The 68,303-nt window shown below is 42.6% G+C and overlaps 1 protein-coding gene and 5 long non-coding RNA genes across 9 annotated transcripts; 3 read left to right on the forward strand and 3 right to left on the reverse strand.

Annotated features, from left to right (window-relative positions):
* Positions 1 to 5,596: 5,596 nt before the first annotated feature.
* LOC146690051 (uncharacterized) lies at positions 5,597 to 9,266 on the reverse strand. 2 transcript variants are annotated; one of them, XR_014915608.1, is made up of 4 exons: positions 9,212 to 9,266; positions 9,026 to 9,104; positions 6,294 to 6,487; positions 5,597 to 6,185 (listed from the first exon to the last, which is right to left on the reverse strand). It is a non-coding gene; the product is annotated as an uncharacterized LOC146690051 (long non-coding RNA). The 2 variants fall into 2 exon arrangements; XR_014915607.1 differs by lacking the exons at positions 9,026 to 9,104; positions 9,212 to 9,266 and having other exon boundaries at positions 6,294 to 7,383.
* Positions 9,267 to 9,646: 380 nt separating this feature from the next.
* On the reverse strand, positions 9,647 to 11,150 carry LOC146690052 (uncharacterized). Of its 2 annotated transcripts, XR_014915661.1 has the most exons (4): positions 10,771 to 11,150; positions 10,585 to 10,674; positions 10,102 to 10,173; positions 9,647 to 9,993 (listed from the first exon to the last, which is right to left on the reverse strand). It is a non-coding gene; the product is annotated as an uncharacterized LOC146690052 (long non-coding RNA). The 2 variants fall into 2 exon arrangements; XR_014915660.1 differs by having other exon boundaries at positions 10,585 to 11,150.
* A 12,904-nt stretch (positions 11,151 to 24,054) lies between these two features.
* On the forward strand, positions 24,055 to 25,915 carry LOC146690053 (uncharacterized). Of its 2 annotated transcripts, none has more exons than XR_014915700.1 (3): positions 24,055 to 24,289; positions 24,675 to 25,156; positions 25,683 to 25,915. It is a non-coding gene; the product is annotated as an uncharacterized LOC146690053 (long non-coding RNA). The 2 variants fall into 2 exon arrangements; XR_014915701.1 differs by having other exon boundaries at positions 24,713 to 25,156.
* A 130-nt stretch (positions 25,916 to 26,045) lies between these two features.
* LOC146690054 (uncharacterized) lies at positions 26,046 to 28,208 on the reverse strand. The gene is made up of 2 exons (XR_014915702.1): positions 27,386 to 28,208; positions 26,046 to 26,589 (listed from the first exon to the last, which is right to left on the reverse strand). It is a non-coding gene; the product is annotated as an uncharacterized LOC146690054 (long non-coding RNA).
* A 17,255-nt stretch (positions 28,209 to 45,463) lies between these two features.
* LOC146690055 (uncharacterized) lies at positions 45,464 to 47,194 on the forward strand. Its single transcript, XR_014915820.1, has 3 exons — positions 45,464 to 45,638; positions 46,875 to 47,006; positions 47,091 to 47,194. It is a non-coding gene; the product is annotated as an uncharacterized LOC146690055 (long non-coding RNA).
* Positions 47,195 to 53,301: 6,107 nt separating this feature from the next.
* Positions 53,302 to 56,250, forward strand: LOC146690056 (uncharacterized). The gene is made up of 2 exons (XM_085434933.1): positions 53,302 to 54,120; positions 55,099 to 56,250. The coding sequence occupies exons 1-2, from the start codon at positions 53,302 to 53,304 to the stop codon at positions 55,324 to 55,326; spliced, it is 1,047 nt and encodes a 348-aa protein (XP_085291059.1). The 3' UTR covers positions 55,327 to 56,250.
* The last annotated feature ends 12,053 nt before the right edge of the window (positions 56,251 to 68,303 follow it).

The raw sequence follows: 68,303 nt of genomic DNA on the forward strand, positions 1-68,303 counted from the left end.
GGAATTCCGAACATTCCGGAACCTTGGTGCATTCCGGAACTCTGAACATTCCGGAACCTTGGTACATTCCGGAATTCCGAACATTCCGGAACCTTGGTGCATTCCGGAACTCTGAACATTCCGGAATTCCGAACATTCCGGAACCTTGGTGCATTCCGGAACTCTGAACATTCCGGAACCTTGGTGCATTCCGGAACTCTGAACATTCCGGAACTCTGAACATTCCGGAATTCCAAACATTCCGGAACATTGGTGCATTCCGGAACTCTGAACATTCCGGAACTCTGAACATTCCGGAACCTTTGTGCATTCCGGAACCTTGGTGCATTCCGGAACTCTGAACATTCCGGAACCTTGGTGCATTCCAGAACTCTGAACATTCCGGAACCTTGGTGCATTCCGGAACTCTGAACATTCCGGAATTCCGAACATTCCGGAACCTTGGTGCATTCCGGAACTCTGAACATTCCGGAACTCTGAACATTCCGGAATTCCGAACATTCCGGAACTCTGAACATTCCGGAACCTTTGTGCATTCCGGAACCTTGGTACATTCCGGAATTCCGAACATTCCGGAAACTTGGTACATTCCGGAATTCCGAACATTCCGGAACCTTGGTACATTCCGGAATTCCGAACATTCCGGAACCTTGGTACATTCCGGAATTCCGAACATTCCGGAATTCCGAACATTCCGGAACTCTGAACATTCCGGAATTCCGAACATTCCGGAACCTTGGTGCATTCCGGAACTCTGAACATTCCGGAACTCTGAACATTCCAGAATTCCGAACATTCCGGAACCTTGGTACATTCCGGAATTCCGAACATTCCGGAACCTTGGTGCATTCCGGAACTCTGAACATTCCGGAACTCTGAACATTCCAGAATTCCGAACATTCCGGAACCTTGGTACATTCCGGAATTCCGAACATTCCGGAACCTTGGTGCATTCGGGAACTCTGAACATTCCGGAATTCCGAACATTCCGGAACCTTTGTGCATTCCGGAATTCCGAACATTCCGGAACCTTGGTACATTCTGGAATTCCGAACATTCCGGAACCTTTGTGCATTCCGGAAATTTGGTGCATTCCGGAACTCTGAACATTCCGGAACTCTGAACATTCCGGAATTCCGAACATTCCGGAACCTTGGTGCATTCCGGAACTCTGAACATTCCGGAATTCCGAACATTCCGGAACCTTGGTGCATTCCGGAACTCTGAACATTCCGGAACCTTGGTGCATTCCGGAACTCTGAACATTCCGGAATTCCGAACATTCCGGAACCTTTGTGCATTCCGGAACTCTGAACATTCCGGAACTCTGAACATTCCGGAATTCCGAACATTCCGGAACCTTGGTGCATTCGGGAACTCTGAACATTCCGGAATTCCGAACATTCCGGAACCTTTGTGCATTCCGGAATTCCGAACATTCCGGAACCTTGGTACATTCTGGAATTCCGAACATTCCGGAACCTTTGTGCATTCCGGAACTTTGGTGCATTCCGGAACTCTGAACATTCCGGAATTCCGAACATTCCGGAATTCCGAACATTCCGGAACTCTGAACATTCCGGAACCTTTGTGCATTCCGGAACCTTGGTACATTCCGGAATTCCGAACATTCCGGAACCTTGGTACATTCCGGAATTCCGAACATTCCGGAAACTTGGTACATTCTGGAATTCCGAACATTCCGGAATTCCGAACATTCCGGAACCTTTGTGCATTCCGGAATTCCGAACATTCCGGAACCTTGGTACATTCCGGAATTCCGAACATTCCGGAACTCTGAACATTCCGGAATTCCGAACATTCCGGAACCTTGGTGCATTCCGGAACTCTGAACATTCCGGAATTCCGAACATTCCGGAACCTTGGTGCATTCCGGAACTCTGAACATTCCGGAACTCTGAACCTTCCGGAATTCCGAACATTCCGGAACCTTGGTGCATTCCGGAACTCTGAACATTCCGGAATTCCGAACATTCCGGAACGTTGGTGCATTCCGGAACTCTGAACATTCCGGAACTCTGAACATTCCGGAACCTTTGTGCATTCCGGAACCTTGGTGCATTCCGGAACTCTGAACATTCCGGAATTCCGAACATTCCGGAACCTTGGTGCATTCCGGAATTCCGGAACTCTGAACATTCCGGAACCTTGGTACATTCCGGAATTCCGAACATTCCGGAATTCCGAACATTCCGGAACCTTGGTGCATTCCGGAATTCCGAACATTCCGGAACCTTGGTGCATTCCGGAACTCTGAACATTCCGGAACCTTGGTGCATTCCGGAACTCTGAACATTCCGGAACTCTGAACATTCCGGAATTCCGAACATTCCAGAACCTTGGTGCATTCCGGAACTCTGAACATTCCGGAACTCTGAACATTCCGGAATTCCAAACATTCCGGAACCTTGATGCATTCCGGAACTCTGAACATTCCGGAATTCCGAACATTCCGGAACCTTGAACATTCCGGAACTCTGAACATTCCGGAATTCCGAACATTCCGGAACCTTGGTGCATTCCGGAATTCCGAACATTCCGGAACCTTGGTGCATTCCGGAACTCTGAACATTCCGGAACCTTGGTACATTCCGGAATTCCGAACATTCCGGAACCTTGGTGCATTCCGGAACTCTGAACATTCCGGAATTCCGAACATTCCGGAACCTTGGTGCATTCCGGAACTCTGAACATTCCGGAACTCTGAACATTCCAGAATTCCGGAATTCCGAACCTTGATGCATTCCGGAACTCTGAACATTCCGGAATTCCGAACATTCCGGAACCTTGAACATTCCGGAACTCTGAACATTCCGGAATTCCGAACATTCCGGAACCTTGGTGCATTCCGGAACTCTGAACATTCCGGAATTCCGAACATTCCGGAACCTTGGTGCATTCCGGAACTCTGAACATTCCGGAATTCCGAACATTCCGGAACCTTGGTGCATTCCGGAACTCTGAACATTCCGGAATTCCGAACATTCCGGAACCTTGGTGCATTCCGGAACTCTGAACATTCCGGAATTCCGAACATTCCGGAACCTTGGTGCATTCCGGAACTCTGAACATTCCGGAACTCTGAACATTCCGGAACTCTGAACATTCTGGAACCTTTGTGCATTCCGGAACTCTGAACATTCCGGAACCTTGGTGCATTCCGGAACTCTTAACATTCCGGAACCTTGGTGCATTCCGGAACTCTGAACATTCCGGAACTCTGAACATTCCGGAATTCCGAACATTCCGGAACTCTGAACATTCCGGAACTCTGAACATTCCGGAATTCCGAACATTCCGGAACCTTGGTGCATTCCGGAACTCTGAACATTCCGGAACTCTGAACATTCCGGAATTCCGAACATTCCGGAACCTTGGTGCATTCCGGAACTCTAAACATTCCGGAATTCCGAACATTCCGGAACCTTGGTGCATTCCGGAACTCTGAACATTCCAGAACTCTGAACATTCCGGAATTCCGAACATTCCGGAACCTTGGTGCATTCCGGAACTCTAAACATTCCGGAATTCCGAACATTCCGGAACCTTGGTGCATTCCGGAACTCTGAACATTCCGGAATTCCGAACATTCCCGAACCTTGGTGCATTCCGGAACTCTGAACATTCCGGAATTCCGAACATTCCGGAACCTTGGTGCATTCCGGAACTCTGAACATTCCGGAACCTTGGTACATTCCGGAATTCCGAACATTCCGGAACCTTGGTGCATTCCGGAACTCTGAACATTCCGGAATTCCGAACATTCCGGAACCTTGGTGCATTCTGGAACTCTGAACATTCCGGAACCTTGGTGCATTCCGGAACTCTGAACATTCCGGAACTCTGAACATTCCGGAATTCCGAACATTCCGGAACCTTGGTGCATTCCGGAACTCTGAACATTCCGGAACCTTGGTACATTCCGGAATTCCGAACATTCCGGAACCTTGGTGCATTCCGGAACTCTGAACATTCCGGAACTCTGAACATTCCGGAATTCCGAAAATTCCGGAACCTTGGTGCATTCCGGAACTCTGAACATTCCGGAATTCCGAACATTCCGGAACCTTGGTGCATTCCGGAACTCTGAACATTCCGGAACCTTGGTACATTCCGGAATTCCGAACATTCCGGAACCTTGGTGCATTCCGGAACTCTGAACATTCCGGAATTCCGAACATTCCGGAACCTTTGTGAATTCCGGAATTCCGAACATTCCGGAACCTTGGTACATTCCGGAATTCCGAACATTCCGGAACTCTGAACATTCCAGAACCTTGGTGCATTCCGGAACTCTGAACATTCTGGAACCTTGGTGCATTCCGGAACTCTGAACATTCTGGAACCTTTGTGCATTCCGGAACCTTGGTGCATTCCGGAACTCTGAACATTCCAGAACCTTGGTACATTCCGGAATTCCGAACATTCCCGAATCTTGGTGCATTCCAGAACTCTGAACATTCCGGAACTCTGAACATTCCGGAATTCCGAACATTCCGGAACCTTGGTGCATTCCGGAACCTTGGAACATTCCGGAATTCCGAACATTCCGGAATTCCGAACATTCCGGAACCTTGGTACATTCCGGAATTCCGAACATTCCGGATTTCCGAACATTCCGGAACCTTGGTGCATTCCGGAACTCTGAACATTCTGGAACCTTTGTGCATTCCGGAACCTTGGTGCATTCCGGAACTCTGAACATTCCGGAATTCCGAACATTCCGGAACTCTGAACATTCCGGAATTCCGAACAGCCAGGTTGGAATACACATGGTCTAAAGTCTTGTCTCCTCTGGTGTGGCAGGAGACATGTTGGTGGAATCTGGGGAGGACTGTCTTTAAGTTGGTGTGGTTGAAGTCGCCAGCAACAATAAAAGCAGCCTCGGGGTGTTTATTCTGGTGTTTGTTAATGGCTGCAGAAAGTTCTTTCATGGTGTTTGTTAATGGCTGCAGAAAGTTCTTTCATGGCCAACCTAGCATTAGCGTTGGGGGGGATATACACGGCAGTGAGTATGATAGAAGTGAGTTCTCTGGGGAGGTAATAAGGTCTGCATTTGACCATTAAAAACTCCGCATTAGGTGAGCAGTGACTCTCAGTAGTAGTGGAGTTCATGCACCAAGCATTGTTAATATAAATGCACAAACCTCCACCTCTGGTCTTGCCGGAGTCATCTGCTAGCCTGTCGGCTCGGTGTGTGTGGCGTCCTGCTAACTCGATAGCATTGTCCGGGCAGCTGTTGTTCAACCATGTTTCGGTGAAAAAACATGACATTTGAGTCCATAATCCGTCTGTTGTTAGTGATGGAGAGCCGTATCTCATCCATTTTGTTTGCCAGAGAACGGACATTGGCGAGGAAAATTCTGGGTAAAGGCAGCCGGTGTGGTGTTAGCTTTAGCTTAGCCCGTAGCCCTCCGCGCCTACCTCGCCTTTGTTTACGATCCCGGCGCCGTCTGCGTGCACTTCCGCCTGGCCAGGGAGAGTGGGCAGCCTCCGGTGTTCTGGAGATCTCTGGGATGAGTCGGAGATCGGCGATAAAACTGTTGGAGTTATGAGTCCATGGAGTTATGGACTATAATAGTCCAAAAGTCCAAATCTTTAATAGAAAAGACAGGCAGAACTCAAACAAACAATAATCCAAACGAGGAGCTTATATACACACTGGAAAGTAAATAATTATAAGTTATTAAATCAGACTAATTAAATACAGTAAAACTAATAAGGGAAGACGAACACACGGGAAATAAAAATGACAACAGTGTAAACATACCAAAACTCAAAATAAAACAGGAAAGCTACTACAAACCAAGTGTGACACAAATACATTCATATTGAAACATATGTGATAATTTTCTTTCTTTGTAGAATTTTTAAGATATGTGTTAGAACAGTCATTATCCTGTTTGGATTAGGAACCAATCATTTTTGCCAAATAGTTAACACAAACTTAGAACAACAATGAACAATTTTCAAGATTCTGATTTACAGAACAAACAAAAGTCACAAAAGGTTTCATTATTTAAGAGACAAGATCAAGTTTTTCACACAGGAATGAAATGACAGAATCCAGTGCAGCGGGGCCAAAGGTGTGTGTCAGCAAACTGAAGGTTGAGGAATCAGTCAGCTCATGTTTAAGGTTGTGTTGGATTTTGAGAAGAGTCTGTCTGTTATTAGAAAGTAAGATTAACAATGTTACACCAATAACCCAAATACGGGGAAATGACAAATAATACCAAAAAAGATACAACTTTCATATTGTTTTACTAACTTACTTTGTCATATCAGCACTTGAATGGTCGATGCCTTTACAGACCATGTCTGTTGTGACATCACAGGCCAATCTTCCGGCAAACCCGAGGGCTAGCTCCCCAGCCTCCTCTTCACTCAGAACACTAAACACTGTTACTTTAGTTTTGGCCTTCTTAGGCCTGTCAAGAATCATTGCGGGCAGTTTGGCTTTACGGACCTAAAAAAGAAAAAGTGCAAACACCAAAAGAGCAGAGAGAGACACACACACACGCACAAAGTTAAATGCTTTTGTTTACATGGTGTAATTGTGTATATGTTGCAGCAAATGCACAATTTCCAGCCACATTGTCACTTCATTGATACGAGTAACCCGGATTTATTTCAGGTGACATCAAAATCACGAAATGTATACCTACCCCAATCAAACCTCTGAAAACATGAACTGACATGTTCTCTGCGTTGATTCTGCGCTTGATCTCGTCTTCTGTTATTGTGTAGGTTTTCTTTTTTGAGCTTGGTACAGATAAGCGACCATGCACTCTGTAAACTGTACTAGTTCCTTCTGAATCAGTTTGGAATTCTGTATCTGCATCGATCCTGTCAACATCAGCAGCAGCAGCATTATCTGTACTCAGACTTGTGCCGTATACTTCTGCTTCTTTTTCTTTGTCTTCAGTCTGTGTACCTTCATCTCTTTCAGTCTGTGTACCTTCATCTCTGACTGTCAGTCTTCCTATCTCACTGTTACTTGTCGGTTTGCTGCAGATGTCCTCTCCCTTAGGAACTTTTCCTTTGTCATTCGCTGCCTGATGCTTTCCCTGATGACATTCTTCACTGGCTACTTCTATTGCTCCTCCTGTATAGCCACCTACTATGCTGCACAACTCCTTTCCCTCTGCTGTGCTGCACTGTGCTGTTACATAAAGAAGAATGATATAAACAGCACTATATCAATTTAATTGTGAAGAGAAATCCCCACAATACGACACAGTTATGTCTAAAATAGTTTTGTGTAAAAACTGGATCTTGAAACGTCCACTTTAATTACACAGTCCTGGTGTGCAAAGGCAAAATTACGAAAAAAAATTTCACTTTAAACATTTTTGGACATTGTTTAGTTACAGTTGTGGTCAAAAGTTTACATACACTTGTAAAGAATAGAATATAATGGCTCTACCGAGTGTCCCGTTATTTCTAAAACTCTGATTTTTCTCTGATAGAGTGATTGGAACAGATACTTCTTTGTCACAAAAAACATTCATGAAGTTTGGTTCTTTAATGACTTTATTATGGGTTAACATAAAAAAGTGATCACATTTGCTGGGTCAAAAATATACATACAGCAACATGAATTAGCAATTTTGGTGACTTAGAAAGTTGTCAGTGAACTGAGCTTCATAGCATGGCCTCTTCACTTCTTGCGAGTGATTATGAGTGACTACAGTTGGTGACTTCTCTTAGGCCAATTAAATAGGGCTCATTGGATACAAACGCCCACAAACGCTACAATGGAAAAGTCAAAGTAGCTCAGCATGGATCTGAAAAAGAGAATTTTTGACTTGAACAAGTCAGGAAAGTCACTTGGGGCCATTTCAAAGCAGCTGCATGTCCCAAGAGCAACAGTGCAAACAATCGTTTGTAAGTATAACGTGCATGGCACTGTTTCATCACTGCCAAGATCAGGAAGAAAACGCAAGCTGCTGCTGAGAGAAAATTGGTCAGGAGGGTGAAGAGTCAACCAAGAATCACCAAAAAGCAGATGTGCCAAGAATTAGAAGCTGCTGAAACACAGGTGTCATTGTCCACAGTCAAACGTGTTTTGCATCTCCATGGACTGAGAGGCTGCTGTGCAAGAAGGAAGCCCTTGCTCCAAAAGCGGCACCTTAAGGCTCAACTGAAGTTTGCTGCTGATCACATGGACAAAGATAAGACCTTCTGGAGGAAAGTTCTGTGGTCAGACAAAACAAAAATCGAGCTTTTTGGCCACAATGCCCAGCAATATGTTTGGAGGAGAAAAGGTGAGGCCTTCAACCCCAAGAACACCGTGCCTACAATCAAGCATGGTGGTGGGAGTATTATGCTGTGGGGCTGTTTTGCTGCCAATGGAACTGGTGATTTACAGAGAGTAAATGGGATAATGAAGAAGGAGGATTACCTTCACATTCTTCAACATAACCTAAAATCATCAGCACGAAGGTTGGGTCTTGGGCGCAGTTGGGTGTTCCAACAGGACAATGACCCCAAACACACATCAAAAGTGGTAAAGGAATGGCTAAATCAGGCTAGAATAAGGGTTTTAGAATGGCCTTCCCAAAGTCCTGACTTAAACCCCATTGAAAACATGTGGACAATGCTGAAGAAACAAGTCCATGTCAGAAAGCCATCAAATTTGACTGAACTGCACCAATTCTGTCAAGAGGAGTGGTCAAAGATTCAACCAGAAGCTTGTGGATGGCTACCAAAAGCGCCTAATTGAAGTGAAAATGGCTAAGGGACATGTAACCAAATATTAGCACTGCTGTATGTATATTTTTGACCCAGCAGATGTGATCACTTTTTTCTGTTAACCCATAATAAAGTCATTAAAGAACCAAACTTCATGAATGTTTTTTGTGACAAAGAAGTATCTGTTCCAATCACTCTATCAGAGAAAAATCAGAGTTTTAGAAATAACGGGACACTCGGTAGAGCCATTATATTCTATTCTTTACAAGTGTATGTAAACTTTTGACCACAACTGTATATTGTGACTTACTCTCACAGAAGATACAGATGCCACAAACAGACTTTGAACAACGCATGTGCTTGTATGCACCACATTTCTGGCACTACACCTGTGAATTAAAAAAAAAAGAAGAAGAAGAAATAAACAAACAAAAAACAAATGAACAAAGTCCATTATATAAACAATCTATATGGCTAAGGACATGTCATAGTGTACCCGGTCTTTGGCTGCAATCACACACCAGCACTGACTGCACTTCCTAGTTCGTTCTGCAAAATATAATTTGTTTAAGTACAAGTTACATTTTCCAATGTTAGAGAAAAAGAAGGCGGCTAATTTTATCTTTACCTATTGAGGAAAATAAGTAGTGGCAAAGTCGGGACCTGAGCTTTGTGATTTCAGTGTTGTACTCCTCCACTTGTGTTTTACCGTCAATGAGAGATTGGGGAAACTAATAATTGACGAAGAAGAAAAAAAAAAGAACAAAAAGAATTAGATTAACAAAGAAATGGGTTTTTTTTTACACCCCCCGAGAAAAAAAAAATAGAGCAACCAAAGCCAAAGCATTACTGCTGAAATGGTTCAATCTACAACAAAAATTGAGATTTTACCATCCTGCCTCTAAGGCTTTAAAAACTGAATAGACAAAAATGTAAACATTACTTATATAGGTTAAAGCTATAGTTTTCAGTACCATTATGACATGCACTCCACATGAGTTCCCATCCTGTTGATGTGGGTGGCTCACATGTGACAAAGTCCACTCTCCAGTGCAGCCTCTTGCTGAAGCAAATGAGCTGAGAGATCGCAGTTATTACAAATAAAAAGCATATAGAGAAATCAATAACCACGTTCGGTAATGATTTCAATTAAATTAAATATGTTATGTTAAATATGTTAATTAATTACCTCCAGTTTTTCAACACCGCACTTTTTCTGACCTCCGACTCGCCAAATGAATTCATATAGGCTATGGTCCTCTTGGGTATGTCACAAAACTGTTTTGTAAAAAGATGGATATGGTAGGCTTGGGCCGTGAGCTTTCCTAATGAGGGACACTGAAAAGTATCATGCACTAGAGAGAGTGCAAAATCTGTGCAACTTACAAACAAGGTCCAGTGGCTGCCGTTTTCCAGACAGGCTCCAATCAGTTTCTCATACATCTGAAAGATGTTTTTCTGGAAATAAAAATAATGTGACAAGTATGTTTTTCTGTCAAGAATGACACTGCAAAACTGCGAAAGCTTGTCAGGTGAGACTTGTAATTAATTCTGCAGATACACAAACATATAGAAAGTGTCATTTTTTGTTTACATTAATTAAGTTCTATAGTGTGTACGAAACAAATCAAGACCACAGACTCAACACGCACCACTCAATTTTTGGTTTTCTTTATCAGTTGGCCAAGACAGAAATGTTTTAATCTGTGTGCATTGCTTTTGAGCAAGTCTTTACACAGAAAAGGTTTCAGAAAGGTATTTTTCAGGTTCTTCTGACAAGGCTTCAATTTTGGAAAATGCTGTTTGTTTATAGTGGCAACTTATAAACCCTTTGTGATAAGAACATAGTTACCACAGTCCAAGTCATACCTTCAAAAAGTATGCACTTTGTGCTCTTGTGGACCCATCCAAAATTTTTCCAGTGATTTGGCTTGGTATTGGATAAATGTGAGGGAAATTCTATAAAAATAACATAAATACACTTATGTTTTCAAATACATTACAAAAAACGTAAACATGCTATGTCATTATGATCAAACAAGCTTTTCAACATACCTCACACTGCAAATAGATTAGGCCATCTATTACCTTATAAAACAAATAAATAAATACATATAAATAAAAACAGAACTAAGGAATACGATTCATTAAGTAAATTGTACAATAAAGTGTATTTAAAGCAGAATTTAACATTAGTTTTATGACAACATAAAAGGATTTTTATGTCAAGAGGTACCTCATCTGAAATGTTTGTCTGGTCAAACAGGGATTTCAAACTTGAAATACCAATAGAGTTTGGTCCAGCTACTCCCACAAGGTAATCTGTGAGAAAGCATATGCTGTAGTCAACAGATATCATTTTCTTTTTGCATGCTGCAACCATCATCCATTTCAGTCTTCTAGGAGCTTTGTCTGGTTGTAGTTCTTTTTTCTCCTCCTCTCCCCTCATCTATGAATTAAATTGTTTTCTGACCTTCCTTCCCAATGGGATGTTTAAGCAATATATGTATGGTCAGAAGGGGGTGAAATTTTCATTGCAGTTGTACGTGTAACATTGCATGTGATAATAAAAGGCTTGATTGGTTGATTATTCAACATGAGTTGACATTTACCTGACATTGTGAAGGAGTCACAGTTTCTGTAAGGGTGTAAGAACATAACATGTGGATTTGTTACACTTCTTTTTCACAAGTTAATAACAATCAATAATTTTCATTCCATTATTAACAAGCTATCACACGATGTCCCAGGGACAACATCTACACGATGTCCCTGGGACAACATCTACACGATGTCCCTGGGACAACATTTACACTTTGTCCCAGGGACAACATTTACGCGATGTCCCAGGGACAACATTTACGCGATGTCCCTGGACAAATTTGTAAATATCTGGATTACTGTTAATCTCCATAGAATCAAGAACTCATGTCAAGTTTCACAGCTATGGACCAGTTAATTATGTTTCCAGGTGATAGTTTGATTCATAGATTCAGCACACAACCATAAGTCTAGGCCTTTTAGTCCAGATTCTCTTCACTTATGTTTGTAAAATGATCAGGGAAGCTAGTGCAATTTTGCCTGACCCAACCCCCGGGCCACGAAACACCCAAAAAGTTGGGGAACGCTGGTCTAGAGAACACTGGTTAGCTAATGCTGTCGTCAAGTAGCCTATCGCTAGCAAACAAACAGCAAGCCAAGTGAGGAACATATGTATAATGCTTACCGTAACACTGGTTAGCTAATGCTGTCGTCAAGTAGTCTATCACTAGCAAACAAACAGCAAGCCAAGTGAGGAACATATGTATAATGCTTACCGTTTATTAAAGAAAAGTATTCTAAATTGACTTCAAATTCGGCGGACAGGCGAATTGACTTCAAATTCGGCGGACAGGCGGCGGTTTCTCGCTTCTTCACTTGTATTTCGAAATACTCGAAGGCGGGTATTTCGAAGTCGCAAAGGAATGACGTCACAAGAAGGTGATTGGTCACCTGCAATGTTGAAACTGGAACAACATTAATTATGATGATGTGGGAACAATGCTGACACGAGGATATCAGATCGTCCTTTTGACACAACACCAGCTAACTGACAAGACTTAGTTAAAAGCTAATATTATGGTTGAATATTATTGCACCTAACCTTGGGCTCCAGTATTCTGAAATCCCCACTTCCCCTCTGATAAACCACATGATTATGTAACAAATATGTCAGCTTAGAAGAAGAACAGAGGACAGTTTATTCAGGGTGTGACAGCACTTTACCACCTGTGGCCAACATATCATACAAATTTCTGGACTGGAGCACGTACATCCTTAAAAACTCCAGGACTTCATCACAGCCTCTCTCACATCTGCTTCACATGTGTAGTTTACAGGAAACTTAAATAACACTGGCTGAATATGTTTGTAGCAGGATAAAATTAGGGTCCCTTATATGAATGGGATTTAAACAGGGAGAAAGAAGAAAATGTTGGCATCAGTTCCAACATTTCACTTAATTGAGACTCACTTGTGTTTAACCTTGGAATATGTGAACAGATTACTTATTGAGTCCTTTCTCAGTCCATGGGTTGTAAAACCGCAACATCCTCCATCCGTAGTAAGAGAAAGCGTCTGTGGCAATAACCAAAATGTCTCCATACAGCCTTCGTGAATAAGAAAATGGGTGGCCAGGAATTTTTTTTTTAATTTTTAAATTGTATAGAGCTAAATATGAAACGTGTCTGTGAGTCCTTCAGTCCAAATACTCGAGGTCGAGAAGAATATACAGCAGCCGCTGATCCCTCAATGGCACCAGTAAGACGGCAGGACAGCAGGGCCTCTTCCTCAGCAGAAAAGTCTCCTCCACTGCTAGCAGGAGAATGACACATGAGTATTTTAAAGGTACTGCGTGTACAGATATCACCGTTGGCTCACACAAGCTTGCTCTGACACAGCTACAGACCTTGGCTGTGTCCCAATCCAGCGACCGCACGCTCCTGAGTACACATTTTGAGACCTATTACTTCACAGCGACACGACGGCTGTCCCAATCCGAAGTGTACTCCAAATGTGCCATCGATTTCCCCAAATTTGAAGTGTGGTCCGGTGTACACTTCATGGTCCCATATATCCCACAATTCATAGCGCGGTGGTGGGTGTGGATAATTTTCCCGAAAAATACGGCAGAGGGCAGAAGCGGAGCGGCCGAAGAGTAAACGTTCAAAAGTAAGTTTACTGTATATGATGTCACTTATTTATGTGCCAATGTTTAATAATGAAGAGCATTGAAACATTGCTGTTGGCCACATGTCGGCAAAGATATGTGACATTAGGGATGTTTGTACTAACTTGGTTTTAAAGCCTTTAAAATATACGCCGTTCAATAGTCGACCTTAATCTTACAGAGAATGTGATGATTTTGTGGATAATTAAAGTCAGTCATATATCCACAAACACAACAAGCTGAAAGTCAGTGATGCTGCTCGGTTTGCAGTCCTGAACATCACGGCACAAGCAGGATCCACTGCACTGTTAATGTTAGCTATGTTATATTGCTGCCTCGGTGGTGTCGAGCCAAACGGACTTTAACGTGTGTTTGAACGAGCTGACGGTTCACTCGTTAAGCTGAAAGAAAGATGCGTCAATCACAGGAGTCACACATGTGTCCACTGTACCATCTGGGAACTCTTCTTGTTTAGCACTCGTAATAACACAAACACTAAATCCTGCTTCTCTGGTGCTGTTGTGTAGCAGTGTGTACACCTGAGACTGTCACCTGTCTGTCTGTCCTGCACTCTCTCTCTGTTTCTTTCTCTCTGATTGTGGAATAAAAGTATGAACATGTGTTTATAAGTTACACTTTTGTTTGAATCCTGCAGCTTATCACACATTTGATTTCCATGTGTGACGACTGCAAGTGTCCAGAGTGAGGACAGACTGAGGGACCCACTGCTGCACATCATCTGTGAGGCTTTGCACCCCTGATGATCCACCAGGACAAACTCAGCAGTGTGTGAGGAAGAGGAGGAGGAAGAGCCAGCAGCAGCTGACAGATGGAGAGAACAGACAGACTGTTCCCTGTTTGTGAAGGACTGCTAGGAAAGTTTAACATAACTGTCTGTGCTGAATCAGTCTTATTAGGTAATGTTCAAATAATGTTATCATCCCAGTGTTTCCAGTGTGGGAGAAAGTACTCAGGGCCTTCAAGTTACACACTATGAAAGGCAGCAACAAGTTTAATGTTCAGAAACCTAAAGTATGTATCAGCAGCAGAATGGAGCTAAAAAAAAATGTTTGTTTCAGTTCTATGAAGCTTTGAGTATTTTGGATCAGTAGCACTGCTGTGTTTGTTGCATCATATTGCTGTGATTGTTTATATGCTTTATATATAGTTAGTTCAAATGCACAACATAAATGACAACTTACTGTTCACTGAACACACATCACTCACTGAGTTAGGTCCTTCTTGCACCTTTTTAAAAACACATCCCTTTAGCTTACATCTTGAAAGTAGTGCAAGCCATATGGGTTTATATTCCAAACAGTGACACACGAACTTGATCACCAAAGTCCGCTTAACATGGCTGCTAATTTTCAAGCTTACTAGCTTATTCACGATTAGCACATCATAACATAACCAAACGATAACATATATAAAGAAACAATATACGTATAAAACACCAATTCTTACCTAGCAGGAGAATAAATAATCAGTATTTTAAGGCTACTGCATGTACAGATGTCACTGCTGGCTCACATGAGCTACCTCTGAGAGTTTACTCCCCAGCTGACTGTCGCGAAAGAGTCGTAAATCACCGGCATTGTAAAACTTTAAATTATTCCAGGGCATGTTAAAAACAAAACACCAAACAGATGGACTGGATATTAAACGGTATCAAACGACTAAATGAACACAGGGTTACAATTACATTCTACCATCGTCACATCGAGAGTTTATTCATTAATCATCAGAGTTCAACAATGTGACATCCAGTTGAAAAGAGCTTCAGTAACGCAAGCCAAAACAGGCTAACAGTAAATAACAGCACAAAAACAGCCGTGCTTATCGACAGCTCGACAGTTCGACATATCCTCAACAACTCACCTCAGTATGGCTGCCATTGGTCACATTTTAACTGTCCGTTTTACAGCCTCTTACAGAAAATGAACGCTTACACGGTACACCGTACACATATACAGTATATTGATTTTATTTGGTTTTAGAGTTTAACCTGAAATCTTTTGCTGCTGAGCAGCAGAGCTCCAAAGCTTCCCCTGTAACCATGGTTACGCAGAGGCGTAACAGTGTTCCAACAGTGACGTCACATACCTGTGTCAGACTGATACCTGGATCAGTCTGAAACTTTTATTGGCACTTTTCTGCTGAGATCCGGAGCTCGTGGGCCTGGCGGCCTGGGATCAGATGAGCTGCTGTGTTTTTCATGGAGAAAAAATAATTAACATGGAATAACGTCAGTCTCAGATGGGAAAAAAAAAGATGCAAGAAAAAGAGGACAGCAGATTGAGAAGAGATTTCTTCAAACGGTAAGGAGCTTCTACCAAGTGATATTTGATAAGGTTAAAACTTCAAGCTTAAATCTAATGTCTAGATTCATGCTAAACTTTTCTGATTACTCAGTGAATCTGTTCATATGTTGCCGTTTTAAGCTATCGGGTAATTTCATGGTGACAAATGTCTTTGACAAAAAAAAATGCAGGATTAATTAAAGGCTAAATATGACTGCTAGGTTAGGACGTGGTTAGGAGCAAATACTTAGGAGAGACAGATATTTTGCTCTGATAGAAATCTTTATTAATATTTATAGAACGGAATTTGAATGTGAGGGTGTGCTGGGAACGTCTAGCAGAGGCCCCAGTCCGCGAGATCTTCAACGCACACCTCCGGCAGAGCTTCAACAGCATTCCGAGGGAGACTGGGGACATTGAGTCCGAATGGACCATGTTCAGCGTCTCCATTGCCGAAGCTGCTGCATTGAGCTGCGGTCGCAAGGTGGTTGGTGCCTGCCGTGGTGGTAATCCCCGAACCAAATGGTGGACACCAGAGGTGAAGGGAGACACCAGGCTGAAGAAGGAGTCCTATCGGGCTTGGTTAGCCTGTGGGACTCCGGAGGCAGCCGACAGGTATCGACAGGCCAAGCGGAATGCGGCTCGGGCAGTGGCTGAAGCAAAAACTCGGGTGTGGGAGGAGTTCGGAGAGGCCATGGAAAAAGACTTTCGGACTGCCTCGAAGAGATTCTGGCAAACCGTCAGGCGTCTCAGGAGGGGAAAGCGGTGCTCTACCTGCACTGTGTATAGTGCTGGCGGAGCACTGCTGACGTCGACTGAGAAAATTGTCAGGCAGTGGAAGGAATACTTTGAGGACCTCCTTAATCCCACTGACACGTCTTCCGAGGAGGAAGCAGAGTCTGGGGATGAGGGGAATGACCCGCCAATTTCCGGGGGCGAGGTCACTGAGGCAGTTAAACAACTCCTTGGTGGCAGAGCCCCTGGTGTTGATGAGGTCCGCCCCGAGTTCCTGAAGGCTCTGGACGTTGTAGGGCTGTCCTGGTTGACACGCCTCTGCAATGTTGCGTGGAGATCAGGGGCAGTACCTGTGGACTGGCAGACCGGGGTGGTGGTCCCCATCTTTAAGAAGGGGGACTGGAGGGTGTGTTCCAACTACAGGGGGATCACACTCCTCAGCCTCCCTGGGAAAGTCTATGCCAGGGTGCTGGAAAGGAGAGTTCGTCCGCTAGTCGAACCTCGGATACAGGAGGAACAATGCGGTTTTCGTCCTGGTCGCGGAACACTGGACCAGCTCTTTATCCTCTCCAGGATACTTGAGGGTACATGGGAGTTTGCCCAACCAGTCTACATGTGTTTTGTGGACTTGGAGAAGGCATTCGACCGTGTCCCTCAGGGTGTCCTGTGGGAGGTGTTGCGGGAGTATGGGGTGTCTGGCCCATTGCTACGGGCCATTCGATCCCTATACAACCGTTGTAAGAGCTTGGTTCGCATTGCCGGCAATAAGTCGGACTCGTTCCCGGTGGGTGATGGGCTCCGCCAGGGCTGCCCTTTGTCTCCGGTTCTGTTCATAATTTTTATGGACAGGATTTCTAGGCGCAGCCAAGTGGCGGAGTGGGCTTTCACTTTGGTGGCCTCAGAATCTCATCTCTGATTTTTGCGGATGATGTGGTTCTGTTGGCTTCATCGGGTGAGGGCCTCCAGCTCGCACTGGAACGGTTCGCAGCCGAGTGTGAAGCAGCGGGAATGAGGATCAGCACCTCCAAATCTGAGGCCATGGTTCTCAGCCGGAAAAGGGTGGAGTGCCCACTCCGGGTCAGGGATGAGTTCCTGCCCCAAGTGGAGGAGTTCAAGTATCTCGGGGTCTTGTTCGCGAGTGATGGGAGAAGGGAGCCGGAGATCGAGAGACGGATTGGGGCTGCAGCTGCAGTAATGCGGACGCTGCACCGGTCCGTTGTGGTGAAGAGGGAGCTGAGTGTAAAAGCGAAGCTCTCAATTTACCGGTCGATCTTCATCCCTACCCTCACCTATGGCCACGAGCTGTGGGTAGTGACCGAAAGAACGAGATCGCGGATACAAGCAGCAGAAATGAGGTTCCTCCGAAGGGTGGCTGGCCTCTCCCTTAGAGATAGGGTGAGAAGTTCGGCCATCCGGGAGGGGCTCAGAGTAGAGCAGCTGCTGCTCCACATCGAAAGGAGCCAGCTGAGGTGGTTCGGGCATCTGACAAGGATGCCCCCTGGGCGCCTCCTGGGTGAGGTGTTCCAGGCATGTCCCACCGGGAGGAGGTCCCGGGGCAGACCCAGGACACGCTGGAGAGATTATATCTCTCGGCTTGCCTGGGAACGCCTTGGTATTCCCCCGGATAAGCTGGAGGAGGTGGCTGGGGAGAGGGAGGTCTGGGCCTCTCTGCTTAGGCTGCTACCCCTGCGACCCAGCCTCGGATAAAGCGGATGAAGCTTGATGGATGGATGGATGGAATTTGAATGAAAACAACAAAATTTGAATGAAAACAACAGGATTAGAAGGTAAACAACGGATTTTGAACGAAAACAACAAAATTAGAATGACAAGAAGGGAATTTGAATGAAAACAATAGAATTAGAATGAAAACAATAGAATTAGAATGAAAAGAACTGAATTAGAATGAAATGAACTGAATTAGAATGAAAAGAAAAAAATTTGAATGAAAATACAGTATTAGAAAAAAGAGAAAAGAACTTGAATGAGGAAAACAGAATTAGAATGACAAGAATGGAATTTGAATGAAAACACCGGAAGTTGAAAGAAAACAACAAAATTTGAATGAAAACAACAGAAGTTGAAAGAGAACAACAGAATTTGAATGAAAAGAACTGGATTAGAAGGAAAACAACAGATTTTGAGCAAAAACCACAGAATTAGAATGACAAGAATGGCATTTGAATGAAAACAAAAAAAAATTTGAATTAGAAGAACAAAATTTAAATGAAAAGAACTGGATTAGAAGGAAAACAACGGATTTTGAACAAAAACCAACAGAATTAGAATGACAAGAACGGAATTTGAATGAAAACACAGGAATCTGAATGAAAACAATAGAATCAGAATGAAATCAAAAGAATTAGAATGAAAAGAACTGAATTAGAAGGAAAAAGAACTTAATTAGAAGGAAAAGAACAGAAGAAGAATGAAAAGAACAAAATTTGAATGAAAAAACAGTATTAGAATGAAGAGAACAGAATTTGAATGAGAACAACAGAATTAGAATGACAAGAATGGAATTTGAATGAAAACACCGGAAGTTGAAAGAAAACAACAAAATTTGAATGAAAACAACAGAATTAGAAGGAAAACAACAGAATTTGAAAGAAAACAAGAGAATTAGAATGAAAAACACACAATTTGAATGAAAACAACAGAATTAGAATGACAAGAACGGAATTTGAATGAAAATAACTGGATTAGAAGGAAAACCACGGATTTTGAACGAAAACAACAGCATTAGAATGACAAGAACGGAATTTGAATGAAAACACAGGAATTAGAATGAAAACAACAGAATTAGAATGTAAAGAACTGAATTGGAATGAAAAGAACTGAATTAGAAGGAAAACAACAGAATTTGAAAGAAAACAACAGAATTCGAATGACAAGAATGGAATTTGAATGAAAACAACAGAATTCGAATGACAAGAATGGAATTTGAATGAAAACAACAGAATTAGAGTGGAGACATGGCGGGGGAGGATGCTGGACAGACCCGGTGCACCTAAACGCGTATTGAGGGTGTGCTGGGAACGTCTAGCAGAGGCCCCAGTCCGCGAGATCTTCAACGCACACCTCCGGCAGAGCTTCAACAGCATTCCGAGGGAGACTGGGGACATTGAGTCCGAATGGACCATGTTCAGTGTCTCCATTGCCGAAGCTGCTGCATTGAGCTGCGGCCGCAAGGTGGTTGGTGCCTGCCGTGGTGGTAATCCCCGAACCAAATGGTGGACACCAGAGGTGAAGGGAGCCACCAGGCTGAAGAAGGAGTCCTATCGGGCTTGGTTAGCCTGTGGGACTCCGGAGGCAGCCGACAGGTATCGACAGGCCAAGCAGAATGCGGCTCGGGCAGTGGCTGAAGCAAAAACTCGGGTGTGGGAGGAGTTCGGAGAGGCCATGGAAAAAGATTTTCGGACACGGTCGAATGCCTTCTCCAAGTCCACAAAACACATGTAGACTGGTTGGGCAAACTCCCATGCACCCTCAAGTATCCTGGAGAGGATAAAGAGCTGGTCCAGTGTTCTGCGACCAGGATGAAAACCGCATTGTTCCTCCTGTATCCAAGGTTCGACTAGCGGACGAACTCTCCTTTCCAGCACCCTGGCATAGACTTTCCCAGGGAGGCTGAGGAGTGTGATCCCCCTGTAGTTGGAACACACCCTCCGGTCTCCCTTCTTAAAGATGGGGACCACCACCCCAGTCTGCCAGTCCAGGGGTACTGCCCCTGATCTCCACGCAACATTGTAGAGGCGTGTCAACCAGGACAGCCCTACAACGTCCAGAGCCTTCAGGAACTCGGGGCGGACCTCATCAACACCAGGGGATCTGCCACCAAGGAGTTGTTTAACTGCCTCAGTGACCTTGCCCCCGGAAATTGGCGGGTCATTCCCCTCATCCCCAGACTCTTCCTCCTCCTCGGAAGATATGTCAGTGGGATTAACGAGGTCCTCGAAGTATTCCTTCCACTGCCTGACAATTTTCTCAGTCGACGTCAGCAGTGCTCCGCCAGCACTATACACAGTGCAGGTAGAGCACCGCTTTCCCCTCTTGAGACACCTGACGGTTTGCCAGAATCTCTTGCAACGGACAACTGTTTCAAGAGCTTGGTTCGCATTGCCGGCAATAAGTCGGACTTGTTCCTGGTGGGTGATGGGCTCCGCCAGGGCTGCCCTTTGTCACTGGTTCTGTTCATAATTTTTATGGACAGGATTTCTAGGCGCAGCCAAGTGGCAGAGTGGGCTTTCACTTTGGCGGCCTCAGAATCTCATCTCTGCTTTTTGCAGATGATGTGGTTCTGTTGGCTTCATCGGGTCTCCAGCTCGCACTGGAACGGTTTGCAGCCGAGTGTGAAGCAGCGGGAATGAGGATCAGCACCTCCAAATCTGAGGCCATGGTTCTCAGCCGGAAAAGGGTGGAGTGCCCACTCCGGGTCAGGGATGAGTTCCTGCCCCAAGTGGAGGAGTTCAAGTATCTCGGGGTCTTGTTCACGAGTGATGGGAGAAGGGAGCCGGAGATCGAGAGACGGATTGGGGCTGCAGCTGCAGTAATGCAGACGCTGCACCGGTCCGTCGTGGTGAAGAGGGAGCTGAGTGTAAAAGCGAAGCTCTCAATTTACCGGTCGATCTATGTCCCTACCCTCACCTATGGCCACGAGCTGTGGTTAGTGACCGAAAGAAGGAGATCGCGGATACAAGCAGCAGAAATGAGGTTCCTCCGAAGGGTGGCTGGCCTCTCCCTTAGAGATAGGGTGAGAAGTTCGGCCATCTGGGAGGGGCTCAGAGTAGAGCCGCTGCAGCTCCACATCGAAAGGAGCCAGCTGAGGTGGTTCGGGCATCTGACAAAGATGCCTCCTGGGTGAGGTGTTCCGGGCATGTCCCACCGGGAGGAGGCCCCGGGGCAGACCCAGGACACGCTGGAGAGATTATATCTCTCGGCTGGCCTGGGAACGCCTTGGATAAGCTGGAGGAGGTGGCTGGGGAGAGGGAGGTCTGGGCCTCTCTGCTTAGGCTGCTGCCCCCGCGACCCGGCCTCGGATAAAGCGGATGGATGGATAGAATGAAAACAACAGAATCAGAATGAAAAGAACTGAATTAGAATGACATGAACTGAATTAGAATGAAAAGAACAGAATTAGAATGAAAAGAACAACATTTGAATGAAAAAACAGAATTAGAATGACAAAAATGGAATTTGAATGAAAACACCGGAAGTTGAAAGAAAACAACAAAATTTGAATGAAAACAACAGAATTAGAAGGAAAACAACAGAATTTGAAAGAAAAAAAACAGAATTAGAATGAAAAGAATGGAATTAGAATGAAAAGAACAGAATTAGAATGAAAAGATCTGAATTAGAATGAAAAGAACATAATTTGAACAAGAACAACAGAATTAGAATGACAAGAACGGAATTTGAATGAAAACAAAAAATTTGATTGAAAATGCAGTATTAGAAAAAAAGAGAACAGAACTTGAATGAGAACAACAGAATTAAAATGACAAGAATATAATTTGAATGAAAACACCGGAAGTTGAACGAAAACAACAAAATTTGGCGTCTACACTATGGTGTGAAGACGTGTTTCCCGGGGCTCCGCAACGCAGTGACAAAAATATTGTTTTAAAATGCATCCGCACTTTCTATATCAGCCCTGTGGGCTCTAAATAACCCTTTTTGCCGCTGGGCACCCGCTTGTTTATTTATTTTCACTTTTTCACTCTCTGAGGTCGGGAAAGCTACTTTTGACAACTTCTGGGAAAGGCCGCAGGAGTTTCTTTCCTGGTTGGCTGTGGTAACCTTAGCGGCTCCGTCCGGACAATCAAGTTCTCTCACTAAAAGTCCCACCATTTAACCTTTATTCTTTTTCTGCACAATGGCAGATAAGAGGGAGCAACGTCGAAAACGGGGTCAGGCCGGTGCGGGTGGTTCACAGAGCCCGGAGCTGGGTCGCGAATCTCAACGTGACGCGGCTATCACGGAGAGCAGCAGCAGCTACGAGCAGGGTGCGGGCGCACCGCTCGGCGAAGTCACATTTACCAGAGCATTGGAGGTTCTGAAACGGGACATCTGCGACAAGCTTGAATGCAAGATTGATACGGTTACCCATACACTGAGTTAATGCTCAAGGGACCACCATTAAAGATTTGGAGCTTTCAGCTACAACCTGCAGTGACGACCTGACTTCTCTTCAATGTGCTGTAAGTGTCCTAACGGAGGAGGTCAGACAACTGCAAGCTAAATGTGAGGATCTAGAAGGAAGATCAAGGCGCAATAATATTCGTCTTATTGGCATCCCCGAGGGTTTGGAGACTTCTAACCCTAGGGAGTTTATTTCCCATCTCCTGCAAGATCTTCTGAAGCTGAATGAAGCACCTCTATTAGATCGGGTTCACAGGTCCCTTGGACCAAAGCCCAGAGAGGGAGCGCCTCCTCGCCCACTCCTCATTAGAGTCCACTACTTCCATGTCAAGGAACAGCTGCTACGTCTTGCAGGGGCAAACTCTCCTCTACTTTACCAGGGCAGAAGGATCTCCATCTTTCCAGACTTCACACCTGCAGTGGCTAAAAAACGTTCAGTTTACTGGGGTCAAGCGCCTTCTGCACTCTTGTCCTGAGATCAAGTTCGGCCTGTTCTATCCTGCGGAACTGAGGGTGACACTTCCAGATGGAGTTGTACGTAAGTTTACTGATCCTGCGTCTGCCACGGACTTTGCCAATAAGATCCTGGGGGGCCCTGCCTCTCAGGGCACATAAATGTCTTAGCCCATTGGGCTGATATGTCCATCTTGGTTAATTTCTGTGAAATATTCTATTCTATTTTTTTTTCTCTTTCTTCACTGTTTTTTATTTTTTATTGTATCTTATTGTATTTTTTTTTTAAGTAACATACTTATGTTTATTTGAGGTGAGCTTGATTTATAGGATGTGTCTTGTTCTAATAAATTTTCATACAATCCTTGATTTGTCTCTGCCTTGTATTGCAAGGAGCTTGAACTCAACTGGGACTTCGAATGGTTGGGAGAAAGTGCTCAGGTATGGAACTCCAAAGTGTTCAAAATTAAATAAATAAATAGGTCAAGATGAAATAAATAACTATGTGAATAAATAAGACACAGATATGTAATGTGAGAATGATATTGTGAAATCATGGAACACATTTTGAAAACAATGCTCATTATTGTGAAATATATTACATTCTGCTATATAAATTTACTTATTATTGTGAAATATTATTTCATGGTCATTATTTTTCACAATAACAGAGATTATTCCTGAGGCATTTTATTTATTTCCAGCCGTTTTTAGTCCAAAATGACCTTTTTTCAAAGTCAGTCTTTATTTCAAAATCCCGTTTTTCCCGATGGTCTATTTATTTCATAATGCGACTTTTCAGCAGAATGACTTTGTCTGTCAATCAAGAGAGACAGGGCGGAGCCAGTTGTGTGATTGGTTGCTCCTTTACTCAGACATAAGTAATAGCACATGAATTGTCGATTTAGGTTTAATGGTGCAATGCGTCTCCTATGCAGCTGGCGGCAGTATGCAGCTCAAAATAAACTTAAGGCACCGACAAATGCCAAACACTGGGCGCGAATAACGTTACAGGTGTATCAATTCTTGTGAAGGGCATGGCTGCAGGAAACAAGTCCGTTTCTGAGTTACTCAAAGAACTTGCTAACCGCTTAGATTGAACGTCTTCACCTCAGTCTGAGTATTGCAGCAGTGTACTGGAGATGAAGTGGTCCCTGGTCCAAGTTCTCATCACAACCGCACAGGGTTAACGCTATCACAGCTAGCTCCACTCCACGAAACGCTGTTCAGGGTAAGTAACGATATGTTATTATTGCTTGGTTAGTCTGTCTGTCTGCCAAATATGAGCTTTTTAAACAGTTTAGTCACAGATTTTTTTTAATACTGTTTTTTATCATAGCAAAGAATTCTATAAATTAGGTAAGAGAAAATAATTGTCTTCTGGGTTAATGTCTGTATTACTATTTACATTGTTGTAGGTAATAGTTATTCATGACTGTTTTAAAGTGGCTTATCTTCTGTGCTAATATGGAAGACAAGTAATCTATGTGAAAGAAAAGAAAGCAATTTTAGTTCAACGTAGTGATTTTGTAAGTGGGTATAATTTGAAAATGCTTTTACTAGTACAGTGGATGTTCTTTAAATATTTAACATTTAAAGTGTGTGTCACTTTACAGACTCCAACTTCAGTTTTGGTTTGGTCTCACCGTTGTAGGTCATAACACAAACAAGTCGTCAAGTCAAGCAGCTGAGGAAAGGGCTTAAGGAAACCATGGTATGGCCGCTTCTGACAGAAAGATCAGACATCATTCCTCCTTTCTTACCAAGGGAATCAGAGACTGCTCCCTGTTGTGAGGTAAGGTCAGGTCACATCTTTTAACATCTGAATAGTAAAGCTATTTGGTTAATTTATGAAGGATGAACATTAATTGTTGACACAAAACACCAATATACTGTTTTGTATGCGTGGGTTAGTTGAACAGCTGGGTTACATTTAATAAAAATACACCTAATGTTGCTGATGCTCTTAAGACTACAAGATAAGTAAAGCTATAAAATGACTGTGGCCTGCCACAGAAGATGAAGATGAGGAAGAAGAGGAATGCTCTCGAGGATAAATGCAGAGTGGCAGGTTACCTTCGGTCCTTCATTGAAAATGGTAAGTCTGCTGCGACAGGTATTTTGCCATTGGTTTTCTCTGATTATACTTTGGTAAATTACATACAGTCCAGTGATCTTGGGTCATTAACAAAGTACACTATAGTAGAGCTGGGCGATATGAGATTTTTTCATATCACGATATATATATATTTTTTTTATAAAAGGACAAGAGCGGTGAGGTCTATCACAATAGTTTAATTTTTCTATTGAGAAAAAGTTATTTCGCAATACATATCGTTATCGTTCTATCGCCCAGTTCTACACTATAGTATAATTTTGTTTTGTTATTTGCTCCATGCAATACATAAGGGGTGGCATTATAAGTTGCACTAGAATTGTATGTAGACTACTTTTAGCTTTGTTAACATAAAAATATCTATAAAAGCTACAACAGCAATTTGAGTGGGGCAAAAATGTCTGGTGCCCTGTATGTAAGTGGTCATCTTTTATGGTATTTCTCTATAAAAGATTCAAAATAATGAATATAGGATGTCATTATAGTTTAAAACAATCTTCTGTTGCAGCATCTTGTGCACAACAAAAAGCCCTCATCAAGTTTTGGACAGGATGGGAAGTCTTGCCGAGAAATGACTGTGGAAGTGGTCAACAGCAATCTTCCAAAGTCTTCCACCGGTTTTGAAGTACTACGCCTTCCTGCACACTACTGTACCTATGAGTCATTTCTAATGGACATTCAGGTGTGTCTCAACTCTACTGACTCAGGTTTTGGTCTGGTTTACGATTGATTCCATAACCACATGGTAAAATTAGACCATTTCTTATTTCTTGCATCACATTACTGTACTCAGTGTTCAAAGAAACGGACAATCTAGTGAGTTCTAGTTCTTTTTAATACACTTGACAGTGAAAAATACACACTACAGGTGTGCATTTATGGCTTTTTTAATATAAACTGATGAAGAGTTCAGATATCAAAATCAGTTGTTCACTGTACATTATAAATTACACAATGTTTTGTTTATACTCGCTACTGATACAAAAAAAATTTCTAGAAAAAATTATTTGAATTAAGATGTTACACTACTCTACTGTGTTCATTGTATTAAATCTGCTCAGAGTTGACATGTACTGTATATCCAACCAAGAAATGAATATCATTAAAGTGACAGCTGTATAAAACAAATCCTGTTTTATAGCCACTCACTGTTTTGTTGAAAATGAAATTGGTTATGCTGTTTTGAGTCAGTATTAGCTACAAAGCTGTAGAAATTTAAAAAAAAAAAAATCCTCCTGACATAGAAACTGATTAAATGTAATAATGTCTTTCTACAAGTGATTTTGAAGTATTGGTAGCACAGCAGGGTCTTGTTCATTCAGTGCATCTGGGAGCTGAATCTCAGGAATGGTGATCTCATTTGATGGGCGGCGATTATGTTGTCCTGTCCAGTCCACACCATAATCCTCATCAACCTGAAAGAGCATGCACATGTTTTAAATCTAAACTGAAGAGGTGTTTCCTGCAGCTGTTCCTAGATGGACTTATTGAGTCTGCCAGGGCCTATGTGAGTTGCTTAGGCATTGGCTACCAACTAATTATTCATTCACCCATTCTAGGTCAGGATTGGTTCTCTTCAGGTATAACAAATTTAACTTTGTTTAAAGTATTGCCATCTATACCTGACAGGTGGGATAAAAAAGAATGGCTTGGGAGACACACAGCAAATCTCAAAGTTTTCCAATTAATGCTGAAAGAACCAAGGATGTAAATGTATTCTTGTTTTAGCTTTACCGAAGACACCAGAGAAAGTATGATATCTATAATGCTGCTGAAATAGACAAAACCATTTCAATAAACTCGCTATTTAACATCAACCTTGTTATGCGTTATCAGAGAACAATCAACTGCAAACAGCAATGAAACATTCAACTATGTACTATTTAAAGCACTAATGACCCTGCTGTCTAACAAGATGTGATAAGTAAGTAGACTGTGGAAAGCTGGTGGGTCTACTCTCTGTGTAAAAGGTTCCTACAGGCTCCACTGACCCCAGTCTCCGAGTTAACACACTAACAGCTAACACTGCTAAACGTGTCTCAACGCCGAGATGGCGCCGATAGCTTTAGCCGTAGCTGCCCCACTTAGTTTAGACAGTAACAAAAAAAAGTAAGCGATAATAATTCATTGTCAAACGTCATAATTAAGGTCAACACCTAAACAATGCTGTGTACAGAATCACACAGGTGCTCAATTACAGCATAAACTTACCTTAGACCATCCTCCGTCATTTTCCTCCTAATTGTGCTCGGAGACACAGAAAATGTATCGGCAATTACCCCGACGGTTATCCCGGACAGCACTAAAGTCCTGAGTGCTGCACCGGGATTTCTAGACGTGGACGGCCAACATTTGAAGACTGTTCTTCCTCGGCGTATTCCAAACGAACACGGTGCTGAATTGCTCTTAAACCTTCGACAATGCTGTCATCGATGCTAAGATTTTGAAGAGCAATTATCATCCAGACATTTCAGAAACATCATCTAAACGACTCAAAACAGTATCTACAGGTAAATGATCCCTCTCTGATTTGCTTAAATGAGCAGAACTGGCTGAAGTTCACACCAGTCCGCCATCCTCCGTGACTTTTGACCTAGCACGCTGTTGCTAGCTGTAGCAGCCGTCCGCGGAGCCGGTATCCAGGAAAACTAGTCGATGGTAAACGATAAGCCAATAGGTGCAAAGGTCCAGCCCACTTACATTGATTGACAGACAAAGTCATTCTGCTGAAAAGTCGCATTATGAAATAAATAGACCATCGGGAAAAACGGGATTTTGAAATAAAGACTGACTTTGAAAAAAGGTCATTTTGGACTAAAAACGGCTGGAAATAAATAAAATGCCTCAGGAATAATCTCTGTTATTGTGAAAAATAATGACCATGAAATAATATTTCACAATAATAAGTAAATTTATATAGCAGAATGCAATATATTTCACAATAATGAGCATTGTTTTCAAAATGTGTTCCATGATTTCACAATATCATTCTCACATTACATATCTGTGTCTTATTTATTCACATAGTTATTTATTTCATCTTGACCTATTTATTTATTTAATTTTGAACACTTTGGAGTTCCATACTCAGGGTGTGTTTGGTGGGGGGTGCGCGCATCTTGTTAGGGAAGATGCTTCAGCATTTAGGGGGAAGTTTGGGTGTTCTTTGTTTTTTATGTTGTACTGTTCTGTTCACTGACTTTGTTTTTTCTGTGTTTTTCATTGGTCAGCTTTGGTTTTTTTCAACCTATGTTCTAACATGGTATCGCAATTAAATACTAATAATCAACAAGCAGGTCACTCGTTTAAGTTCTGTAGCTGGAATTGTAAAGGTCTGAATCAACCTATTACAGCTTTGTCCTGGTTAATGCTGAGAACCTTAAGAAAGTTTTCTCCACAGTGAGACCCACCACATGTCTTTTAGATCCAATCCCCTCTTCACTCTTTAAAACACTTTATGGATTTTTTGAGGCTGAGCTTTTAAACATGATGAATTGCTCTCTTCAGTTGGGTGTCTTCCCTGCTGCCTTTAAAACGGCGGTGGTGAGGCCCCTTCTGAAGAAGAGCAATTTGGATTGTAATGATTTTAATAACTACAGACCTGTATCCAACTTACCATTTTTAAGTAAAATCTTAGAAAAACTTGTTTTTACTCAGATTAATGACTTTTTGAATGATAGACAGATCCTGGAGATATTCCAGTCTGGATTTAGGGTGAACCACAGCACAGAGACGGCTCTCCTAAAGGTTTTAAATGATCTTAGATGTAACTGGGACGCCCAAAAGCTCTCAGTCCTGGTGCTACTGGATCTAAGCGCAGCCTTTGATACAGTAGACCACGCTATTCTTTTAAACAGACTGAAACACATGGTGGGCCTCTCTGGTGCTGTACACAACTGGTTCACTTCCTATCTCTCTGACAGAACTTTTATGGTGAGTATGGATACATGCTCCTCTAAGATCCATAAAATGACATGTGGTGTGCCTCAAGGGCCGGTTCTAGGCCCTGTACTTTTTAATTTGTATATGCTCCCTCTCGGCGGTGTCATCAGGAGGCATGGAGTGAACGTCCACAGTTACGCTGATGACACTCAGCTGTACATCTCCGTGTCTCCTGATGACACCAGACCAATGGATGCCCTTTTTAACTGTATTTTAGATATAAGATCTTGGATGGCAGAAAACTTTTTACAGCTTAACCGGGACAAAACTGAAGTTTTAATCGTCGGTCCCGAGGCTCAGAGAGATAAACTCTTGTCTAAATTACAGGCATTTTCACTATATCCTTCGCTACAAGTGAGAAACCTGGGTGTTATTTTTGACTCTGAGCTTGGTTTTATCCCACATATTAAACATGTAACCAAAATTGGATTTTATCATCTAAAAAATATAGCCAGAGTCCGCCCTATTCTCTCTCGGGCCAACACGGAGATGCTGATGCATGCTTTTATTACCAGTCGCATTGATTACTGTAATGCCCTGCTCTCTAGTCTTCCTAAGAAGAATATTTCAACTTTACAACATTTACAAAACTCGGCAGCTCGTGTGCTGACGAAGACCAGAGGGCGGGCCCACATTACACCGGTTTTAGAATCGCTGCATTGGCTCCCCGTGTGTTTCAGGATCGATTTTAAAGTTATTTTATTGGTTTTTAAATGTCTTAATGGTCTTGGGCCTTCTTATCTCTCAGATCTGCTTTTACCATATGAACCCTCGCGGACCCTGAGGTCCTCTGGTACTGGCCTTTTGATTGTCCCTAAAGTCAGGACACATACTCACGGAGAGGCAGCTTTTCAGTGGTATGGTCCTCGTCTGTGGAACAGCCTGCCGGAGGAGCTCAGGGCCGCAGAGAACGTACATGTTTTTAAGAACAGGCTCAAGACCCACCTTTTTAATTTAGCTTTCACCTAACGTTTATTTATTTTATGCTTATTTATTTTGATTTTATTCTTATTCATTTTTTTTAATCTTCTTACTCTATTTATATTTATATTTATATTGTATCCCTTTCTTATTTATTTTATCATTTTACCCTGTATATAGCCTATCGTGTCTTATCTCCAGTGTTTCCTCGGAGGGGGCTCTCTGCACCGGGGATGTGATCGACCGTGGCTGCTGGGTCTCTGGGGGTCCTCTCAGCCTGGCTGGGGGGCTCCTTTGCCTCCCTCCTGCTGTGTGCCCAGCCTGGAGGCTGCGGTCTGTGACCGGCTCCCGGTGCAGACGGCTCCCTGTTATAGTCTTTCCTCACTTGGCTCATGTGAACCCAGCCCAATTTTTACTCTTTAAGTGTGCGCGTGTGTGGGGGGGGGATATGTGTGTATTCACATCAATTATGTTAATGAGAGTGTGGGGAGTGAATTGGAGGGTGGGGTGGGCTGCTTTTAACTATGTAAAGCACTTTGTGCTACATTTTTTTTGTATGAAAAGTGCTTTATAAATAAAGATTGATTGATTAAAAGGAGCAAGGTCCTCCATTATTTGCAATTTTTGGGCGCCCAGGTTGTGTTTTTACAAGAAACACACCTAAAAATTTCAGATCATTTTAGACTTCATAAGGGGTGGGTGGGCCAACTCTATCACTCTACATTTAAATCCAAAGTTCGTGGTGCTGCTATTTTAATACACAAATCAGTGCCATTTGTTTCTTCTAATGTTATAGCGGACCAGAATGGTAGATTCATTATTGTGAGTGGTAGTATTTTGAACACTAAATTCATTTTTGTCAGTGTCTATGCTCCCAATTGGGACGATCCAAATTTTTTTTAGCACTTTTTTCATTAAAATTCCTGACTTGTCTTCCCACTATTTGGTTTTTGGTGGCGATTTTAATTGTTGGCTCGGGCCGCTGGATAGATCCTCAAATAAGCCTGGTAGGCAATCCAACTCTTCCAAAATTATTAATACGTTCCTTAAAGAATTCTCTGTTATTGATGCCGGGCGTTTTCTCAACCCCACACGTAGAGAGTACACCTTTTTCTCCCCTGTTCATCATACATACACTCGTATTGATTACTTTCTACTGGACAGTCGACTTACTTCACAGATTCGCTCTTGCTCTCATAGTGTTATTGTCATTTCAGATCATGCTCCGTTGACTCTAGATTTGGCAGTGGGCTAAAGTTCTCCACCAGCTCCATGGCGTTTGAATACACGCTTGCTGTCAGATGATAAGTTCATCACATTTGTGAATTCCAAGATAGACTTATTTATAGAGACAAACATTACACCCGGAATATCACCCTCCATTTTGTGGGAAACGTTTAAGGCTTTTATCAGGGGACATATTATATCTTATGCTGGTTTTGAGGCGAATCAAAGGAAAGCAAAGTTGTCCGAGCTCATAATACGCATATCACAATTAGATGAGTGTATGCTGTCTGCCCGACACCAGAGGTCTATAATGACAGGCTGTCTTTGCAGACTGAGTTTGATCACCTGTCCTCTGCTCGGGCTGAAGAGATGTTGTTGAAATGTCAGTACTCCCAGTATGAGTATGGGGATAAGGCCAGTAAACTGCTCTCCCATCAGCTTCGTAGTGCAGCAGCTGCACATTCCATTCCTCGGATTCAGACATCAAGCGGTGTTTCTACGGATCCTAAAATAATTAATGACCAATTTCGAGACTTTTATTCATCTCTCTATGCGTCTGAGTGTGCAATTAGCACTGAGGCTTTGGACTCCTTTTTCAATCATCTTAAGCTCCCATCAATTGATCAGACACACAGCCTTCAGCTGGAGGGACCAGTAACTGTAGACGAGATCCTGCAAGCTATCAGCAAATTGCAGTGTTCTAAGTGTCCCGGTTTCCTGTTGAGTTCTATCGTAAATTTATGCCTAAACTGGCTCCGCTCATGATAAATATGTATAAGCATTCACTGGAAGTTGGATCCCTCCCACCCTCTCTACTGCAGGCATCTATATCCTTGATCTTAAAAAAGGATAAGGATCCATTACAATGTGGCTCATACCGTCCCATTTCTTTGTTAAATGTGGACTATAAAATACTTGCTAAACTTTTAGCGATGCATGTGGAAGCAGTCTTGCCATTTGTAATTAACCCGGATCAAACTGGCTTTATTAAAGGGAGATATGCCTTCTCTAACCTTAGACGTTTGTTTAATGTTCTTTACAATCCCTCAGACTCCAACAACCCTGAGCTTGGGATCTGTTTAGATGCTGAGAAGGCTTTTGACAGGGTCGAGTGGGGATACCTTTTTTATGTTCTGGATAAATTCGGCTTTGGTAAAATAATCATCTCCTGGTTGAAATTTCTTTATATTTCCCCGCTTGCCGCTGTCAAAACAAATGGCACATGTTCTGACTTTTTTCCTCTGTTTAGGGGCACTAGGCAGGGCTGTCCCATGTCGCCGTTGCTCTTTGCAATTGCAATTGAGCCCCTGGCCATATCGCTGAGATCAAACCCAGGTATCACCGGGGTTACTAGAAATGGTATAGAACAAAGGGTCTCCTTTTTTTTTTTTTTTTTTTTTTTTTGTGTCCCGTTTGGATCTTTAGCCATCAGAATTGTTGTCTTAAGGCCAAGAAAGATGCCAAGCGGATTTATTTTACCAAGTGGATCATATCGCTGAGATCAAACCCAGGTATCACCGGGGTTACTAGAAATGGTATAGAACAAAGGGTCTCCTTTTTTTTTTTTTTTTTTTTGTGTCCCGTTTGGATCTTTAGCCATCAGAATTGTTATCTTAAGGCCAAGAAAGATGCCAAGCGGATTTATTTTACCAAGTGGATCATCATGGCCTTGCCATATTGGTCCATTTGATTGACCTTTATTATAATTATGAATCCATTTTATCTTCAGTTGCCACAAATGGGACAGACATGACTGGGGGATAGGACAGGGAGAAAGAATGAAAGAAAGAGAGGGAGAGAAAGAAAACCAGAGGGGAGAAGAGACGGTGAGAAGGGGGGGGGGGGAGGAAAAAAAACACACAAACAAAACACCTGGATCACCTGTATTGAGAAAAAAAACAGAGGAGAAAGCAAACAGCAAAAAGCAACATAATAAAAAAAACAGCACCATCACAATAAACTAGCTAGCAGTAGATATCAGTAGATACTGAATAATAAACGATATTGTGCAGCACACAAGATAGACAGCGCACAATGTGCTTTGAGGCAGCAGCCAAGAAAGCTGTAATCTGCATCTGTGAATACCCGTGTGTACACCTGTGTGCATACCTGTGTGGATCAGCATGCTTGTATTCCAAAGGTTTCTCCATGTAACGATCTGCTAGGGAGTGTGGGGAGCCACAGCCCCGTCCTCCAGGGTATGAAGCAGGTATGGAGGAGATCAAACTCCAGACATCCAGAGGCCCCCAGAACACAAGAGACCAAGGAAGACCAACAGAGGGGCAGCCGCGCCACTGTCCCAGTAAGAGCTGAGGAGAGTCCCAGATGAGGGCTCACTCAGCAGCCGCGGAGCAGAAGCCAGGGGGAGTTGCAGTGACGCGCCCGTGAGCTCCGCCGGCAGCCAGCTGTGCCTGAGTGACCGAGCCCCAGGCCGAGAGGCCGGGGGCACCCCGCCTCCGAAGTGGCCCGAGCGAGCCCCAGGCTCCAGGCCCCGACAAGCGGCCACCAAGGAGTGAGCCAGTGTGTACCCGGACGCCCACCCCCAGACACAAAGAACCACCAACACACCGACACCTGAGGGAGTCCGCCACTGGCAGGGGAAGTGGTGGTGGGTGGAGATAGGCCTCCAAACCTTGGAGGGCCTGAGATGTCCCCAGAGAGGTGGCGTCTGATACCCAACCTGACATATAGACACAGACATACAGGCACACACAGACACAAACATCCATTCCCACCCTCATGCTCTCATATGCACTTACTCCACACTCAACCAACGTGGAGACGGACATAAAGAGACGCTGTACACACGATCACACTCCCCAAGCGTACTCTACGAACCGGGTCTAGGTACCCTTGCCCCTGGAGGGGGGAACTGCACCCAGACCCAGGTGGTGTTACCCTTTTCCCTGCGGTGGGGAGAGGCAGACCGCCCCGACTCCGCAGCAGCAGGGAGGCCCCACACTCCAGACCGCAGTCAGACGGCCAACTCCTCCTCCTAGCCCCCCCGCTCCAGCAGGCCGCAGAGAACGGGGGTGAGAGAAGACTCCAAACCTCCCTCCACCCGCTCATTGTAGTGTTGATGCATGTGTGTTCTAAGGTGCAATTAAAACCCAGGAGGGCATGGAGCTACCTGCCAGAGAGCAGCAGGTAAGCGCATAGCCCCTCCTGATAGCCCTCAATGTCTACGTGTATTTAAGATTGAGAGGAGGGCAACGACGCCAGGGGTGAGGTGTACACCCTGATGGTAATTTGGACTCCGTGTATCGTGCCCACCCCCAAGATCCTATATGTATGTGTAATGAGAGTGTGAGTAATGTGAATGTCTAAGTTGTGGGATAAAATTGAGGCAGAGGCAGCCAGAAGGGGACAGAGGGGGGGATAGCCTCCTCTGCACCCTGGTGACATACCCCTACTCCACGGCCCTGCATGTGTGGGTGGTTGTGGTGGAGCGGGAAGAGGGAGGCAGCTGGAGATGGGGAGGGAAGGAAGGGAGGGGCAGGTGACCCCTCCCTGGGGCCAGCTCCCCCGCTGACCCCAGTAGGCACTCCCATACTCCGCGACCCGCCAGGGAAAGGGGGCCCAGGCCCATCCAGACCCCGGTCTGGATGGGCCTCCTTATACGCAGATGATTTGCTTCTTTATATCTCAGAACCAGCATCCTCATTTCCTTTGGTGCTCTCAATACTTGAACAGTTTAGCCTTATTTCTGGCTATAAGTTGAATCTCGCTAAGAGTGAACTGTTCCCCCTGAATGCTGCTGCACAGAAATATCAGTGCACAGCACTGCCTTTTCGAGTTGTATCGGACAACTTCACATATTTAGGGGTTAAAATTACAAGTCAATTCCATGCTCTTTGCAAGCTTAATTTCGACCCACTTGTGGAGAAAGTTAGGCAGGATTTGGACAGATGGTCTCTACTCCATCTGTCTGTAGCAGGGCGCATAAATACAATTAAAATGAATATCCTCCCAAGATTTTCTTTTCTTTTTCAGTGTGTCCCTGTATTTATCCCAATTTCCTTTTTTGTTAAATTAGACAAGATTCTCTCTGGGTTCATTTGGAACAAAAACAACCCTAGAATACGCAAGACATATCTTCAAAGACCGAAAAAGATGGGGGGGATGGCTTTACCAAACCTTATGTTCTATTATTGGGCATGTAATATTCGTATTCTCAGGTACTGGCTACAGGGGGAAGGCCTGAATAATGCCCCGGCCTGGCTGAGTTTGGAGACTTCTTCTTGTGCCTCATCCTCTTTACCAGCCCTGATTTATGCCCAAAAGCAGCCTCCGAGTGCAGGTTCTTATAATAACTCTATTGTCAAAGTTACCTTGAAAATATGGTATCAATTTCGTCGTTATTTTAAGTTGACCTTTTTTTCCCTTCAGTCACCCATTTTGAAAAATCCCTCTTTTCAGCCTTCGTTAGTTGATGGTGCTTTTTATTTGTGGGCCTCCTTGGGTATCAGGTCTTTTTCTGATCTGTATATTCAGAATACATTTGCCTCCTTTGAACAGCTCTCATTGAAATTTGGCCTTCCAAAAAGTCACTTTTGTCACTACTTACAAATCCGGAGTTTTGTTAAGGAGAAATCCTCTCAGTTTCCATCTAGACCTCCTTGTCATGACTTTGATAACCTTCTATCGCCTCCCCCTTCATTACAGGGCCTGATCTCTTGTCTGTATGGGAGAATATGTTCCTTTGGCAACTCCTCAACCTCGGCTATTAAAATGGCATGGGAGCAGGATTTGGGGTGTGTGATTCAGGATGACTCTTGGGATAAAATTCTTTACCGGGTCCATGGCTCCTCATTATGTGCCAAACACGGGCTGATTCAATGTAAGATTTTGCACCGTGTACATTGGACTAAAGCCAGACTAGCTCAAATATACCCCAACCTTAGCCCTGATTGCGACCGTTGTCATCAAACACCTGCCTCTCTAATACATATGTTTTGGTCATGTCCATCCCTCAAACAATACTGGATTAATATTTTTCTGACTTTATCAAAGATCATCTAGCTAACCCTCCAACCTGTGCCCTTAACTGCTTTGTTTGGGGTTCTTCCTGATACAGTTGTCTTGCCGACGCCCCAAGCGGATCTGGTAGCATTTCTCACCTTATTAGCAAGACGCAGAATATTGTTATGTTGGAAGTCCCCTTCTCCCCCATGCTGGATCAGAGACGCTTTGCATTTTAGCAAACTCGAAAAGATTAAATTCACCCTGCGTGGGTCTATGGCCAAATTTTTTAAGACCTGGCAACCCTTTTTTGACCATGTTCAGACTTTATTCTATTTTATTTTATCTTATGTTTAAGTAAGATGTTTAAGTTTAAGTATATGGACTCTATTGTGCCTGCGCCTTATGATGGCATTTACTTACCTACTTTATACATATTTCTTTTCTCTTACAGATTTGACTTATCTCTACAACTAAGCTGACCACTCATTATGTTTGTGGGTTTTTTTTGTTTTTTTTCTTGGTTTGTGTGTTTTGTTTTTTCCGTGTCTGTATGGGGGTGTGGGCTCTGAAACTCTCCACATCTCTCTTGTACACTCAGGAACTGTTATCTTGTACTCCAAGGTTTACTATTCGTATTATTAGATTGGACCCTTTCTTTTTTCTTTTTGTACACCCACTGGTACTCCTATAATTATGAGGTGGGAGTGTATGTTTCATATTGTTTTATGTTCTTCAAAAAGAAAACGGCATATTGTTCAATTTGTCTTTTGTAAAAATGGATGCAGAAACTTTAATAAAAATATCTGAGGAAAAAAAAAAAAGAAAAAAAAAAGAAAACAACAAAATTTGAATGAAGACAACGGAAGTTGAAAGAGAACAACAGAATTTGAAAGAAAACAACAGAATTAGAATGTAAAGAACGGAATTTGAGTGAAAATAACGGAAATAGAATGAAAACAACATAATTTGAATGAAAACAACAGAATTAGAATGAAAAGAACAAAATTTTAATAAAAAAAAACAGTACTAGAATGAAGAGAATAGAATTTGAATGAGAACAACAGAATTAGAATGACAAGAATGGAATTTGAATGAAAACACCGGAAGTTGAAAGAAAACAACAAAATTTGAATGAAAACAACGGAAGTTGAAACAGAACAACAAAATTTGAAAGAAAACAACAGAATTCGAATGACAAGAATAGAATTTGAATGAAAACAACAGAATTAGAGTGGAGACATGGCGGGGGAGGACGCTGGACAGACCCGGTGCACCTAAATGCGTAGTGAGGGTGTGCTGGGAACGTCTAGCAGAGGCCCCAGTCCGCGAGATCTTCAACGCACACCTCCGGCAGAGCTTCAACAGCATTCTGAGGGAGACTGGGGACATTGAGTCCGAATGGACCATGTTCAGCGTCTCCATTGCCGAAGCTGCTGCATTGAGCTGCGGCTGCAAGGTGGTTGGTGCCTGCCGTGGTGGTAATCCCCGAACCAAATGGTGGACACCAGAGGTGAAGGGAGCCACTAGGCTGAAGAAGGAGTCCTATCGGGCTTGGTTAGCCTGTGGGACTCCGGAGGCAGCCGACAGGTATCGACAGGCCAAGCAGAATGCGGCTCAGGAGGAGTTCAGACAGGCAATGGAAAAAGACTTTCGGACACGGTCGAATGCCTTCTCCAAGTCCACAAAACACATGTAGACTGGTTGGGCAAACTCCCATGCACCCTCAAGTATCCTTGAGAGGATAAAGAGCTGGTCCAGTGTTCCGCGACCAGGACGAAAACTGCATTGTTCCTCCTGTATCCGAGGTTCGACTAGCGGACGAACTCTCCTTTCCAGCACCCTGGCATCAGAGATGGGCAGTAACGCGTTACTTGTAACTTGTACGCGTTACTGAGTGAGTGTGTTTACACTCACTCTTTCAAATAGATGCAAGTAAAACACAGCAGAAAATAAATAAAGTCAAAGACTACCGGTCCTGTTGCTCTATTTTCACCTGTAAAGCAGGAGTGGGGTAGGCGGAGGTTTACCCTGGTGCAGGTGAGCCGCAGCGGTCAGTGGAAGAATCCGCGAGTTTCTCTGTGAGTTTCCCATTACGTCATTGCGCACTCGGTGCTTGTTGGAAGTTTAGGGTTTTTTTTCGCTGTAAAAATAAGTTTTTCTTCCCACGCACAACGGTAATGTTTTTGTCACTTTTTATGGAATCAAACTTAAAGTAAGGTCAGTACTACCACGCTTTAAACGCTGCACCGTCATACTCTCTCCTGCACTCGATATATTATCCATTGTTGATCTGCACACAGCTGTTGTCACAAACGTCACACTCACTTACGTCACTGTCATGAGACATTCTCGCAAAAAAAATCACGGTTTTAGTAACACAGTAACGCAGCGTTCCTACGGGAAAGTAACGGTAATCTAATTACCGTTTTTGCAATAGTAATCCCTTACTTTACTCGTTACTTGAAAAAAGTAATCGGATTACAGCCATCTCTGGCCGTGAATACTCAGAACAAGACCTCTGAGTGCAAATTGGATTACATCTTGGAGTAGCTCACTGCGGTCGTGAGTTCTCACAATCGCCTCTTTGAGCATAAGAATGACAACATCACGGAGCGTAAGTTTGATAACATCATGGAGAAGCTCACAGCTCTCCAACGGGAGATTGAGAGACCAGTGTCGGACTGTTAAAGAACAGCTTTGAAATGAATATGAGTTGTTCGCACTAAAGGAAAAACCATCACTTCATGCGGATACCCCTTCGGCGCCAGCTGTGGTCTCAAGGCTGGAGCTGAACAAAAACACCCTGATAACTGTGCATAGACTGTTCTTCCTATCCTACGCAAGGCCACCTGGGTTGGCTGGAAGACTGTTTACTTAGCCTAGCAGGGTGAAGGACACTGTCTCAGCTGAACTCTGGACACACACGCACACAGGCACATATACACATGCAGTTGTACACTCATCCCCCTCCAAATTCCTTCGACGCTTATTCCCTTCCGATGCTGACGGTGGATCAAGGAGACCAGCGCATAGGCTGCAGGCCCGGATGTACTATCTACACTGGCTGTCTCTCACCCTTTACCCATCCCTGTTGCTTGTCATGTGTTTCTTTGGTGTATTAAGAGTTTTTTCATGTGCTTTGTGCAGAGGTGTTTTTTCTGTTCTCAAACTGATCTCCCTATTGGAGCTCAGACTGGGGGGAGTTATTTTTTTTTCTCCTTATCTTTCCTCATGTGGTGATTTTTCCATGTTATACCTCTCTGACCTGTCTTCCCCATGTGATGTTTGTGTAATGTATGTATGGTCGGAAGGGTAAGATGGCGCTGGCACGGCAGCCAATTTCCCTCGGGATGAATAAAGTATGATCAATCAATCAATCAATCAATCAATCAATCAATCAATCAAACACAACAACAAATACACACATGTGACAAATGTACAATAACAGATCATTAAGTGTCACGGCGCCCTGCGCATTAGTATATTTGACTTAAGCTTAATAATCAGAATAATGCTCTGATCTCTTCAAATAAATGAAATCATACCTTTCTACTAAAACTGTTTCTGTTGGTCTCCACCTTTTCCTGAACCAGACCCTGCAGGATCCACCTGAGTGTCCCAGTCCTGGACCCTGTTTGTAACCAGGAGGATCCCAGGCCTGATTATTGCTGATGGATTATAAATATTCTTGTTTTATTCTCATTAAATAAATATGTGTATAAATATGTGGATTCATGTTTCAGTCCTGGACGTTGATGCTTGTTTGTTTGAAAGGACACAGATGGACCTTGTTTCCTTCTTTCCTTCCTTTTTGTGTCCTCTGTGCTTCATCTGCTGCTCTTCACTCTGTTACTTTGGACTGATTTCACTCACACTTTGTTTCCATGGTTTCTTTGCGTCACGCTGACGGCACTTGAACAACACGACATGTTTGATCTGAAAGAAGGAGCAGCATCCTCTCTCCAACCTGTTTCTCCATCTTCTACAACACCTGATTCATTCCAGTTTCTCTGCTTTCACTTTGATTCATGTCAACATGAAGCCTGAACGTCTGTGATGAACACACTATCAGCATCACTGATGCTCACTGTGGTGGTTACAGTGACATCATGCAGTTTGTGTTTTGACCTCCAGAGGGCGACAAATCAGCACAGACAGAGAGCTCCATTCAAACTTTGCTGCCATCAGTAATAATTCTTCAAATATAATCATCAGTGTTTGAGCAGTTATGATATCAGGGACAATCTAGACATGTGTGACAATACTGAACATGTCACATGACACACCTTAAACATCATGTGATCCACTCTCAGTCTGCACTTTCATTCATGACTTCAACAGGTTGAAATGAGCTTTGAACAAACATTCAGTGAAATAAATCTTTCATGGATTCATGTGAGCAGCAGATGAACTTTGTACCAACAACAGTCTGAATGAAGCTCAGGTGTTGATGCTGCTCACTGATTGGATGGTTGGTTTCAGCTCTGCTCTCAGTCTTTATTGCACAGGTGAAGGTAGAAAGTGTGACTGGATCTACAGACTGGAAACAGAGAAACATGCTGAACATTTGAAGCTTTGCAGCAGAAATGTTCATGTTACAAATACAGCAGAGCTGATCTGGGATCAGTGTGTTCACACCTGCAGCTACAACAAGGTTTCATGTCTCCACACGTCAGCATGTGAACTTTACTCTGACTCAGTCTGAGCAGTCAGACGGCATATTTTTTAAGTTAACACATCAGCACACACAGAGCTGAGCCCCTCCCACTGAAGCTCAGCACAGGTGAAGTCCCGCCTCCTTCCAGGAAACAGCTCACCTGTGTGTCAGTGTTTAGTGTCCAGGGCCCTGTTTCAGGAAGCCGGTTTAGTGGAAAAACTGAGTAAGTATACCCTGAGTTAACGAAAACTCTGGGTTTTCGGTTTCACAAAGAGAGTTCAGATGAAGCCTCAGTGAGTCACTATGACGACACACTCCGTGAAGCTAACCTGCCCCCTAGCAGGTTTACTACAACTAACCCTGACTGTCTCCGCCCCTTTGTCGGAAACCTGACAGTAGGAAGTGTCGGACATGGCGTGCCACTTCCTTGAAGAGCCAGTAGATCGTGAAGCCCAAATTCTCCGCAGAGCTCTCCGCCGGGAGAGAGTGATCAGAGCGCGTTTGGACATTTTATCATTTCCTGATGATTTTCTGTGCGAACGTTACCGTTTCTCAGCACAATCTATAATTTATTTGGATAACATCCTCAGGCCATATATTACGCATGTGACACATCGCGGACATGCTCTCAGTTCATTGCATATTATTTGTATTGCACTTCGGTTTCTTGCAAACGGGAGCTTTCTGTATAATATTGGTGACGCTGAGCACGTTTCCAAGGCTACCGTCTGTCGGGCAGTCAGGAATGTTACAGTTGCACTGAAACGTCTCCTGTACCCGTTTGTGGTGTTCCCCGGTCATAGACCCACAAGATTTATCAAAGAGAGATGCCACAAAATTGCAGGTATCAGGATGACCAAAACTTAATGTATGATGTGGTGATACTTGGACTACTACTTAAATTGCACATTTATTTTCAGGGTTCCCAGGCGTGATTGGCTGTACAGATGGCACTCACATTCCAATCATTGCTCCTTCAGTAAATGAAGGAGACTATGTGAACAGGAAGTCTTTCCACAGCATTAACGTACAGGTACATAGTTCCCTGTAGCATGTCAAACTAACAAATTATTTCATTATAGTAATGGATGCTAATTTGTGTTCTCTGCACTGTGAAGATCATATGTGATGCTGCCAACATTATCACAAATGTGGAAGCCAAGTGGCCAGGCTCTGTCCATGACTCACAAATATTCCGTGAATGTACACTGAGCACAAAATTTGGACATGGTGAGTTGAGAATACTTTAAAATATATAAAGACCAATTGCTTCAGGGACATTTGAACTGAAGTGTACCCTTCTGTCTTAGGAGAGTTCACTGGCTACTTGCTTGGTGATAGGGGGTATCCACGTTTACCCTATTTGCTTACCCCTTACCCTGACCCTGAACCGGGCCCACAGCAGCGATATAATCTGGCTAATTGCAGGACAAGAGCCAGAATTGAAATGACTATCGGAATGCTTAAGGCCCGGTTCCAGTGCCTGCAAAGACTCAGGGTCACCCCAGAAAGGGCATGTGACATTATTGTGGCATGTGTGATTCTTCACAACATTGCCACAATTAGAGGAGAACACTGTCCTTCTGAACCAAACATCAGCAGTGATCCAAACCATGAACATCCTGACCCTCCCACGGACATACAAGATGGAAGCGCAGTCAGAGACACCATATGTCACAATCATTTCTTTTGACCCATCACCTCAACATGTTGAAAGAAGAATAAACAGATTTTTTGTTCAACTGGCTTTATTGGTCGCCTGTGTTTCCTGTACACAAAGTATTAAAAGATGTAAACCTCATAAAGTGTCTCTGTTGCTTCCTCCTCCTTAACAGCTGTCAATGTTTCTTCATTATTTTCCTGTAGTAAAGAAATAGACAACATTGCTGTTCTACTGTAAACTCATATAATCTGTGGAGTATTACTCACAACTGCATGTTGGTCTGGCTCAACAGGAGGCTGCACCAGATGCAGTACACCATCACCATCAACTGATAGAATATGAGGTTTATACAGGTCACTTATAACTTACAAGGGACCAAATGGCAATTAACAAACATACCAAGCACCTTACACTTCATTGTCATTATGCTCTCAAAGACAACCAAGGCTGAGGGAAGGCAAGATCAGTCGGAAAATAACTTCACTACAAAATAATCCATTATGGTAAAGAGTTTATCAAATGAATGAGCAGCACTGCAAAGGTGACTGTGAAGAAAGGATGTATGCACATCATGTATTATTTTGAATTTACCCCTTATGTAGGCACTTGTGTCTTGCGGGGTTATTGCCTCAGAGGATGTCCCCGCAGAGATGCCTTCGGCCACAGGGTGCCCACTGTTTTGGCTGAGGGCCAACTGCTCAGCCTCTGTGAGTGGTGGTGGTGGAGGACCCCCACCTGTTTTTCGGGCCTCCGCTTTTTTTCTGTTGGCTATAACGGGCCACATTTGAGCATACAGAGTAAGCAAATATGTACTTGTAATGTGCTCAGATAATTTCAATAAGTGCTTACAGAAAGAAAATTAATGTAGCCTCTAACTGCAATTGATTTACATGGGACAAACAGACCAAGCACTATGGCTCATAATACAATTACACCTTACCTGTTTGGACTATATTTTTATATTTCATTTTTACTTGCTTCCAGGCACGTTTGGGGCCTGTTGGGTTGCACCTGCGCTCACATCACATCACAAAATAAAATGTATAAAATAACAAATAAAATAACATATGATAAAATAACGTGTTAAATGGGTGGAAATCCCTCGATCAATGTTTATATTAACACTCACGCATTGACTCTGTCGGCTATGTTTTGCCATGCATGCTTTTGCAGCTGTGGCTGTGTTACTTTTTTCCGCGGAATTTGCATGTTATCGGCATATGCTGCCATCAGAATTTCGGCCTCAAGCGCTGTAAGATACATTGACCGCGCCTTCTTTCCCTCCGTCTCCATGGTGACTCGCTTAATCTGTGCTCCGCTTATCAGGGCTTTATGTATCCTCGTCCGCGCGCTTCACTTGGGGTTAAAGCAACTCCGCGTTGACTGAACTAATTGTTATCAGCCTTTCTGAAACGGAATATTCCGAGTTGGACAGTTCGGGGTTACTCAACCGTGAGTGTCGTTTTTCACTCTGAGTTTTCCAAACCGGCTTCCTGAAACAGGGCCCAGGGGCCCGTTCTTCGTACGTCGCTTACTACATCCAAGATCAAATGACACATCCAAGATCAAATCATCGCGCTAACCGTGAGCTCGCTAATCCGGTTCCCCGAACACACCTGCTGTTGACGATTACTACAGCTGGACGCAGGAATGTGACATCACTGGGTGTCGTAAAAGGGGCTACGCATCGATAGTAGAAACATTGATCGGCAACCCGCTGATTGGTCGGCGAAAATGTCGAAGGGGCGTGCTCGGTATTTTCCGGCAGCAGAGCAAGAACTCATGAGTGAGGGATTTCAGGAGTTTCAGAGTTTAATTAAAACGCAAGAGAACACTGCAAAGGCTGCAAAAGCAAGGAGAGAGGGCTGGCAGAAAGTTGCTGACAAATCAAACTCGTAGGTAATTTAATAATAATAATAATAATGGATTGGATTTATATAGCGCTTTCCAAGGCACCCAAAGCGCTTTACGATACCACTATTCATTCACTCCCACATTCACACACTGGTGGAGGCAGCTACGGTTGTAGCCAGGCTGCCATATCGCGCCATCGGCCCCTCTGGCCAACACCAGTAGGCGGTAGGGTAGATCTATCATATGACACTATATTGTCCAATATCATATGGCATTATATTATATTATAATATGTTATATTATATCCCCTTTCACATTAGAGCCACAACAGGACCCACAAGAAAATGGGAACAAGTAAAAGTGGAATACAGGAGTATTCTACAGAATGGTAATATTTATCTCTTAGATTGCTTTGCGTCTCTTGGCAAGGTAATACTGGCCTGTAATACTCTGTTAGTTTGTTCATAACAGCAACCAAGAAAAGGGCAGAGGAAAAAAAGACAGGTGGTGGTCCTGCACCCCCTCGTCAACAAGTTGGTTAAGTAAATAATACCCTCACGGGAATATCGATATCTCTCTATGAGCACACTGTCGCGCTGAGCTAAAGGATCCTGTCTGTCCCGCAATATACGCTGAATTCTGAGGACTCTCCTTATCAATCTTGCACCTTCCGCAATGGGTTGGTCGCGTATACGGACAGGACATGGCTGCGACAGGCTTCCCAAATCCACCTTCACTTTTATAGCCGTGGTCTCTCATCTTGATTACACGAAGTAATTTACAATTACTACTCTGAAATATGAATTACATCTGTAATAATCACATACATGTAATAGAATGTTAATAGTTCATTTCCCTTTTTTAGGAAATGACCTGTATGTATCTGTGTGACATCAATAAAAGGATCAAGTGCTGCATTACCTTTAGTTACATTGATAATATTTATTTATGGTGAAACAGTGGAAAAATATCGCTGTTGCTTTCGTATAAATGAAGCGGACATACCTGCGTGGCCGCGATCTAATCCTGTTTACATAAAGTAAACCTGCTCCCGAGCAGGTTTACGCTTACGGCTCTGTTGCTATGACAGCAAGTCCCGGATGAGCTTCGGGGAACCGACTGATCCAGGATCACGCGAAATCGTCAACAATCTAATCCGGCTAACCTACTTAGCGAGGTACGAAGAACGGGCCCCAGGTGTGGAGTGGAGCTTGTTGTTGGTGTGTGAAGAAACTGTAAGTTTGCTTTGTTTCCTCCTTTAACAGTTTTTCTTTAAGAACTTTACTTTTTGTTCAGCTCATGTTTGATTTCTTTACACAACAAACTGTGTGTGTTTGTTTTTCCGGTCTCTCCATTAAAGTCAGTGTGTAATGTTTCCTGGCTAACATCAGCTGTGTGCAGCTTAGTTCCGGCACAAATCTGCCGCTCCATAGTTCACGGTAACGGACTCACAGCTGGACCAACGAGGCGAGTGTGTCCGCCACTCTGAGCTACGTTCTTGTTTGTGTTCTTATAGTTTGTACTTTTTGAGTTCACAGAGTCCACAGAGGACCTTTACCGATTAATATTTACACACGAGACACCTGCAGTGCTCTGATGCTAAGCTAGCCACACAGCATAATAACGCTAAGCTAAGCAGACAGCATGCTAACGCTCAGAGCTCTTAAAGACACAAGTTAAAAATGCAATTGAGCCCTGTGTGAATGAGAGCTGCAGCACAGAGGTAGTGGATGGTCAGATGGTTACAGAGAGCTCTCTGTCTGCTGCTATAGAGCAGCAGCCTTTGTAAATGATGATTTATTCCAGATGTAACTTAGACATGACATGTAAAAAGACTGTTGGCGCCTCATACAGGAAGTGATGCTTCACTTTCAGCTGTTTGTGGATTTTCTTCAGGAAATTTAGTTACAGCTGTGAAATGAGGCTGACTGTGAGGAGGAAGTGTAATATGAAACAGGAAGCCTGTAAAAGCTGAAGTCACACTGTCAACATGTCAGCACACAAGCTCACACGTGACTGCTTCATCAACATGGAGCTCATGGAGTGTTTATTAAAGGATCATTGTGTGAAAGAGGCTCTAACACAGCTGACTGCAGCCTTTAGCTGTGAGCACACAGTGTCTCACATTTACATTCACTTTACTGTCAAATACTCTCAATAACTTTAAACAGCTGCTGTTATCAAGTGAAAATAGCAAAGATTTCAGGGATGCGCTCCAGTGCTTCTACATCCTAGTAACACCTCAGAGAGTCACAACTCATCAAAGCTTCTCATTATCGTTAGGACAGATTTAGGTCAGTATCATTTCACATTTCATCATCCATCAAATGTTGACACATAGTGGGTTTGTCATTCTCTCAGCTGACACTGAGATGACGCAGGAAAGAAGCAGCTGATATTTGGACAGCACACATGATGGAAAGGAGGATTTCAGTTGATGTGCACATGAATGATTTGTGTTTCCTCTGCAGGTGAAGGTAGAAAGTGTGTGTGAGCTGATGTGAATTGAGCAGCATGGATCAGTGTGAGGACAGAGAGGAGGGAGTCCCTCCCTCTAAAACCACTCTGTGTGGGGAACATGAGAGCCAGACCAAAGCTCAGAGGTGAGATGACCAACTCTAACTGTCCATGACCCTTCTCCACGTCACAGCTCAGCACTCACATCACTGCTCCATCATTATTCACAGGAACCAGCCTGGACCTCCACCCAGCTCTGTGTCCTTACAGAGTGACAAGTTAAAGGGCGGTGGTCCTCCTGCAGAGAGGTAATATGTGTCTAAATGTTGTTGTGACTCAGTGTTTGTGAATAAATCCTCCATCGTGTTTAATGTCAGCTCACCTCCTTTTCACACACATTTCTATGGTCATATGTGAAGCAATGGGTGTTGGAGTGTTTCCACAAACACAGCAGTCAGAGTGTATAGGGTGGATGTTGTGGGAGGTGTTTGTGTAGTGAAGAGGCTGAGTGTCTGCAGGACTCCAGCTGCTCCAGCAGGTGTCTCCTTTGTGCTTTGCTTCAAACACAGTGTAGGGAGGAACTTTCACTCAGATGTTTCAGGTGTTGCTGGATGGACAAGGATGAATAGTTTAATGAGCAGTGTTGGGTAAGTTACTTTAAAATAGTAACTTAGTTACATTACTAGTTACTTCTCTCAAAAGTAACTCAGTTACTTCAAGTTACTCGTTACTTTCAAAGTAACTAGTTACTAGGGAAAGTAACTTTGGTTTTACTCAGAATTCTCTTGTTAATGTGTTGCTTCCATAACTTTGCCAGTCTTCTAGCTTGCTTACTTGCCACAGTGCACTGTGCCACCTACCAATAGAAAGGAAAAGATAATGTGCATATTTCCACGAGAGAAATCCCACGCCTGGACCGTCATTGACTGCTGCCATGATTCTAGCCTGCGTCACAGCGTCATGTGCGCCTTTTACATCCAACACAAAAACTGCAGTCGTGGTGCTTTCGATTGTACTCAGAACTCGGAAATTCTGCCTTCTGAATAGGAAGATGTAGGCAACACCAGACTGCAGATGAGCTGCATACATGGCTGGACTGGGACAGAAAATTGGCCCAGACATTTTGACTAGAGACTGGCCCACCAATATAGGAAAAATCATAAAGCCTTTGAATGAAAACAAACGCTGTTGTGACAGTGATGTACACTGTTTTGATGGTATATATGCATTAATCTATCAATCGTTTGTTGTAAGATTCAGATAATTATTTTTTAAAAGCGAGACATTTTAAATGAGAATAAGATAGAAAAGTATTTCTTTGAGCCCACCTCTCCCTGTTAATGCCCTACCTGGCCCCCCTGGCAAAACTTTGCTAGATCCGCACCTGCACAGTTACCAGCTGTCAGCTACCTAAAAAAGGATCCTGGTGTTATTTGTCTCTCAGAAACAGTTCATAACTTCTCTTCAACTCATTCATGTGACCTAAAAGGTAAACCTGTTTCTCCATCACCTGTTCAGCTCTGATGATCCAGTAAGGACATCTCCTGGTTTCATCTTCATGTTTCCCTCTCACCAGATATACAAACCGATATCATGACCAGCAGCTTTTTTGCAGCTGTGGCTCCAGCAAACATCAGCTGATACTAGAAATTAATATTAAATAAATTCTAACAACAGCTGATCAAGCTTAAACGTGCTGCTGTTGTTTAGCGCGACATCCGCTGGTTTCCTCTTTCGGCGCAAAGTGGGCGATAAACAAACAAGAGAGACGATCAGCTGATCATTGATCAGTTTTCATGATTGAAGTAGAAACGGGAGAGGGAGGGGGGAGAATGAGAGAAGAAGAGGCAGCTGTGCAGCAAAGACACAGAATAACTCCAGCTTTGTGTCTTTTTCATTGTAGCTGAATTACGGGACAAACTCTGTTCCTTTTCACCTCAATAAGAAACGCGTAATATTTTCTCTGAATACCAGACGGGACGGTTGGCAACTCTAATAACTTATGAACAAAATAAAGTTCAACATCATTAACTTCATAGCACCCACCCAGCTATATAGAAACTCCGTCATGCTAGCTAGCACGCAGTACGGAAAAAGTCAGCATAACGAAAATAAACTCCACCTAAACTTGGTTTATATCTGACCCAGAGAGACTGCAGGTCATAACTTCTTACCTGAAGTTCAGTTCACACTTGGACCGGCGGCCGCCTCGGGTCTCTTTTCCTTCTGCGTCCCCTTTCTCCAGCCTGAGAACGTGTTGCTTTCTCTCATCCACCTGCTGGCCTCCACCACTTGCTAATGTTACTGAATCTGTGGAAGCTCCGCGATAGCCACCACACGAAGTAACGAGTAACGACCCTATCTAAATCCCAGTAACGAGTAACGCGTCCCTGATTTTGGCATAATAACTAGTTACCGTGCTCGTTACCACAATAATAACGTAGTTACTGTAACGCGTTACTTAATAACGCGTTAGTCCCAACACTGTTAATGAGTGTGAGACATTTCCACCTGATATTTATTAGTTATTAGGATTTGTGTGAAACTGGTGTGTTTGTGTTTTAGAGCGAGTGATCAGCTCCAGTCTGTGAGTGCAGCCCTCAGTGGCCAAAGTTTAAGCTCAGCTGTGTGTTTGTCTGCTCTGACAGAGGCGAACTAGCTCATTAGATTCAACAGGAGCCTGAGAATATCTCCAAGAACCAGAGTTAACCCGTCATCAGATAATTATATTGTAACTGTTATTATAATGAATTCCTTGGTACCAGATTCCTGATTTAGAAACCTCATGTTAAACAGGCTCAAGAATAACTCTTGATAGGGCTAATTGAGGGCCATCTAAAATCAGGAAACTGAAACCTTGGCTGATTGTGACCCACACCCGTTTTCACACCTTGGCTCATGTGATTAGGTAGAGGATCATTAGGGGGCCTATTGTCCCTCTCAGTGGGATACTCCCACTGGGTTTAAATCTGGGACTTTCCACCATCTTGAACTGAAGAAGCTTCTTGGATGAGAGGTGAAACATCTTCAAGCAACTTAAAGTCCAGATGGTTTTCTTTTCAAGCTCCTTAGACTACAATGACCTGGATGACTGAGAACCTTCATTTTTTTTCTGGAGTCTTCTGCTTTTATTTTCTTTATTTAAATTCATATTACATTTTTATTCACTCAGCTGATTTTAAACAGTTTTCTAAAGTCTGTAAGCTCTCTTTGTATTCTGTTGACACGTTGATCAGTTCAATCAGTTTTTATTTCATTTACATTTTAACAGCAGTGTTAGAGTTAAAGTTACATGTTACACTTAGTTCTGCACAATTCTCTTTTAATGATCCTTTGGTGTTTTGGGGTCAGTTCTTATTGTATCAGGTCTCATGAGAACCTTCACAGACATCAGGTCTCATTATTGATTCTTTATCATGCAGTTTGTGATGTTATTCCCATCACAGAAGAATCCATCCAGAAAAAAAATCAATCCTAAGTAAATCTTAAATAATCAAACATGTAATCTGCTGTGAAATATATTAAATTAGTAAAAAGTAGATGTGATGAGACTGACTGTTCACATGATATCATGTTTAACAGATCAAAGATGGAGAAGCCCTCACCTGTGCAGCTCCTGGAAATGTTGAAGAAATTGGGAGAAGAGGACCTGAAGCTTTTCCACTTTTACCTGCAGTATGAACCTGGAGCTGACTTCCCTAAAATCTATAAGTGCCAGCTGGAGAATGCAGACAGACTGAAAACAGTAGAAGTGATGGTGCAGGTGCATTCAGACAATGTGATGGAGGTGGCGAGGTCAATTTTAGGGAGGCTGACAGAAGGTCAGTAAGAGAAAAAAAACATCAAACACTGCTGACACAATCAGAATCAGAAAGGGTTTTATTGCCAAATGTTGAGCAGGTTTACAACATTAGGAAATTGCTGCGGTACTTAGTGCAAAACATACTGTCAGACAACGCTTAAATAAACATAAAAATATAAAGTGCTAAGCAGATTGATGTATACATGTGCGCAGGTGATGGTCAGTGCAAAAATGGAACGGATGCAGAGAATACAGTATAGGGTCATGTGTTAGTGGTGCGAATAGTCATACGGTTATTGTTCATGAGTCCAACAGCTAGGGATGGGTATCGAAAACCGGTTCTTGTTGAGAACCGGTTCCCACTGTTTCAATTCCTTGGAATCGTTTGCCACTTTTAAAAACGATTCCCTTATCGATTCCAGTCGCCCCGAATGACGTCATCACGTTGAGTAGCGTCTTTTACCCAGTAGGAAACACGGCGCCTGAGCGGCACAAACGCTCAAAAGTTTGGTTACACTTTATGAGAAAGGATGACAACAGGGCAACGTGCAATACTTGCAAAGTAGAGATTTCATCAGAGGGAGGAAACACTACGAACATGCAAAAGCATTTGCTCAAAAAACACGCGATTGCTTTCAACGAATGTCGTGTTTTTGATCCGCTCCGGACTAGCGAAGCTCAACCCAGCAGCAGCGGTAGCGTTTCCACGTCCTCTCCCGTTAATACTGCAGGTAACTAATCAATTAGCATTGCATATTATGTTAGCGCGATTTACCTTATTACAAAACCTGCTATTACTGTGCGTTGCATTTAGTGACCATGATGAGAGAGACAGAGTCTGGCTCAGATGCTGGCAGTTCTCGCTGCAGTCTACCGGTAGCGTCTCCTTTCAGGCAGGATAGACGAACGTCACCGAGCAGTGACTAAGTTTGTGGTCAAAGGCTTGCACCCATTTGCCACAGCAGATGCCCCCGATTTCACTTTGGTAAGTGAATGTGTTTAATTGTAGGCAGGACATTACTGGATATTCTTGTGTAATTGCTACAGAATAATTTATGTTAAACTTTGTTATTGCTACAGGAGAATATTTATTTTATTATTTTACATATACATTTTTTTTCCTGGGGACCCTGTGACACCCCATTGAAGAGCCATAGGCTGGATCTCTTAAGATCTCACTGTTGGGTTTGTAAGGCCATGTTACTCCTAAATTTCTATCTTGTTCAAAGAGAAGATATAAAACACAGTTCTAAGCTAATCGACTTTAGTGTTCTCCTTTTTAAAAAAAAAAGAATCGATAAGAGAATCGATAAGGAATCGAATCGTTAAACAGAATCGAAAATGGAATCGGAAATCGGAATCGGAATCGTTAAAATCTTATCAATTATCATTTAAGGCATGTTTAAATAATTTCTTGTTTCTCAAAGAATTCACACATTTCACTCAACTTACATATTTCAACTTTGAAGTTAAAGTTTTCTTATTTCATCTCTCTCTCTCTCTCTCTCTCTCCACACACACACACACACACATATATATATATATATATATATATATATATATATATATATGTGTGTGTGTGTGTGTGTGTGTGTGTAGAGAGAGAGAGAGAGATGAAATAAGAAAACTTTAACTTCAAAGTTGAAATATGTAAGTTGAGTGAAATGGCTAAAGTGTGGAGCACGGCTACAAAATTGCTACACAAGACAGCAGCATTAGTGACAAATAGCTTAAAGCATTTGTCAAGGGGTGGAATGATGAGTATCCTCCCCAAACACTTCTATACTCAAAATTTTGAAGCTTCAGCACAAGAGTTTATCAGAACATGCATGATTTGCCAGAAACATATTGCACAGGGAAACCTCAGGCCTAAAAGAGGCTTTTCCCCAACACCACCGCACCCATTTCACACAATCCACATGGATTTTATTGAACTGAACGGATGTCAAACATCAAAATACGCTCTAGTAATTGTGGATGTGTTCTCAAAATGGCCAGAAATCTATCCAGTAAAAAGAGCAGATGTAATCTCAGTAGCAAAATGTTTATGCAACCATTTTATTCCTACTTACGGCATTCCTACTCTGATAAAATCAGACAAAGGCCTGAGTGTTTGGGCCTGGTGAAGATGTGGATGCGACTAACCCAGGGTTCGCAAAAGCTCACACCCTTTGAAATCGTTCATGGGAGGCAATTTCCGCTGCCTCTCACTAGTGAGCCTATTAATAAGTCTATAAGAGAAACCACCCTAGCAGAGTGGATGACTAAACTATTTGAGAATAAAGAAATTGTGCTAAACAATAAACTGCCGGATGATACCTCTCCAGTTTCTTGCAGGTTGCAACCAGGTGATTGGATCCTGATCAAAGTACTCCAGAGAAAGAATTGGAATTCACCAAGGTGGGAAGGCCCATATCAGGTCTTACTCAGCACACCGACTGCCTGCAAAATAGCAGAAAGACCATCTTGGATCCACCAAAGCCACTGCAAAAAAGTGAGTGACAACACAAGCATAGACGCCGGTTCCCCCGACTCCTAGGTGTTCTCCTGGTGGAGGAAAGGGCTGTTTGGGTATATCCTGCCCTTTTGTCTTCTCGCCAGTGGTCTACTCACCTGGAGCCCGGGTGTGCCTGGTCATAATGAAGAACCTTGTCCTCATAATGACTGGCATTGCGCTCCTAGTGAGCCTACTGATACTCACCTGGAGAGACAAGGACCCACAGCACCACCTGCAGAAGAAATGGTCGTATGACAACTTATACCTAAAGGATATGGATAAAGAGCATAACCACCCCTGGCTGAACAATGCCTGGTACCGGTACGTCTACAACCGAGTACATACAGAAGACAACCACACTGGCTGCTACGTCTGTTCACACCTCCCAACAACAGCAATGCAAGCCACCCTGTATGGAAAATCACCCAGCCTTTCCGAAGCCCTATGTACATTCTACAAAGCCACCAGCGGAACATTTTCCCCCGAAGACATCTTCGCCTTCAAGCTTGAGTTAAAAAGACAAGTCACAAAAATTGACCTGCGACGGTGTAAAGGAACACTGATCAACTTTAAACCTAATGAGGTAGTTTCTTGTGCGCCAGAGGTCTCAGACTGGAACTACAGCTGTGATGACCAATACTGGGTACACCTGAATGCGACCAATGACAAGGGAAAATCTTTCAACGTCAGGAGGGAACCAGGAATACAACATCCAATGTGTTTCACCTTCGCATACGGCAACAGAAAGCTGGGGATGAACCAGAACTGCTCCCAGACTTTCCGGATGCCGCAGGACAGAAAGGCACGGATAAGCTTCCTGAATGGCACATATTGGGTGCAGGGTACAGCTTGGGCATGTGGCTCAAAGACATACTTCACCATCCCACCCAACAGCACCGGACTCTGCGCCCCAATTTTAGTGTCAGACCACACGTTCAGAATATTCCATCAGTTCAGTTCAGTTCAGTTCATTTTTATTTCAAACATTTCAAACATGTGCCTTCACAATCATTACAAAATATCATTCCATTATTTGTTTGAAAAGGAGTAGGCTGAAGTATTTACTTATTTGTCCCTACCCCCTCAAGTTTTACCTCTCATTCATTTAATTATTTTTTTTGTCTTAAATTAAACAAACAACATATGAAACATATAAACATATGAAGTAAAACAAAACATAACATACATAAATCAAAAACAAGAAATTAGCAAGCCCCACCACAGTATAGTTTCTTTCATATGAAAAATACAGAATGTGTATATTTGCAGATACACAAGTTATGGAAAAACAACAAACCAAAACAAAACAAAAAAAACAAAAAAGAACCGCAACACCATTACCAGCAACATTACCATCCTGGGTTAACCCCGTTTTCTTCATTCTTATACTTATTTAAAATTAGGTTTTTATATTTTACTTTAAACTGTTTTATGTTTTGACTGTCTTTTATTTCTTCTGTTAGACTGTTCCATAATTTAACTCCTGCAATTGAGATTGACATAGTTCTTAAAGTTGTTCTAGCACTTTGTATTTTTAAATTCCATTTCCCTCTTAAGTTATACCCACCTTCTCTTTCTATGAACAATTTACAGATTTCTTTGGGAAGCAATTTATTTCTGACTTTATACATTATTTGCGCTGTTTTAAGCTTCACCAAGTCTTGGAATTTAATAGCTTGCATTTTGACAAAGAGTGCATTTGTATGGTCCCTGTACCCTACATTATTTATTAATCTAATGGCCCTTTTCTGTATTATAGTTATTGTTTGTGTGTTACTTTTGTATGTGTTTCCCCAGACCTCTACACAGTAGCTCATATATGGCAGTAGTAAAGCACAGTATAAAATGTGCAGTGCTTTCTGATCCAACATATGCTTTGCTTTTCCCAGGACGGCAATGCCCCGTGCCAATTTCCCCCGAACATAAGTTGGTCCATCAGGACCAACCAAGACGCAAGAGGAGCACCGATGACGTGCAACCTCATGATCCAATCTGGGGCAGTGATGTGCCAGCGGAGTTCAAGTTGTGGACCACCGGACAGAAAGTCCTGCACTCACTTTTCCCATGGATCGGGAATGGAAAAAACATGCTAAGGATCGAGACTCTTGACTACAGATTTGGACTTTTCCTGAACAGCTCAACATGGATAAAACAAGGCTCAGAATGAGGAAATCGACGCGATCAGAATAGTGGTCATGCAACACAGAGTCGCCCTGGACATGATTCTCGCTGAGAGAGGGGGCCTCTGTGTCTTATTCAACACCACTTGCTGCACCTAGATTCCAGATAACGTGCATTCCTTGACCATGACCACCGCCCTGGAGAAGTTACGACAACTGAGTAATGCACAGCAACAAGACTATGTCATGAACACAGAGGACTGGCTGACCTGGCTACTGAGCGGCGGCTGGACGACCCTCGTGATCAAAGGACTTGTCTTGATAGGAGTTCTTCTTTTATTGCTTTGCATGTTCTCTACATGCATTCTACCCTGTATCAGATCAATGATTGGCAAGATGGTACAGGCCACAGTAATCACCTATGTTGGACTGCCACAAGAAGATGAACCGGACGAAGAAGATTTAGTATAGGAACACACACACTCACACATACTGAATGATGCTACAATTGAAAATGTTATAAGCAAGTGATTGTTAGCTGATAATAAAGTATGATTGAAGTGGTGAAATACGGTAACAACAGGGAGGAATGTTAGGGAGTTTTTATTGTTTTATTTGCTTATGCTTCAAAAGTTATGTTATACATATTTCACCAGACACAGTTTTCTGTAGAAACAGGAAGCTGACCCTGTGACACTGACAAGAGACCAGCACAGAAATACATATCCGCAGAGGTTGACTTGCATTATATTATTCTTAGAAATTGACCTGCAACACACATACTCTGTGACACACACACACACACACACACACACACACACACACACACACACACACACAGCTTGCATGCAGGCAGACAGACATCAGGACCTGCGTGACAGGAAATGTGATTATATTTGCATATTGACGATGTAACCTATAAAAATAAACGAATACTGCAGTTCGGTGTGATTTGCTCTGAGCTTTTCACCCGTGCAGCACGTTAACCTACACAAGTGTCTCATTGTTGTTTATTCACCTGACTGTTTGTTAACTGTAAATCTCTGACACAGAGTCATCTAGTTACCCACTCTGGAATTAAGGCATACAGCTGTGACATCTGTGGAAAAACTTTCAGCCGGAGAGGGAGCCGAAATACACACCTACGCATTCACACCAGACATGATGTGTACTGCTGTGAACAGTGTGGCAAAGAGTTTACAACAGACGCACAGTTACAACGACACGTTTACCCACACTGAGGAGAGACCTTATCAATGTGACCTGTGTGAGAAGACTTTTAAATCTCCACATCACCTGAGACAACACCAACAGATCCACACCAGAAAGAGACTCTACAAGTGCAGCTACTGTGAGGTATGTATTTATATTGTTATCTTGTCATTTTAGCCTGACTGTTTGGAACAACTCTGCTCATTAAACTGTGTTAGCATGTTAGCAATTCTACTGCATGGAAAAGCAGCTCTGAGTGATTATTCAGATTTTCCTTTCAGTTATGATTTTAGTATTACTGTAGTATTATGGTGGTAGTATTGTAGTTATTGCAGCCCAGTAAACTGAGTGTGTTAACTGAAACAGTCAAATGTAGTTGGACGTCTGCAGAGAAGCTCTTTATTTCAGGCGACGGTCAGGATACAAATGTTGAAGGACTGACTTACACTGTCTTTGTGTCTTTGTTTAGAAGCAGAGCGACACAGATGGATCCAGTTCTCAACCCTGTCATCACTGTGGTGGTGGGAAAGACTTTCATTGTGACCTCTGTGGAAAAACTTTCAGTCAGCAAAAGACCCTAAAAGTACATCAACATAGACACACTGGAGACAAACTGAAATACTGCAAAGAATGTGGGAGAAGCTTCACCACATCACATCACTTAAAACAACATGAACTGATTCACAGTGGGGTTAAAAAGCACCTCTGTGATCAGTGTGGGTCATCCTTCACCACTGCAAGGGACCTTAAATCACACAAACGAGTCCACACAGGAGAGAAACCACACAAGTGCAGACACTGTGAGAGAAGCTTCTCACAGTCAGGTAGTCGTAACAGTCATGAACGTGGACACATGGAAGGAAACTACAGCTGTGACCAGTGTGACAAGAGCTTCAGGAATCTCAGTTCATACTCTGCACACAAACGATCCCACGTTACTAATAAACTGTTTCACTGTTACCAATGTGCCCAAACATTCACCTCATTGTCTGCTCTGTGCAAACATCAGCGCCATCACTCAGGGCTGAAATCACTCCCATCACTGGATCACAGTGAATCTGAAGACACAGAAAGATCCTCTGGTTTCTGTGTCAGACTCAAAAAGCTTGAGATCAGGCTCCACAGAGTTCAGATAGAATCATTTAAACTTGTGTTGAACTGAACTGGTTGCTGGGCTGAACTTCTACATAATACAGATCTACATGGGATCTTCTTTTCTGTTTTTTACTGAGTCAGTTTTGTCCTTTTTTCTCTGTCCTGGTTTTGCTCGTCTGTAAATGATTGAAACTCAGTCAAATAGTTCATTGTTCTCCAGCAAAACGTTTTGGAAACTCATGTTTAACCTTTGAAACTCTGACATGTTTTAGCACACAAGGCTTCATCGGGGAGTTCACTCATGATTGGACCATGATAACAAAGGTTTTTAGTTCTTTCAAAGAGAGTCTTGGAGATGCTTGATGTTTCTGTTTTTCTGAAACCACCTGAAAGAGAAACTATTTTTCTTGCTTTATGCAGTGTGGAAGTTTTTAATGTTTCTTCATCTGTGATGTTCTTGAATGTGTTCACGTGAAGATGGTATAAATAAACTGTCCTTTCAGCTTTAGCTCCTAATTTATTCATTATTTATGGATGTAGCACAGCAGCCGTCTCTTGATTAACACATGGAGGGCTCGGGATCTGATGGTGTCGTCTCCCTAATTTGCCCACTCAGTAAATCTCACTCATGGCCAAGAAATTGAAATAAACCTTGTTTCCCTGCTGGATAGTGATCCACTGTAACTCTGCTCCTCCTTCCTGTTTAGGATTTCTGTGGCTGAAGTAAAATTCCCTCCATCCATCACTTATCCCAGCTAACCCAAAGTGAAATAAAGTTTTGCTCATCTTAAAAAAGCATTACAATAATGGGCATTACCAATGCAAACTGAATGATACAGAAGATGAAAGAAGAGACTTTGATCAGTTAATAAAGCTCATGATCTGGATTCATTGTGGCTGCTACACAGATACTTCTGGGTCACTTCTCTCAGTTAGGAACCTTCCTCACCAAACTGACTGTTGGACCACACCCCTGGTTTCATGAGAAATTGTTTCAGCCATGATTTCTCTTCCTGTATTTCAGAGTAAAGACTGAAGTGACAAATGGAAGCATGTTTAAAAAACACAATGTGAGAGAGACGTTGAGGTCCTTAGAAGTTACCCTGGGTTTTTCTGTCACCCTGCTAGATGTTACACACCTTGTTATTGGACTGATTTCTACTGCTGGACTACTCCTGCGGAGAATAACAATACTCTTACTAATTAGCTCCCTTTCACACCTTTGGGGATATTTATTTTTGTGTTTGCAGCGCTGTGAGCCAGAACAGCGAGAGAAAAATCTGCAACAGCGACGAGCCGAATGCTTACGTGAATCGCAGCAGCTGCACGTGTGCTACGCTGAATTAGAGGATATCTTTGCTCTGGATTTATATTTATACTTTTTCATTTCTATATGATTCTTCTTGCATCTAAACAAAGATGATTCAATTTGCTAAATGTTGATGGCTCTTCGTGCTCAGGTGTAAATGAGACGTAATATTTGCTCTTGGTTTGGTTCTCCTGTACAGAACCTTGCAGTACAACAGAAATCTAAAAACATTATTTGTAGTTGTTATTCTTAGTTGTTCTGCTGCCTAAATACCACAGGGTCTGATTATGAAGTTATTGAGCTGCACATACTTTACGACCTGCTTAAGTTCGAGGTCACAGCGTCTGTAGAGCAGCTGGAACATAATGAAGTCTACAAGGTTAAAGTTTTCTCTTCAGTTATTGTTCTTTCTGCTGCTTGGTTTGATGGATCTGAGAGCTTTTGTTTTTATTATTGTTATTATAATTATCATTAATATTTTACTCTCTAGAAGCTTTAAAATAGTGTTTGCGTTTGAAAAAAATTGATTTAAGAATTGAACAGAAACATCTGTCCTTCTGAAAATCGCCCAAAGGCACGGAGACAAAGTCAAAGGATGCAACCTGTAACTTTCTCTTCCTTCATGTCAGGACCATCATCCATGATTTATATAAAATGCATATAGCAACAGTAGCACTTTAGTTTGGACTTTATGATTTCTGTAACTGGAAAATATTATTTTGTTTAAAGACAGAAGTGACCGCATAGTTGCAACATCAAAGGGAAATATTAATTAATTAGCATTAAGTATATTTGTTGCTTAAGCGTTTGCACTATAACTTAAGTAGGATTATAACTTTTAAGGAAGGAAAGATTTCAGATATTTAGTTCACTGTTTCAGTTATTTTACATGAAATTAAAACATTTACGTTGGTCAAATATGATGCTCTAAATCAAATAAAAGTTTGAAAATAAATGATGTATTTTTAAATGCTGCAACAAATGTTCACAAAAAGTAACTATAATTAAAACCAGTTAAACAAAATAAAATGTTTGAATCATGCTTAACCAAATGCCAGGCTGGAGAGCTGAACCTAAAGTATACGTAGAAAGATTTCAACATCTGAGCAGTTTTTAATGTTTTTATCACATATAAATGTCACAGCAGTGGGTCCTGGCCCAATGCTTTGTGTTTTTGGTTTTCTTTGACTCTTGTTTTTCTTGGTTTTTGTTCTTCTTATTTATCAGGCTCTCAGTAATCTTAGTTCTCCCTCCCTCAGTGTTCATTTCAGCCTGTGTTTAGTTTCTGTTCCCGTGTCCCACGTTTCATCGTTTCATGTCGAGTCAGCCCTGTCTCTCTGTTTCCTGTGTCTCCCCAGTCAGCCCCGCCTCCCTCGGGCACTCATGTGTGATACAGAGTAATAAACCTGACTACATTTGCTACACTCTCTTTATTACCTGTGACTTTAAAATTCATACACTAATTATGTCTGCCCATCTCTCTAATGTGAAGGTCAAAGGTCAACATCCCAGTGACATAAGAATAATCCCAAAGGGGCAAAGGCAGCGGTTAATTTAGCACATTTAGCATTAAGGGTACAGCAAGGATATACTTTTACTTATTGTGGCAGGGGTGTGGTCTCTGGCCTGCTGCAGTGGAGGCTGGTGGCGGGACGTTGGACGGCACAGGTGAGGGTGATGGAGCTCATGACTCTCCCCTTTATAGTGACGGAGGAGACTGGCGTGGGGGAAGCGTGTAGTGGAGGAAGCCGAGGAGAGAGCTGGTTTCTGGCTACAAAGACGGCATCAAATAATGTGTCAATCACCTGTGAATCAAACTGTGTGTGGGTCAGTTTATGTCACAGTGTTGTTTAGTATATCTTCACTTGTCTCACTCTCCTTCTGTTCTGTCCATCAGGACGATCCTCAGCGCAGATCCTCCATCGATGTTTTGGATCCAATCAGTGATCAGTTCTACGAGGAGGCCTGGATGTTCACCAGCGCTCTCTACACCTCCATCTACCAGAAGATGAGTGTACTCCTTTGTACTCAGATTAACATTTTATTTCTTAAAATACATTTTCATATATGAGCTTTCTATTATTTCATGGGCAATTTAATCAATATTAAAATTACAAGCATATCAACAAAGGTGAAGCTGGTTTTTTCCACTTGCTGTCACACAGTCATGGAGGAATACAATAAATACATAATCAGTCATAGATCCTGAACAATGACATTAAAAGAAAGTCTGTGGCTCTAAAAACTAAACAGTATAAAGACATGCTCCAAGCTGCTGTTTCTCTCCTCCTCCTCCAGGTTTTCCACTGTCGGCCATCCAGCGATGCTGGAGGGCTACCTGGCCAATGCTGGCCTACACAAAGAGGTCCCGGCTCGGAGGAGCTGAAGAAGATCCTTGCCTTCCTCATCAGTTTCCTCTTCAGTTCCTATCCCAACAAAACCTTCTTGCACCTATTAGCTCCAAAGAGGCTATGGTGCCCGTGGAGGTCTGGACCTGAGGCCTGTGCTCATCACGTGGATAGAAAACACTCTGACACCATTCTGGAGGTCTGATGGGACTCTGACCAAAACACAGATGAAATAAAACTTGTGGCTGGAGCTTTTAAAATTACTTTTTCACCTCATAGATTAATGCTCATGATTGCATGTTAGCGAGACAGCATCACCCCAAGGTGAAACTCTCAGGAGACATTTACTCTTAAACTGTAATCTGGTTGAGACTACTTGAGGAGATCTTAGTAGCGAGTATGTGGATTTAGTCTCTTCACCAACAGCAGACAGACCCATGCCAAGAAAGCAGACATGTTCTCAAAGAAAGCCGAGAGCAGAGATTGGAAAAAGCTAAAAAGAAAAAGCTGCAGCTTCAGACGACTATCTGCCTGTAAGGCTGAAAAAGTCCAGTTACGCTCTATTTTGGAAAAGCTCCCAGTTTTGGTAACCTGGACTTTTATTTCCCCTCTTCTGCTACAGATGTTGACTGTGACCTCAGAGGCCAACTGGACCACACAGCTGCAACAGGAGTGAGGGAGAGGAGTCTTCATCCAGCTTCAAAGAAAACATCCAGGTAAAGTGACGTGGATCAGCGGACAAAGCCGTCTCCACTTTCAAAGGAGATCCTCTGAGAGAGAGACTCTCTGAGCCATTTTAGCCTCAAATTATAGGACTTTATAGTACAGCAACACTTTTAAAGGACAAAATTAACATAAACTTTGACTGTAATACAAACAAAGTATTGCATGTGTTTTTAAAACTGTTCCTCCGATGGGCAGGATATCACTATTAGACTGTCCCACCAGCCAACTTCAACAAGAGACCACAGCAGCATTCAGTGATCAGCACAGATGTTCCTCTAACACTCAGCATCTGATCCCTGTTGGTCTGTGTGCTTCTGCTTTTGCTCAGTTAGAAACCCTGCAGCAACCCGACCCAAAACTGTGTCTTCTTGTTCGCCTCAACGTTGAAGTGTCAAACGTCCAACATCTGGAAAGGAAACCACGCCAGTGTACTGTGATGTTTCACCAACATGTGGCAGACGCTGGTCCTGCCTTTCATGCTGACATCAGCAGAGAGCCCCGCCTACCTCAAAGCCTCCCCTGTCATGTACTGATCAGGATGATTATGAAGATGAGCGAGTGCAAATAAGACTGTAAAAGTCCACGAGCAGAATGTTTGGATGCTTTCTAATGATTCATGAATATCATGAGAGTGTTTGTGTGTTTTGTCTTTTCTTTGCTGACGTTTCTTACTAACAAAGACAATTTACGCTCTGTGTGTGTTTTCATCCTTACCAGCCACACTCTAACTGCAATGAAGGAAACAAACTGTAGAAATGGTCGACTCAGTGACTTCATAAAATATTGAAGTGGTTCAGGTAGAGCCAGTTTTTAAATGACCATGAACACTGACCGTATTGTATCTGTACAGCATGTTTTTCTATTAGACAGATTTGTAACAGAGGCCTTGCTCTCAGTAAGTTTGAAATCCTTTTCTGATTTATTTTGTAATCTCTGATCTTTGTGTATCCTGCTCAGTTTGCATGCTGCCTGTAGGAGTTTCTGTCTTTGTATTTGAAGATAATTAATTGAATATACTCAGCTGCTTCCCTTTGGTGCCTCACACATCACTGAAGTTTTTCAGTGTCCAGTTATTTGTTTTTAATAGCTGTTTGAATTCTCTGTATGTTTGACCCTGTAGACTGTTTAATGGACTGCTCGTCTTCCTGTTTGTAACCACTGCCTGTTTAGGACTAAAGATTTGGATTTTTGACTTTAACACAGCCTCTGCGTGTCGTCCCTTTGTGTCCTCGTCCTCTGTGAATGTGTCACAGATGTTTTCATGATAATAACACAGCTTTCCCACAGTGGCTTGCAGCAGCATTTATTCACAGCACATTTGAGAAAGGTTCAGATTAACTCGATGAGTTTATATTCAGAATGATTCTGACAGTGGGCCACTGTGAATTGTGATCTTTCATCAGGTCAATGTTTAAGTTCAGTATTTCAAAGCAGGAGCTATGAACAGTCATCATGTTGGCATTAGAATTATTATTATTAATCATTATTAATAATGTCGTTACTCATGTATAACCTTGATTAGTATACATGAATTTTATCAATAGTGAAAAATAATGAATAATTCATGTATAACTTTTATTGTGTTTTGTATATTAATTATATTTAAATAGAGATGTTGACACTGTCTCTACAGTAGCATCAATGTAACATACATTATTGGTCCAAGCTGTCATAAATGGGGAGCCTGATCCTTTATTATGAAAACATGACGAGTATTTTTCTTGTCAGTTGGGAAGAAGTTGGTCTTTTTTTCCTTCTTTTTGCTCAGTTTGTCTTTTCTTTGATAACTGAAACTCTGATCAAACCTACTCATGTTTATAGCATGTAAAAGCAACTGACAGTCCGTGGCATTGTTGTTTGTAGAGGTGCAGTGTAGTGGGAGCATAAATCAAAAGAAAACAGTAACATTTATGCAATAAAACATTTGAATGAAAATGAACAGGCCCTTTATGAACTTCAAAGGGATCTGAAAACAACACTTTTTAAAAGAGTATCTTGGGGTGTAGGTGGTCAAAATAGAAAACTGAGCTGAGACTTTAAGTTCAATCCATCCATTCGTTTTTACTTAGGAGGAAGAAATGTCAGGCTGGTGCAGGCTGGTTAGGTGCATGTGGTTATCTTTACCTAAATGAGTTCACTTTGTGGCTGCCAGGTTGGGCAGAAGTACCTGTCCCCTGTTAGGCTTAGTTAGGCTGTTCTCTTCTAATCAGACAAATAAGGCGATGACTTTCTGTGAACAGTATTTCTTATAACTCAGCAGTATAATGCATCATAAAACAATATCATTCATTCACAATAAATCAGCACTCTAATGCAAATCAGTTTAATAAATGCAATAGTTATCAGCTTCTTCTAATTCAGGAGAATAATGCAAACTAAAACTACATAATAATTCACAATCTTTAATTAGGGGTCTAACATGGCATAAGGTAATATTGTAATCCCACAACGGAGATATTTTTCCAAACTGCACGTGTGGACGGGATTAAAAACAAAGAAACAAAAACGGAAACTCTGTGTTTTCAAAAACACCCGTGTGGATGTAGCCAAAGAGGCGGAGCTCCTCTCTTCCATGAGGCTCCTCCAGACTCCGTCCTGCCAAAGTCTGATGGCATTTAAAGAGCTTAACATTAGGACTGTCTGGGGAAGGGAGTGAAAATATTCTACATCTGAAGTCCATGTCAGTGCTGACCACATGCACAGCAGCACTTTGGTTGGCTTCTGTGCCGCCGTCTTATTCTGCGAATATGCAGGAGACTTCCAGAGCCTCAGAGTCTGAAAGAGAATTTGATGTTTGCTCTGAGGACAAGTTTGAAGTGCAGCAATGGAGCAACGTAAAAGTCCTTCAAACAGCACTGCAGAGTTATTGTACACAGCAAATCCAGCATGTCCAAATTAACACTGTCGGATTTGATTTCAACACTATTAAAGTGTCTATATGGGTCCACACCAGAGAGTGTTAATTTAACTCCTTTTGGAGAGTTGGTACGTTAACTCTGATTTAGTGTTAAACACCAAATCTGTCTGGAGTTGATAATTTAACACTTGGTGTTAAGAGTTTATATATTAACTCTCAAAGAGTATTTTAGTTTAACTACGTAAGAGTTATCTTCTAATTCATCTAAAAAGCGGTAATTTTACTGTTCTGAACTTCTAGAAATTTCTTTTGGAAATAAACATTTACTAAAAAGATGCAATGGTTTTTGAAAAACATTTATTCTGAACTGTGCACCACAATTTCAAAACATTTTCTGAAAGATGTAACAGTGTACATGTTCTCACTTTCATTAGAATTTTGTTTATCAAAAGGTCTGACATGGTAAATGCAAATAACAGCATTCTCATCACTTATTTCTTCAATACAATATGCATGTCCTTCATTCATCCCTTTGTGGAACTTCAACGCACTTCTGCTCTCCCCCATATTCCATCTTCACAAGCATATCCTGTGCGGAGATTGAATAAAAATTAGTTGACACTAATTAATGGCACAAATAATCCAGTAAACAATTGCAGCACAGTAAAAAAAAAAAGGAATCCTCTTTGAGCCATTACTTGTGTAAAGTATTTTCCCAAAAGACAAAGACACAGGCAACAGGTAATACTGAACTAAATGTAAAACCTCAACCTTTTTCATTTTTACCTAAACCGTGTACACAAAACTCTGGAGGGATCTATGCTAACGTAGAATCCAGTCAGGACGCCTGCTACTGCCGTTTGCTCGTTTTTTTTTTTATGGGCGATCGTTTTCAGGCTTCAAGTAGCACCATTATACCAACATTTCACATTCTAGACATTGTTTTAGGTGTATTTGACCAAACGTTTGACTGAAAATTCACATGCAAGCTTTTTTTCCAAGGCTGTGGTATTTGCCCGCAGACAATACCTTTCAGCTAGCTAAAACAGAATATTATGCTATCACCGAGCAACATGGCTAATGCCTTTCACACAGCTTTGTCTCAACTCCAAAGAGCCACAGAAGTAAAAGCTCATAATAATAATTGAAACAATCTTTGAAAAAATGACTTACCAAGCATGGCAAACAACTCAAATATGTAGAGCAAAATGTTCTGAAACGGCTTCACTTCAGCTTCGATTGGAGCCGTGCTGGGGGCGGAGTGAATTTACTCTATTGGTGTCATAGCCCCTGTAGGAGTTCAGAGTTAAGAGGTCAAGAGTTAATGTTTCCATTGTAACACCTCCAGATTTGACAGAGAAACACTCATTTTTAACACTCGATTTTAACTACTATCATTTTACACCTCAGAGTTACATTAAAAGAATGTGACTCTACTTAGAGTAAAATTAACTCTACTTTTGCAAGGAGACTATTAACACCAAAACATTTAACACTTTTGAATTTGCTGTGTAGGGATGTTTTCATTTGATTTGATGGTACTTCAGTGGTGACCTGTCCTGGGTGTACCCCGCCTCTCGCCCTGTGGTGGGTGGGGTCGACTCCTCTCTGACTCTGGTTGGATGATAAAGGGATAATAAAAGAAATTAAAAATGCGCAGTAAGAGTAACGTATAGTTGCTCTGACTTTATATCTCCATGATATCAGTTGTTTGTGAGGCTGCAGCACATGAAAAATGAACTCTGCGTGTGTTTTTGTATTGAAGTACCCGTCAGATTTAGTTAGTCGTTGACTCTGTTCCGGATCCTTCTGGTCCTCGTTAAACCCGGGGTCAGTGTTTTCATTGTACTGCACTTGGTTGTGTTGAGCTACAGTTGAGATTTTTATGCAGGCACTGACAGAGATCCTCATCATGATTCAAAACTTAACAGGTTATTATCTCCACTTATTGACTCCAACTTGTGAAGAAAATAACACAAAACTATCATCGACTTCATATTTGGGTGGCAGAAACAGACTTCCACAGTCAGGTCGTGCAGTCTGCAGAAAACTGGAAGCACTCATCTTTGGCAAATCATTTTCCAAACTATAAAACAATAGAGACATAAAACTGTGGGCTCATGTTGCTGTCCACGCATTTTATTACAATAAATCTGGCTGGGCCATCTCTCCTTTCAAGTACAGCGACGACTGATAACTCCATTAACTTTTCCCTTATTATAACAGCCAGATCTCCCAGCGATACGACTGTAATCTCATTGAATACAGAATAAAAAGTATTATTTGGGTCACATTGCAGCAATAGTTCTGAATTTGACACATAGTCAGTAGTTTCAAAGAAAATGTAACCTGCGTGACCTCAAATGAAACTTCACGAGCTTTCGTGTTGATCGCTTTGAGAGACGGGGCCGGTCTGGGATCCTTTTGTGTGGTTTCAGCTCGTTTGCACAGACACATTTGATTGTTTGATCCTGTTTCCACTGTTGAGATCCTGATGAAATTTTCTTCATAATGACCCGGCAGAGTCATTATGAAGCAAATTAGCTCGGCAATAGGAAGTTGAATTTTTCTTTCAGGGTTCAAACAGAAAACCACAAACACATTTAGACTGAGCTCAAACCAACAGAGGGCTTTGGTGAAGATGAAAAGATTTTCAAGCACCCGAGCACACCGTGTGAGTCTTTACAAAAATCAAAAGCAACCCTCTTGACCCTGGAGGTCCCTCAGTCCTCTAAAACAAAACCACGTTAATCACATTGTATTTCATGACAAGCTGTCAGAGGCATTAAAACCATGATATATCCACAGACTGTATATGAAAGATGGACACAATCACTGTGACATCACTCGCTGGGTTTGGTTTCTTCTTAGAGCACAAAATATGTGAGCAGTGCCGCTGCTGGTCTGCACTGTATGAATGTGCACTATTTACTAGAGATGGACGATCCGATAATACAACACGTTCTCACTCCCAACTCGTCAAACGTGTGACGCATGGTCAGGCTCCCTCTGCTGCACTTATGGACGCGCAGGGTACCCCTCTCGCGTCGGGAATTGACGTGAAGGGTCCTCCGATTGAAGAGATTGCTGCGGAAGTGCCTGCTGTCGGTATATTTAGACATTTTCCAAATCACATTGTAGTGACGTATACTGAACACAATAAATTATATAATGTAAACAACTACCTGAAAAACAGGTAGAACGATACTTTTGTATCGTTTATTGCATTTACGGAGGGAGTGATGTATGCTGGGTAATGGCACAGCTAGCTACTGGGTGACTTTATTCACCCGCTTCGGCTGTTATCAGTCCATACAATGGGCGTTATTAGCACAAATCGGTCCCATAGATATGGGCCATCTCCTGCTAGATTGTTCAGAAGGTTGTTCTCATCCATCCAGATGGAGGATCACTAACAGGAGCGTGGAAGACTCCAGAATCCACTCTGGCTGGAACCCGGTGGATATGCAGTGGGTA

The sequence above is a fragment of the Copadichromis virginalis genome, linkage group LG16 (genome assembly GCF_057382275.1).
Source record: "Copadichromis virginalis isolate Kocher_CV1m ecotype Utaka linkage group LG16, C_Virginalis_male_GT1.1, whole genome shotgun sequence".
NCBI classification, from domain to species: domain Eukaryota; kingdom Metazoa; phylum Chordata; class Actinopteri; order Cichliformes; family Cichlidae; genus Copadichromis; species Copadichromis virginalis.

Coding starts and splice junctions, on each gene's coding strand:
- LOC146690056 (XM_085434933.1), top strand. CDS start 53,302: ATGAAGAACCTTGTCCTCATAATGACTGGCATTGCGCTCCTAGTGAGC. Junction 54,121..55,098: donor TATTCCATCAGTTCAGTTCA/GTTCAGTTCATT, acceptor TTGGTCCATCAG/GACCAACCAAGACGCAAGAG.